Here is a 72,089-nt window from a genome sequence, read left to right as displayed (position 1 = left end):
AATAGCATAGAGGTCAGCAGGCCATAAAGTACATGTGACATCTCCTCTAAGGATGGATAATAGTCTAGGGAAGAAAGAGTCTGGGATAATTATTCTTGGAAATTTGGGTAAGGTGTGCCTTTATAGCAAAAGGTAGGTAACATCTGCCTCAAGAGATAGCAAAAGATCCCCAGGACATTAACAAAATTCACACTCAGTCTCTTGGATAGAATGCAGGTATTTTATCTCCTTCATTGAGAATAGGTCCCTGTGTATTTGATATTCCTGGGTTTTGTAGTGATCTGTGGGAACCAGGACCTTTGTTCCCTACATAACCTGTTGCTCATTAAAAGAGTGGATCTCTCCTACAAGTGGGAGAACTAGCCTCAGGCAAGGATGTGCTCCCTATTTGGCTATCCAATGCAGTGTTGTCAGTCCTGAAACCATATACACACAACCAATAAAAATAGATTCAGCAAGTTTTATTCATATATTTGAGCATACTTTCTCACACATACTTGACAAAGAAGAAATTGGCTAGGAAGAATTAGGAGAAAGATAGAAGACTGAAAAGGGGAAAGTGATGCAGTATATTTTAAGTAATGTGTATAAAAATAAACGTTAAATAAAAAGTTGCTAGAGAGACAGCTTAGCAGTTAAGGACAATTGGATGTTGTTATTGAGGACCTAGGTTCCATTCCCAGAAACCACACAGTGGCTGTTTCCTGGGCCTCCAGTTCCAGGTGTCTGCTGCCCTCTTCTGGCTTATGTTGGTACTGCAATAAACTGAGACAAACAGCAGTCAAAGCTTCTGCTTAGAGGCTATTGAAGTTAGAATAGCTCAGCAAAGCTGTTCCTCTAAGAAAAGTGTCCACAGTTCAGATGGGTGACTTTTCTTCGGTGTTTTCTGAATTTGTGTTCTCTGTCCTTTGTATTGTGTGAATTGTGGCATTGACACATCTATCTGTTAAATCATACCTAATTTTTAAAAATTTTTTATTTATTTTTTCCATCTTTATTAACATGAGTATTTCTTATTTACATTTCGATTGTTATTCCCCTTCCCAGTTTCACGGCCAACATCCCCCTAGCCCCTCCCCCTCCCCTTCTATATGGGCTTCCCCTCCCCATCCTCCCCCCATTACCTCCCTCCCCCCAACAATCACGTTCACTGGGGGTTCAGTCTTGGCAGGACCAAGGACTTCCCCTTCCACTGGTGTCCTTACTAGGCTATTCATTACTACCTATGAGGTCAGAGTCCAGTGTCAGTCCATGTATAGTCTTTGGGTAGTGGCTTAGTCCCTGGAAGCTCTGGTTGGTTGACATTGTTGTTCATATGGGGTCTCAAGCCCCTTCAAGCTCTTTCAGTCATTTCTCTGATTCCTTCAACGGGGGTCCTGTTCTCAGTTCAGTGGTTTGCTGCTAACATTCACCTATGTATTTGCTGTATTCTGGTTGTGTCTCTCAGGAGAGATCTACATCCAGTTCCTGTTGGCCTGCACTTCTTTGCTTCATCCATCTTGTCTAATTGGGTGGCTGTATATGTATGGGACACATGTGGGGCAGGCTCTGAATGGGTGTTCCTTCTGCCTCTGTTCTAAACTTTGCCTCCCTATTCCCTGCCAAGGGTATTCTTGTTCCCCTTTTAAAGAAGGAGTGAAGCAGAATACCATCTTTTATACTACTTACATGGGGGAAATGGAAGGAAACAGGAGACTTCTATGAAGTCAGCAGAAACATATGAAGAAAATATGAAGTCAGTAGAAACATCATACGTGATACACACTCAGGAGAAGTCTAATCAAACATAAGGGGAACTCTGTATCTCAAAAACATTAGTGACCAAGCTTATAGTGCCCTTGGGACAGATAACCATGGCTCCAAAAGGTAGGAACTTGTGTTTTCAGAATCTGAAGCAACTACATCCAAATGCCCTGGCCCCAGACCACTACTAGCTCTACCAAGCATATTCCTGGAATTAGAGAAGGAGCTCTGTTTTATCTCTATACCTCGGGGCCTTAGAGAAAGCTCCCAAGCCCTAAACCCCAGGCTGCTACTGGCTCTGACAAGAATGTTTCTGGGTTTCAGAAGGAGCTGTCATTCTCTGTACATGTGAACCTCAGGGAAAGAAAGCCTTGCTTGATCAGACTAACACTTAACACAACAGTGGTTTTGTTTTGTTTTGTTTTTTAACCTTTTTAAATGGTTGTCACTAGATGTCATCTTGCCCATGTGACAGAACTATGCTTTTCTCAAGAAGAAAATTGAACCTTTATGGCACACCAGGCCTTACTGTTGATTGTGATCCAGTAATGCCCCATTGAGCAGCTTGTTAGAGGCCTGCTCTTTGATATGGAGATGGGCTGGTGGTTAACCAGGGTTGTTTCCTTTGTTAGGAGCTATATTTCTGGACAATCCTGGAGAACAAAACCATGTGTATCCTAGCATTCTCATCTTTTACAGACTTGGTTAGCATACTACTTATCTGTGGGGTGTTTTACAGGCAGTCCTCCCTCAGCTAAATTCTCCTTGCTGTGACTTACTATACCATATCCTAATCATTAGTAAATCCTTTATATCATTAATTCTACTCTTTCACATCACAGTTTGATATTAGATCCAACATATGAGGAGCCTTTTACAGCCTCCACAAAACTAACTCCAAAAGGATCGTACACCTTAAAGTTAAGTGCTAAATTTAAGAACTTGTAGAAACTAGGGCTCTCTGAGTTTGGTATCCTGCCCAGGATGTTTTTACACACAAGCCACTCTTCCAAATACTCTGCACACATGCAGCCTCACCCCCATCCCCAAGTGAAATTATTCAGAGGCTACTGCTGGGTGGTTCCCATTTAGCTCGGGGGGAAAGACCCACCACACCAGATCCCGCTGCTCAGCCCCCTGCTCCTCCCCATGGTTGGCAGTGACCCTGTGCTCACCATGTCATAGCTTCGGAGCTTGCCTGGGTACTCTCCACAGCATCCAGAGGCAGGAGAGAGATCACATCACACCAGAGCATGCAAGCCTGACCTTTCAAGCCTGCTCAGTTACTACAGGGGGGCACCCGGAAGAATCCCCCTCCTCTTCTGACTGGCAGGACCTCCTGAAGGCTCTGATTGGCCAGTGAGTCTTGAGTGACTCGAGCACCCCCTCCCTTAGGATTAGAACGTGCTTAAGGGACACAGTGTAGAGGCTTCAAATCCAGGGCCAGACCTTTTCCAGTTCTGCCAAGATTTGCATTTCAGCATCACTTGTTCCTGTCCAGCAATAGCCAACCCATCTGTCTCCCCATCTAGCCCCAGGGAGAGAGGATCTACCATTCCAGCTTCCACTGCTCAGCTGTCTGGTCTTCCCCATTGTGGGCAGTGACCCCGTGCTCACCAGGTCTTCACTTCAGCCTGAACCTCATAACACTCAGTAGGCTCTTTCCCTTCTTCCTCCTGGAATCAGGGTAGATAGCTTGCATAGTCCAGTACTCAACTTGCAGTAGAGTTATCAATCTGTCCCACAAATGGTAAGGTGCCCAGAACATTAACAATTAAAGAGGGATTTTAGGAAATAAGAGTTTTGTTTTGTGGCTGTTGGGATTCAGACCTAGGACAAGCGGCTGAAGTGCACATTGACTATATCAAAGCCGGCCGGCTGGGCCTCCAGGCTCTCCTAGCAATCCTCAGTCTCCACCTACTGCAGGGCATGGCTGGCATACCTTGCCTTGTACTGAAAAGAAAATTATACAGATTTAAGGTTTAAAATATAAAATTAAAAGAGTAAGTTTCTAAACACTGTCCAGGCAGGGCGGGGCCTGCCCTACAGCCAAGACTGACAGGCCATAAAGATACAGAAGGGCACCTCCCCCAGCTTACTCAGAGTCACACCTTAACCAGATGTCCTTCAAACCCTGATACGCCCCTAGCTTCTAAAATCCTGAACACCCCAGTCAGCACGTACTCTTCTGCTGTGCTGTAATCTCACTGCCATGTTTGAATGAGCCAATCACTTATAGCCGCGCCAGAAATTAGCCAATTGTGTGTAACCACACCAAACCCCCTAGCCTTCCCTATATAAACCCCTGACTTTTGAGTTTCGGGGTCGACACCTCTGTCTCCTGCGCAGGATACGTGTTGACCCGGAGATCCCCGTAATAGATCTTCGTAATAAACCTCGCCTTTGCTTATTACATCCAAAATGGTCTCTCTGTGTCTGGGGTCTGCGATTTCCCGAGACTTTAGAAAGAGTCTCTCTTTGGGGATCTTTCATTTGGGGGCTCGTCCGGGATCGGTGTTTCCTGGGGCGCACCATCCTGAGACTCGAGCCAGGTTCTTTCAGTACCCTGAACTTTCTAACCCAAGGACTGGGCTTTCCCCTCTCCCAGAAGCTCTTCCTATATAATCCAGACATTTTGTGCTCTTTGTCTCTCTGTTTCTCTCTCTCTCTCTCTCTCTCTCTCTCTCTCTCTCTCTCTCTCCCTCTTCTTCCCCCTTTCTCCCTCTCCTTCCTCTATTTTTCCTCTCACTCACTCCACCCACTCAGCATTTCTCTCTCCCTATTTGCCTCGTTAGCCCCCCCCCCCCCACTCCCCTCCTCCCTCCTCATAGCAACTTCTCTGACCTCCTTGGGACTAGTGAACCCTCTGGTTTCTAGGAATCAGTAAACCCACTGGAGAGCTGCTCCCAGTAAACGGGCAAATACTCTAATTGGGTTTGGGTTGAGTCCTTCATGCTGGGTAAATTGAGCTAGTTTTCGGATAGTAGGTATGAAAACCCTGGAAGACAAATGGAAGCAGATGACAAACCCCATGGAGCACTATCATTAGCCAGCACATCTTCCTCAATGGAAAGGTAAACACACATTCACACCCAGAGCTGTATTAGTAAATATTTTCTAGATAAACAGACCTGATGGGATGAATCTATGTATGTAGAAAGTGGGTTTCTTAGAGTATTTCACAGGCTATGGTCCAACTAGTCCAACAATGGCTAATTTAGCTCATGTAGGAGTAGGAAAACCTACTTACTATTCTCCCTCAGTAAAATCACAATGCTTCCTTTCTCGAAGGATATCACTGTTTTGGAAATGACTCCTATTCTCTCCTTGCTTGCCACAGGGAAGAAAAATCTTTCTCAGTTTTACTGTCATGTGATGGGTATTCCTGGTAGTCAAACTGACTTCGTATGGAATTAACTAAAACTGAGTCTGGGTACTGTGGAGGATTTTTCTTTTCTTTTCTTTTTTTTTTTTTCTCGGAGCTGGGGACCGAACCCAGGGCCTTGCGCTTCCTAGGTAAGCGCTCTACCACTGAGCTAAATCCCCAGCCCCGAGGATTTTTCTTAATTATAGTTTTTTTTTAAATGTGTGAAAACCCTTCTTTAATGTGGATTTTTTTTTTGAGGTGTTAAGATCCACCTTTACTCTAGGCCACAGTTTCTGGTGGCAGCCTACATATATAAAGGACATTGAAGATGGTAGCTCATTCTCTTTGTCTATTTACAAAGTAAAACCTGGCTAGCAAGTTCTTTCTTTCTTCTCCCTCTCTCTTTTTCCCCCCTGGCATTAAAGAGCCTATGTATTCAAAACTCTGATATATACTGAAGACCAACTGAGACATCCAGTCACATAAACTGAACCACTATTGGATTATTCAATTTTCCATTGGTAGACAGCCACTGTTAGACTAGTTGGACCACAGACTGTGAAACATTCTAATAAATCCACCTTCAACATACATTCAGAGATTCATTCTATCTATTCTGTCCAAGAGAATCTTTAGTAATATAGCTTTCTCCACTGAGGAAGATGTGCCAGCTATCAATTGTGCTCCACAGTGTTTGTCAGCTGTTTCCTGCTTTTATCCCAAGCTTGTCTCATACCTACCAGGTGAGAAGTAGCTGCAGTTTACCTGAACTCACCATGAAGCTACAAAATAAAACTCTTATTTCCTAAAATCTCTCTTTAATTGTTCATATCCTGGGCACCCTTCCACTTGTTGAACAGATTGATAATTCCACTGCAAGTTGAGTAGTTGAGTAATGGACTATGCAAGCTATATACCTTGATTCAAGGAGGAAGAAGGGAAAGAGCCTACTGAGTGCTGTGAGGGGAGCTCAGACTGAAGTGAGGACATGGTGAGCACGGGGTCACTGCTCATAAACGGGAGGAGCAGACAGCTGAGCAGTAGACACTGGAGTGGTAGATCCTCCCTAGGGCTAGATGGGGAGACAGATAGGCTATTGGAGGACAGACACAGTGGTACTGAAAGGAAAATCTCTGAGGATCTGAGAAAGCTCTGGCTCTGGATTGGAAGCCTAGGTTGAGAACCTCTACACTGTGTCCCTTCAGCACATTCTAAACCCAAGGGAGGTGCTCAATTCACTTAACACTCACTGGCCAATCCGTCTCCAGGCTGATCTGCTAGTCAGAAGAGGAGGTCGGGTCTTCCATTAGTAATGCAACAGGTTCAGCTTAGTACCTGAGCAGGCTTTGGTTTGAAGTTATGTGCTCTAAGTGTTGCTGCTGGGTGTTGTGAGGGGAGCTCAGGCAATCTTTGAGATGTGGTGAGCACAGGGTCACTGAACACAAATGGGAGGAGGTGCAGGCTTCTGAACAGAGGAAGCTTAAGTAGTGGGTGGAAAACAGGTGTACAGCTGTTTGGAGGACAGGCATCAGTAGTACTGAAATGCAGATCTCTGCAGATATGGAAAAGATCTGGACCTGGACTGTAAAGCCTGGGCCATGAACCAAAATGCTGTGGTTTTTTCATTCTTTTTTCTTTTCTATTCTTTTTTTTCCCTTTTTTGCCAGAAAAGTCTATGGTTTTATTTTTCTCTGTTTTCTCTTGTGGTCATGCAAGAAGATTAAATTTGAACAATGCACACAGTTGGATCACACACTCTAGTGTAGGCTAGAATTGAGTGCATGCCTCTGACCCAAATGGAGATAAGAGCTACTTACACTCTGTCAAAGCAACCATTTAAACAATTTTTTGCAGGATCCAGAGAGATTGCTCAGCAGTTAAGTACACTGGCTGCTCTTTCCTAGTTTACAGCACATACTCCAGTTCCAGTGCTTGCAACACTGTCTTCTGAAATGTGGGCACCAGTCTCACACATAGTGAACTGGTATATTTGCATGCAAAACATACACAAAATAAAATTTTAAAAATAGAAAAACAATTAAAAATTCCTGCAAGAAGGGTAAAAATTTACAAGATTGATTAGCTAGAGTGAACATATTTCTGAAGATTACTAAATGTGTGTGTGTGTGTGTGTGTGTGTGTGTGTGTGTGTATCTTTTTTTATTGGCCTTTTTATTTATTTACATTTCAAATGTTATCCCCTTTCCCGGTTTCCCCTCTGCAAACCCCCTATCTCATCCCCTCTCCCCTTGCTTCTATGAGGGTGTTCCACCCCCAATCCCAGCTCATCTCCCTGGCATTCTCCTACACTGGGGCATGGAGCCTTCACAGAACCAAGGGAGTTGCTGTCACTCATGACTCACTGGCCAGTCAGGCCTCCAGGCAGACCTGCCAGTCAGACTATGCAAGTTGTTCTTCCAGGTGTCATGTTGCAGGTTCAGTCCTGTAGCTGAGCAGGCTTGAATGGTATGGTGAGAGGTGCCCTTAACCCTGATGGTAGGTGGTAAGAGGGGATTCAGGCAAGCTCTGAAATTGGGAAGTAGTTAGCACAGGGTCACTGTCCACATTCAGGAAGAGCAACTGGCTGAGCATGGGAAGCTGATGTGTTGAGTCCTCCCTGGGGCTGGGTGGGAACCTGAGGCAAATTGTGGCCACCTGTGAGGTCCCTTGTGGTTCTAACCACTCTCTGGAACTGGCTGCGGCCTCTGAATAACTTCACTTATGGTGCTGCGTCTAGGCAAAGCATTTCGAGCAGTGGTTTGTGTGAAGAAACATCGTTGGCAGGATACCAAGCTTGGAGAGCCCTAATTTCTCCAGTGTCTTCTATAGATTCTAACCTTAGCATTTGACATTTAAGTTTAAGATCCATTTGGAGTTAATTTGTGAAGATTGTAAAAGACAGCCCATGTGTTGGATAGCACTCCAATATTTAACTGTGAGGTAGAAGAGTATAATTAATGATATAAAAGATTTGCCAATGTTTAGGAGATAGTAAGGTACACCAAGACTTTAGCTGAGGGAGAACTGCTTCTAAAACATCCCACAGATAAGTAGTAAGCTAACCAGGCCTGTTAGAGATTAGGATGCTATGATACAGGACTGTCCAGAAATTTGGCTCTAAACCATGACAAAGGAGATGCCCTTTATTTACAACCAGCCACCAGGCGAATTCTCATATTAAAGAGCAGGCCTCTCACAAACTGCTCAATGGGGGCCTTACAGGAATCATAACCAACCTTAAGGCCTGGTGTGCCATAAAGGTCTAATTTTCTTCTTGAGAAAGCATAGTTCTGCCACATGGGTACGACTACACTGGGTGACAACTCCTTAAAGAGGAAAAAAATCTGTTGTGTTGAGGTCTGACCTAATCAAGAAAGGCTTTCTCTGAGGTCCTCATGTATGATGAATGACAGTTTTTTTCTCAAACCCAGGAACATGCTTGACAGATCCAATAACAGCCTGGGGCCTGGGTCTTGGGAGCTTTCCCTAAGGCCCTGATGTATTGAGAATAAAATAGAGCTACTTCTCTAAAGCCAGGAATATGCTTATGAGAGCTGGTCATAGTCTGGGGCTAGAACCTTGATGAGGGGTTGCCTCAGATTTTGAGAACACAACTCTTTCCACCACATGGGGCTGTGGGTTTCAGTTCCAAGTCCACTGTAGGCTTGGATGATTATGTTAAGATGCTCTGAGTATCTCCTGTTGAGTTTGTCCCATTGTGTGATAGGTTCTGAAGACTTCATAGAAGTCTCCCATTTCTTTCTTTTTTTCACTGTAAGTAGTATACAAGATACTATTCTTAAGAGGCTTCCTTCGCATAAGATATAGCTTCTGAAAGGCCTCCCTACCCAGCTTTTATACTTTTCTACCTTCTACTTTTCTTGTCTTTTTCATCTTCTGGGATCTTCCACTTAGGAGCCTGTCACCGATATTGGTGTACTTAAATAATTCTGGGAATATCTTTGTTATGTAAATGTCTGTCCAAGTGGCTAGACTTGCAGTCTCTAGTCCATATTTAAACTGTTCAAAACAACCTGGAGCCTGAATCTAAAAGAGTGTGGAGAGCCTTTTGGGGCCACACGCTTCTAGACACTTGGGTGGGAATTTGGCCAGGACAAAAGAAGTAAGCTTTGGGCCAGGATTTAGGAAATAGGCCCAGATTAAGAACATTTGAGTTAATGCAAAGGTCAGAGCTGGCTCAGCGGGGACAGGGATGTGTGTGGCATTCCTTTTGTCTGGGTCAGTCTGACTAGCCCCTAGAAAGGTGTTTACAGGATTTAGATCACAGACTAAAGTTTAAGGCCATCAGCTGCATGGGTCACCATTTTAAGAAGGACCTGATTCATGCAAGTAATTTTGCAATTTCTCAGCATGTATTAATCCATACATTTGAATGAAAATAGACTAGATAGGTGGATGTACAATTTGAGTAGGTTAGCTTGAGCCAGTGAATATTGAATTTCCAATTAAGGGACTGTCTTATGCATATATGTATAATCCTCTCTGATACAGGTTACAGATCTCAGCATCAAATCTTGCTATTTCCTCTACCAGGGAATGAACTGCCCTTTTTCAAAGTCAGAGTATTCCTATGTGTTTTTCAATTTTATTTATCTTCTTAAAAATTAATTGTTGGTATTACTTTTTAAATTTCACTTTCTTTATGCATCATTGTTCTATTTGTTTGTACTCTCCAATGTTCCCCGGTCATTAAGAATTCCATTCCTATTTTTCAAGTGTGCCTTTCCTCATGCTGTGTAGACTTCATTTGTACACCTAATCCTGTCTCTGCTACCCTGTGCCTGGAAGGCATGCCTGCAAATCCTTCCAGGCTGGGCCCTGACTGGTCAGTGTGAAGGAAAAGAGACCAGTGAATGAGTGTCCTCCAATCTCCCTCACATTTTGGGTAATTGAAGACCTGTGTAAGAATTGAGTTCCCTGACCGACTTTGAAGGTAGTGTAGTCACAGGACGGAAATGGAGGAAGGAAGGAGGGTAATAGCCTTCCTGCTTTGACAATAGTCGACATTAACAATGAGTAGTCAGGTAATCAATTTTAGATGATTAGTAAAAGTCCAAAGTGGCTAGTTTGGAAGGTTCACAGACCAGGGCAATCAAGAATCTGGTTGAGGAACTAAACTTACTGGAAACCACATTTTTGTAGTTATACTAGTTCAACCAGCACAGAACCAGAACCTCTGGACAAACTGGTGTGGCTATGTCTAACAGATATGTATTTATCTTGTCTGAAAAGGCACAACCTGAAAGAAAGGTGTAATTCTTGGTGTGTTTAATACATAAGTCTAAGCCCTGAAAGATATAGGACTATTATAAAACCTGTTTCAACTTTTTATTTTTTCCCTCCCCTGTTTCAACTTTTTAAAATAACCTTTGAGATTATAATTAATTTCAACCTTCTTATTTTTCCCTATTGTTAAGTAACACATCAGGTTCTCCTAGCATTCCTCAGTCCCTACTGTTATAGAGTATGGGCTAGCACATCCTGCCCTCTAGCCTAGGTGTCGGGCTGCCCTTCCTTATGTAATACAACATTTTGGTTACCCGGTCTTTTTCATCAAACATTTACTCTCCTGGCCTCTTGGTCTGGCTCTTCCTCCTCCCCTCCTCTTTCCTTACAAGGCTCAGGGTACGTCCACCCTGGACTCTTTCATACGGCCTCCCATTCAGTTACGGAATGTGGTGAGCAACCACGTGAGTGTTGACCCTGGATATTCTGGAACTACGTACGTTCCCAGTATGCTCCCAGTGCTCTTAAACATGGTGAGATGTCTCTAACCTCCACATACTTACTTTTGACATTAGTCCCCAGTCCAATTTAGATTACATATTTCCTTCCACCCGGAACAAACTATTTTGCTTCTATTCCACAAACACAGGAAAATGTCATTTCAGCAAGTTTTCTTCTAAAGCAATTCAAATATCATGCTACACACGCACTCCAAATGCCTGTACTTCTATATGGGAATCTGTTCTCTACCCACTTCCCCAGCTCACCTGTCCAAAGTATTCTCCCAGACAGAGGCAGAACAAGACCATCCTAGGGTCATCATTACTGTAATGAAACAATATAACCATGTCAACTTTTAAAAAAGAAAGCATTTAACCAGGGGCTTGGCCTACAGCTTCAGGAGACATCCTCACAGGGAGCATGGTGGCAGGCACAGAGGCATAGTGCTAGAGAAGTACCTGAGAGCAACACCCTGATCCACAGCTTTGGAAGCCTCACCCCTCACCTCCAGTGATATACCTACCTCTAACTGCCTACATCGCATAGAAGTTTAAATAAGATATTCACATATGTTAATATCTGGTTAGTTACACTTTGTGTGTAATCATTTTCATTTAAAAAGCACAAAGGCCTAAGAATTTTCACAGGTAACTAAACCTAAGTATTTGTACTTAATTTTATTATTAAAATATTTCCTGTCACTATATAAAATGCTAGAATTAAAAAATTTCGCAAATATTAAGCATATCAGGACTTCACATGACACTGAATTGTTCCCTTCTCCCTGAGGTCAATGATAGGATTCTAAATGAAGTGAGAAGTCAGTTAAGTTAAATGTTAGTTAGAGCTGTGGATGTGTGCCAGTCATGAATTCATCTAATCTTTGTAATTTAGAGATAGGTGGCATTATCCTCAAACTACAGAGAGGTTAGCTGGCTTCTCTATCTTCACAAAGCTGGAGCAAGAACATAAACTATGACGTAAAACCAGAGTCTTATATAGAGGGTGCTCTACCCATTCACCCAACACGGAGGGCGCCTCCCTCACACAGCTGAGCAGTCTCCGCTCATAACCTGTAAATCAAGTGTAAGTTCATATTTTGGGCTCACTTGTTATTCTTGTTCCTGTCATCTCATGAAAACACATCTCTTTGATGTAAGAAATTTAAAAATTAACACTTGCATAAAACTTATGTTTTCATAATGTATACTCTTTTATTTAATGTAATACTCTTTTAATTTAATGTTTTCATAATGTATACTCTTTTAAATAATTAAAAATCAAATGCAAACAGTGCCTTCCACCCGCACTCCATTTTAAGGCTTTAAATCCTCTGTTCATTGATAACAAAGTGAGAGGTCAGGAGAGTATGGTGTCCAGGATCATAATTTATTAATACAAAATTCAAATCCACCACACTTTAAATTTTGTAGAAAAGTTGAGGTATCCTTTTAAAAAGAAATGTTTAAAAAACATATTAGGTTTTATACAATTAAAACTAGACCAAGAGATGTTTTGGGTATAAGGAACTAAGCTACAATTCACTTCCAAGCCTGCTTAAAATCTAAAATTGTGTTTCTGTAATTATAAATAAACTATGCCTTAATAAAAGGAAAGTACTGTGTGGAATAATAGTTGTAGCTTCTGAGTTTGTTTAGAGATTGGTCATGTGGCAAACTTCTGAAAAACATATTAAAGGTAGCAATTATGCAATGATGTTTTTAATTATTTTATTTTAGAAAAACAAAGGTTTCCAATTGGTGTATAAGGCAGAGTATCACAATTAAACAAGTTAGTAGTAATAAAAACTTTCAAAAACCATTATAACTTAGTCCAAACTAGAAAATTTATTATCGTCATTATTATTATTCTCCTCATTCTTGGGACTTATACATTCAGAAAAAATATATATTTGTAAAAATAAAATTGCAAACTCAGTCGTTTAAGTGTTAATATCTTACACTTGTTTAACAATTTCTACGTAAGAATAGCTGAGTGATTTTTTTTCCCCTCTGTTCATTTCATCATGAAAGACTGATGAAAAATGTATATATTTTTTTCCCCAAGAAAGGGTTTCTCTGTAGCCCTGGCTGTCCTGGAACTCACTCTGCATTTCAGGCTGGCCTCGAACTCACAGAGATCTGCCTGCCTCTGTGATACCAATGCTGGAATTATTCTTTTCTTAAAATTTAGAGCTACCTACCAAGTCAACATTAGAAACATCATGGGCAATAAAACTGAGTAAACAGAAACAACATTCATGACTGCTTCAGCTCTTCAAGAGACCTTTCCATCACCTTTACTCATTTGGCATCTTTTACATTATTTCTAAACCAGGTTTCAGAAGTCCTTTGAGTAAAAACCTCTAGATCTAATTAATTTCAAAGACATTTCAAACAAAAGAAACTACAAAAATATTGATAAACACAACAAAGAGAGATTTCGGGACAGAGGTGCTGAGGATGTTGGGCATGTTTAAATGCACATTCTCTGAAATACTCTTAAATGTTGGTAGAGCACCAATGAGCTATAATTTTGAATTTCAGAAATCAGAACTTGACACATGAAAGGAAAGGTAGAATCCCAATTTCCTGAAAGGATTCTATTTCTGGTATTTAACCAAGGGAATTAGAGGATCGACCTTTTCCTAGATTATGAATAGAGCTGCCTTGATTCTAAAGTATGTTCTCCTGATAAGCAAACGGTACTCTGATAACACACTGAAAAGAAAAGTACATGAGTGAACAAATTTTAAGTTTTTTTTTATGTGAGCAATCTAATAATGCAAATAATATCCTCAAGAAGAAACATGTAAAAATTAAAAGTTTAATTCAAAAAGAAATAAAACTATTTACTTACAAACCACTTACACGTTCTTTCCCCTGATGCACATTTTAAAAGTACAAATAGAATATGAGGATCAATATAAAGTTGTTTCACAACAGAGAACCAAAGCACTCATTCAAAAAGAAAACTATTACAGGATACAATGAATTACCTCTGTGCATATGTTTATTAATGCAAAGCTGTGCTTTACTCTTTTTTCCTACTGAGAACTTATTTACAAGGATGATTGACAAGACAAAATACATTTAACATTTGGTAGTGATAAACAGTAATAAATGTAATAGTGGTACTTCCTATTTCTTTATGTCTCTCTCTTCACCACATATTATCATTAATGAGGCATCCATATGGACTTCAGGCTTTTCTCCTGCAAAAAGGCTTGACCATTGGGACCATTACCATGAACTTTCCCAAAGAGTCATCTTTATTCTATGGAGGAGTTTGTTACAGTAATTTTAACAGTGCTTATCTCCAGTTTCCACCTGAAAATATTCTTTTATTTTCTGAACATTCCCCATGACTACATACGTACACCATTATCCATAAAGTTAATGATGGGTGATTAAATATTAAAAATGGTTGCTTTTAAATATAAAAAGAATATTTGGACACAGACTATGATTAGCAATTCTCTTGCTCTATAGATATACATGTTTTAATTCATTAATATGATGCAATGTTGATTAGTATTGCATCAGAAACCAGAAGCTCCCTTGGCAACCAAAGCAGAAGCCCCAAGTAACTTCAGAGTTAGTGCTACAAACCATGTTTGTAAATGTTCAGCGGATCCTTTCAACAAACTCTAGAATACTCAAAGAATAGGACCTAAACATTAGCTAATAAAAATTCTGAGATTAGATAACGTGAAAGCTTCAAAATTAACAAACTGATCTGTAGTAAACATATTATCACAAACACCCACTGTGAGGCATGACTGCATTCTGATGAAAGACAGAGGTTGTGACTGTCAAAGAGGCAAGGCTGGGTCTAGAGAAGGGAATTAGGATCTCTCCCTTTGTTTGTGACATCTGAGTTGAACATGTTGATTGTACTGTGAACATGTTATGGCCTTCCACAATAGAGGTGTGGCAGTAAATTTTAATTATTAGTTTACATATCATAAAAACATGATTTCTATTACTTCCGAAAACATTCTGAATTAATAGAAATACTAGAAGCTATAAAATAAAAACAAAACAAAATACTAGGCTGCTTTGGCTAAAATCAAGATATATTAGGAGGGCCACTCCTTCCTCCAGTGGTGGACAGTGCACTCTTCTAAACAGCATAGGTAAAAGCTGAAGCCATCACTCCCCGCATACCAGCGGTCATTTTAAAAGGTCAATTACAAGATTCTTCCCCCACTTCATGGGACCATATGCCAATATCATAATAATGCAACAGAGTATAAGTAAAAAAGTAACATTTCTCCTTTAAAAACAACTAGTAAAATAAAATCACTATGCTATATATAAAATTACTAGTTTCAAACTCAGAACCTTAAATTTGATACACGGAAAAAGTTAACAGTTCTTAAAATGTCTAAATTTTAAAGACTTTATTTGTTTATATAAATTTTATCCAAAATATAGGAGAATTAATATAGTAGGTGAAAGTACTATTTCTCTTTGCAAAAAACACATCTTCCACATTAACGGGCAATTTAATATTCTGTCCGAGCTTCTTAACTTTGTCATAGAACATGCACATAGAGAAGTGTGCACAGAACGGATCTGTAAGGTAAGTGATACAATGATCTGGCTTTGTTTTGAACAAACTGTTCATCACTTTGTTCCAAACAGCTTCCTACTTATGGAAAGATTATTTTAATTCATGCAGTTGTTATTAGCAAAATACAAAGAATATGTTCTCTTCTGTAAATAGATCATGATTAAATCTCTAAGTTCAATAAATACTCTTTAATAACTTGAAATTCTATCAAATATTTTTTATCTGTGAAGTCTCAATCTTTCTTCTTTTCTAATACATCTTTGGACTCTTGCACAGTAGGCACTAGAGACCCTCCACTGCTGGATTCCTGCTCTTTGCTCTCTTCTATCTGTTCCTGGTTTTCCATTTCACTTTTGGACACTTCATATCGTTCTTCTATATAGCCTCCATCTGTGTCAGCTGTATAGATTCCATAGCACATGATACTGATGACACCCAGTGGCAGCCCGAAAAGAAAGCAGCCCATAAGTGGAGAGCTCTTGAATATAGACTGTGGGGAGAGAATACAATTGCATTTGAATGGAATTCTGACATGAAACACATGATATAAATTTAAGGCCATAACAGATTCCCCTCACTGCTATTGAACTCAGTTTCAATGACTTAATGACAATACCCGAGTAATTCCTACCATGTTAAAGACTAAACAAAAACTCTATACTCATAAGTGGGTGTGCATATGTGCAGAATTGGCAATGGGCAACAGGAAAAGTAACCAAATAGTCTCTTAGGTGGGATATATATGAGAAGGAGGAGGAAGAAGAGGAGGAGGGGGAGGGGGAGGAGGAAGAGGAGGAGGAAGAAGAGGAAGAGGAGAAGGAGGAGATTGTGTGTTGGAAAGTAAACTTGGGTCTTGCAAAAAGGTACCAGCTCTCAATAGAGCCATTTACTCTTCACATGACATTTTAACATGAGTGATGTTGTTATTAGCAAAGCCACATTAACTTACTAGTTAATTTTATGTTATGTGCTATTTCCTCAGTTCTCAGAAAAATAATTTTACTGAATCAGTTTTACCATAAGATGTATTCATGGGTTAAGTGCTCGGAACTGATGGCTGTTGTGACACTGTGTAGACTGCTGAGAGAAGGTGTGGACTTGGGTGAAAATGAGGGCAGCTGGTGGACAAAATACCAAGTGGCCAATCCATTTGGGTGGAAAAAAGAAAATGAATGTGACTGATAAATAGACGGATGCTATGTATGGGTTCATTCAGATTACTCAAATTTGCTCCTTTATCAATAAAGAAGGCTAGCACATTTTCATGGTGGCTTTGGCCTCAACAAATAAAAAGCAGCATAGAGCTGCTAGCAAGACAGGTGGGAAGAACAAATGAAGGAAGGAGCTGTTAGAGAGTTATGGTCACATTTTAATTCTACAATTTAAGTCAGCCATTTAAAGAAATAAAGTACAAAAGAAAGAAAGCAAGTACAAAGAGAGAGCAGATTGAGAACCCCAAATTTTTCAACTATTGAAGACACCAAATTAACTGTCAGAACTTACCACAATTGTAGATTTGGCATCAAATACTATTCTTTTCAATCTCTGAAAAATGCTATCACCTCCTTGGGCCTTCAATTTAATAAGAACAAAACATGTTATGCACATATTAGTAGTTCATTTTATGTTACATAATCATGTAACAGGAGGTAAAAGTTGACTTATAAAATATTACATATGTAACCCCTCAAATTTATGGTAAATATTTATACCCTCTTTTGTCTTATATTCCCATCTTATCATGTTAACATACTCTAAACATTCATTCTGCTTTTACTCATGATCCTGTAGCTTGCTGAAGCAGGCCCACCCTCCCCAGGCTTGGACAAGCTTTGGGTTTTCCTCCGTTGCTTAGCCACATTGAGGGAGAAACTTTCTACTACTTAAAAATATCCTCATGCAGACAGAGCTCAACAGGGAGTGCTGAGAAGCAGAGAAAAGTTCCTGGGGATATCAAACCCTGGCATCTAACTATCCCAGAAGTCTGGCCTATTCTTTGAATTGTTAAACTACAGGACCAATGAAATCTGTTATAAAAGTCTGGTTAGGTTTTACAAAAGGGCTCTCACCACTACAACTGAATTTCTTTCAATCAAAAATACTATTTCTACATAGTACCATATTGCTACTTACTTATGTAACTAAGGGAGTTTCCCAAATTTACTGACTTTAAACCATGATAGGTATGCAATACTGACTTTTCAAAGTTTGTATAAAACTTAAAACAAAAATGTAAGATAATGGTAATTAAATTATCATTGAAGCAACAAAGATCCTTCTCAATTTTTTTCCACTTAATTAAGATGTGTGCTGGTCACACCTTAGCAGGTTTTTATAACTGTTAATATGAATTGTACCTTAGGTTGAGAAATACTACAATAAGAAAATTAAAATCGTATAGTCTTTATGACAATTCTCTTGCCTGATTACTTTTAGAACTCTTTGCTGGACCTCTGACTCTCAAAACATTTCTTGATGGTTAAAAAACTGTGATTGTTCACAGTTTTTATTAGGAAATAAAAAATAATTTCTGGTAACTTATTTCCGTTGTCCTTAATTCAACTGACCCAAAAGTGTATTTAGTGCCAGATAAAGTCTCTAAAAAGCACTACCCCACATCACAATCTCTTAATATCTCTTAATATCACACCAGAGGCTAAGAACACTTTTCCCATTACTGTGCAAGCAAAGGTATCTCAAATACGGCTTTGAGGGACATCTGCACCTGTGGCTGACTGAGACAGGAGAAAGCAGTGGGCTGAAGTGGATTCCTTTCCCCCCAGGCAGTGAATACCTTTTCTTTTCAGGATCAAAGGTGAAGGACTGCTAGTTTCTCCTCTGCCTCCTCCCTTTTATCCCTCTGAAATGGATCTGAATCACTTACTGGTACTGTACCATCCAAAATGCTGTTAATGAACTGGACCATGTCGCTGGCATCCTTAATATGTCTATCTAGCAAAAAGTACTGTTGGTTTGAAGTATTCAGTACAACTATGGTTGGGACCGTCAACTCGCTAGAAAAAAAAAAGAAAGAAATCAAAACTCATATTAAGCACAGCAATAACGAATACCTTACTGCTCATTTATATCTTAGGAGCTACAGTTTGTACAGGAGGTACAGATTTTTAATATCTTTACCACTGTGGTCTACAGGAACCGTTCAAAGTTTGCATAAAATTAATCATTATGCAAGATTGTATGAAAATATTCTAAAAATCAACACCTGAATAACAGTGATTAAATATGAGAATAAAATTTATGCTTTGCAAATTATAAATTTCTTAATAGCATTATATGGAATACTAATAACGTTTAGCCCTACCTTACTCAGAAACCCAGATAGGCAGGAAGATAGTCTCTAGACCCATACTGTTTGTTTCTGGCACTTTCTCTCAACATTGCCAGGTGTTAGTCCAGAAATTTAGCTTCTTACATGCAAATTTTTTTCTTATAAAATATGGAAACCAATAATTCCTAACTTTCATACAATTACAGGAGAATATTCAAGCTAAACATTCAGAATGACATCTTTTATATTTTGAGCAAACATATACAAGGTGAATAAACACTATTGTGAAATCTCTAGTCTACTGTCACTCTACCAAACAACAGGATACATATATTTTCCAATGTACTTAAACATTCATCAAAGAGGATCACATCCTAGCACAGAAAGCCCTATTGTTATAGCCTGAATATGAAGTGGCCTGGACAGGCTCATGTGTAGAAGGCTTGGTCCCCAGCTGGTGATATTATCCTTGTAAGCAGGGAATCTTCAACAGTTTAAGCCTAGCTAGATGTGACTGGCAACGTGCACTTGATGGTTTATCTTGCTTCCTTTTTTTCTTCTTCTACTTTTACTTCTTAGTCACCTAAGGTGAGGAGTATCAGCCACACATTCCACTGCCATGATGCTCTGCTTCATTTAAACCAAAACCAATGGAATCCACTAACATTGTCTGAGACTTATAAACTGGACCCAAAATAAAACTTACCTCCTTTAAAATGTTTCCCTCAGGTATTTGTCAGAGACAACTCCCCCCCCCCAAAAAAAACCCAAAAAGCCAAAACTTATCATACCCTTCAAACCTAACAACTTAAGTTCATTATGATCTTGTGACTGTAATTTGAGCTCAGACCTTCTATTTCACAACTGATTAAACTATTTATTAAATGTTCACTGTTAGATACTATCATCTCAGATTATGTTATTGAAACAAAACTGCTGCATAATGTTGCAAAACTATTTTTAAATAAATCTATCTACTCACTGCAAAAGATTTAAAAAAATGGTCTTATCAAAGTTCCTATCATACATACTGCAAAAACTGTATTTCTATTATAGGATTATACAGAATATCTTTTCTCTTAGATTTATACAAGATCAACCTTATAACTTCTATAAACAATAAATGGGCAATAAGAAATATATGAATTGTTGTTCTGTATTTTTTTCTTTTGGTACTAAAACTTTATGGTAATTTGGGGAACAATTGGCAAGGGGGATGGAAGTGGAAAAAGAAATCAAAGAAGATCTCAGAAGATGGAAAGATCTCCTATGCTCATGGATGGCAGGATTAATGTAGTAAAAATGGCCATTTTACCAAAAGCGATCTACAGATTCAATGCAATCCCCATCAAAATTCCAATCCAATTCTTCATAAAGTTAAAAAAGGGCAATTTGCAAATTAATTTTGAATAACAAAAACTCAGGATAGCAAAAACTATTCTCAACAACAAAAGAACTTCCGGGGGAATCACCATCCCTGACCTCAAGCTGTATTATAGAGCAATAGTGATAAAAACTGTATGGTATTGGTACAGAGACAGGCAGATAGATCAGTGAAATAGAATTGAAGACCCAGAAATGAATCCATACACCTATGGTCACTTGATCTTTGTCAAAGGAGCTAAAACCATCCAGTGGAAAAAAGACAGCATTTTCAACAAACGGTGCTGGTTCAACTGGAAGTCAGAATGTACAAGAATGCAAATCAATCCATTCTTATTGCCTTGTACAAAGCTCAAGTCCAAGTGGATCAAGGACCTCCACATAAAACCAGATACACTCAAAGTAGAAGAAAAAGTGGGCAAGAGCCTCAAACACATGGGCACAGGGGAAACAGAACACCAATGGCTTATGCTCTAAGATCAAGAATTGACAAATGGGACCTCATAAAATTGCAAAGGCTCTGTAAGGCAAAGGACACTGTCAATAGAACAAAATGGCAACTGATCTTTACCAATCCTACATGCAATAGATGTAATATCCAATATATACAAAGAACTCAAGAAGTTAGACTCCAGAGAATCAAATAACCCTATTAAAAAAATAGAGAGCTAAAGAAAGAATTTTTTTTTTTTAAAGATTTATTTATCACTTTATTCAGACACACCAGAAGAGGGCATCAGATCTCTTTACAGATGGTTGTGAGCCACCATGTACTTGCTGGGAATTGAACTCAGGACCTCTGGAAGAGCAGTCAGTGCTCTTAACCGCTGAGCCATCTCTCCAGCCCCCAAGAAAGAATTCTTAACTGAGGAATATCGAATGGCTAAGAAGCACCTAAAGAAATGTTCAACATCCTTAGTCATGAGGGAAATGCAAATCAAAACAATCCTGAGATTCCACCTCACACCAGTCTGAATGGCTAAGATCTGCTGCTCAGCGGCAGCAGATGCTGGCGAGAATGTGAAGAAAGAGGAACACTCCTCCATTGTTTGTAGGATTGCAAGCTGGCATAACCACTGTGGAAATCTGTCTGGCAGTTCCTTGAAAATTGGACAGAGTAGTAACTGAGGATCCAGATATACCACTCCTTTTGGGCACATACCCAAAAGATGCTCCAACATATAACAAAGACACATGCTCCACTATGCTCATAGCAGCCAGAAGCTGGAAAGAACCCAGATGTCCTTCAACCAAGGAATGGATACAGAAAATGTGGTACATTTATACAATGGAGTACTACTCAGATATTAAATGACTTCATGAAATTCTTAGGCAAATGGATGGAACTAGAAAATATCATTCTGAGTGAGGGAACCCAATCACAAAAGAACACACATGTTAAGCACTCACTGATAAGTGGATATTAGCACAAAAGGTCAGAATACACAAGGTACAACTTATAGACCACATGGAGCTCAAGAAGGAAGATCAAAAGTGTGGATGCCTCAGCCCTTCTTAGAAGGGGGAACAGAAATACTCACAGGAGGAAATATGGAGACAAACTGTAGAGTAGAGATTGTAGGAGAGGCCATCCAGAGACTGTCATACCTGGGGATCTAGCCCATATACATGCAGTCACCAAACCCAGACAGTATTGTAGATGCCAAGAAGTGCATGCTGACAGGAACCTGATATAGCTGTCTCCTGAAAGACTCTGCCAGAGCCTGACAAATACAGAGGCAGATGCTCTCAGCCAACCATGGGACTGAGAATGAGGTCCCCAATGGAGGAGTTAGAGAAAGGACTGAGGTAGCTGAACGGGTTTGCAACCCCATAGGAAGAACAACAATACCAACAAACCAGACACCCCAGAGATCCCAGAGACTAAACCACCAACCAAAGAGTACACATGGAGTGACTGGTGGCTCCAGCTGCTTATGTAGCAAAGGATAACCTTGTCGGGCATCAATGGGAGGAGAAACTGTTTGTCTTGTGAAGGCTTGATGCCCCACTGTAGGGGAATGCCAAGGTGGGGAGGTGGGAGAAAAGTGGTAGATGGGGGAGCACCCTCATAGAAGGGGGTGGGGGGGATGGGATAGGTGGTTTCCAGAAGGGAAACAGGGAAAGGAGATAAAAAGAGAGAGAGAACAGGGAAATGTGCAGCAAAAAAGTTGACTTCTGCACACAGTACAGCTATTGCAAGTATGAACTCATAGTTATCTGCATCTGAGTCTGTCAAGATTGTACCATGTTTTGGGCAGGGGAGGGGCGTGGTGGTAGGGGCTATGAAGTCCTATCCCTCCCTGTGTGATTATTGGCAGTTAATAGCTGTTGGGTCAGGAGGTTATCATTTTCTTCATTGATGTTATAAATGTTCCAGGCAATAACCTACTCATATACTCATGCAAATAACTCATATTAAGTTGGGCCAGACATATTGGGCAGAAGTGTTTCAGAGGGAAATGTGGGAGAAAATTGGGGGGAATGGGGATAAAAATAACTAAAATTTATTCTACACTGGTATCAACCTATTAATGAATTTTAAAAGTTGAAAAAATACCAGTGTCAATTACTTCAAGTATCAATAATTATATGTGGAAATAAGCCAACCCTCAGGAATTGGGTCTCTATATAGGGATTAAACTCAAGTTGCCAGGCCTGTGAGCAAGTGCCTCACCAGCCCATAATTTTTAAAATTATTAAAGTTCATATTATAAAAACTACAGATACTACATATTGTAGAATGATTTGAGAACACTAAGTTATAATGAAGTGACAAATTATCTTCTACACTAAAGAATGAAATTAAATCTCTGGGGCTACAGAGATGGCTCAGCTGTTAAGAGCAATGGCTACTCTTCCAGATGTAGTTTGATTCCAAGCAACCATACGGTGGCTCACAACCATCTATAATGTGATCTGATACCCTCTTCTGGTAATCAGGTATACATGCAGATAGAACACTCATATATATAAAATAATTAAATCTAAACAAAATTTTAGAAAAAAATAATATAATTAAATCTCAATGAATTCAAAATTCAGGATTTATAAAATAAAATAAGACATATAATGGGAGAATGTTAGCACCAGAAAATGACAAGTAGTTTTTGGTATGTTTTTTCCAGCTAATTAAGTCACTCTCTATCTCTCAAAATTAAGAGATATCGGGCTGGAGAGATGGCTCAGCGGTTAAGAGCACCCGACTGCTCTTTCAGAGGTCATGAGTTCAATTCCCAGCAACCACATAGTGGCTCACAACCATCTGTAAAGAGATCCGATGCCCTCTTCTGGTGTATCTGAAGACAGCTACAGTGTACTTATATATAATAAATAAATAAATCTAAAAAAAAAAAATTAAGAGATATCAACGTGGAAAAATTGCTATCAAAATCATCAACACTTTACTTACTCCATCAGCAAGGTGTTTATATAGTCATTTCCATCCATATGGCCAAACTGAAAATCTCTTTGAAACATAGCAACAACAAAGAGAAAGAAGAGAAAGAGCACAATATTAGATTAAAAGAAAAAAGGGACACAATACAAACTAGAAATTGGTAAGCATATAAACTTTCAACAATGAACATGGAAATCCCTATGATATTTAATAAGAGTATGTTCTACTGATAAGCAAGTACAGGAGCAGCAACAACAAACTGGACATTTCACCTCATTGTAGCAACCATGCTTAAAAGGCAGGAAAGAAATGTGCTACAAGTAAAATACTAGGAAAGCTGATTTACTATGAAATAGGACCACTCAGAAAAGTCAGATTCCATGTACCAGGAGAACTACACAATGAGTTTTTGGTAGATTTGAAATATGAAGAAAATAATGACTTCTAGAAGTTTTTATTGCTGTTTTTGATAGCAACAACAAACCCAAATATGTGAAATACAGCAAAAATTCTTAATCCTAAGTAGAATTTTTATTCTTTTAATTTTTTTGAGTTATTTTTACCATCATCTACCTGACATGTGACTGTCACTTAAATTGTTTCCAATTTACAAATTTATGTATATATTTTTCTACCATAAAACATATGCCAAACTCTCTCAGGAAGCAGGAATGGGATGAATTATAAATGCAGCTACTTTAACTTGAAAGATGTGGCATGCATGTATCCTCATGCTGACCGGAAGCTCCAGGTCAGTTAATTCTTGATTCACCTGTCAAAGTATAAGATATGGACTGTCTTATCTGAAAGCCTAGGGCCAAATGTGCTTGAAATTTCTGAAAATTTTCATGGTTTGGAACATTTTCACATGAACAATGAGCTCCCTAGGGCAGGGACCAAAGTGTTAATTACAGATTTCATTTTCCCCCATATATATCTTATACACATATCCTGAAAGAAATTTCATAACCACCCCCCGCCCCCAGAGCTGAGGACCGAACCCAGGGCTTTGTGCTAGACAAGCGCTCTACCACTGAGCTAAATCCCCAACCCCCACACAATTCCTTAAAAGTGACTTTGTGTTCTGACTACTATCATGGGAAGGCAAGTGTGGAATTTTCCACTTAGTGTCATGTCAGAGTCCATGCATTTAGACCTTAGAGCATCTTAGATGTCGGATTTAAATTTTAGAGATTAGAGATCCTCAACTTATCTTACCACTTTTGATTTACCTCACTGTAATGCCAAATGAAACAAAGACAACCTTTCAAACAAAGACAACTTTTTAGAACACATACACATACCTATGGAAGTGGTCTCTGAAATCTCTAGCAACTTCCTGAATAATTGACTTTAATCTATGGAAGAAGAAATATATAAACATTTCACTCTTCAATTAAAAAGTTTAATTATCCCATTACAACATTGTTGCCTTATCTAAGGTCCTACAGACAAAAGATACTCTAAGGAGATCACAGAAAGAACTGATCTGGATGACATTTGAAGCTTAAATCCATTTTAAGCAACTGTACCTGGTATGCTCGAGTGATGTGTTTTTCTCATCAATAACTGCAATGGCCACAAGCTTTCCTGAAATTAAGAATAATAGCTTTCATTTTCTTGAAATTGAACATGACATAACTCATATTACACTTACTTGTCAAATATTACATCTCCTGTAAATGTGAATTATCATAATATGTTTCTAAACTTTTACTTCAATCATCATTTATGTGTTGTACAAAATTAACCCAACATCTTTTTTTAAAAGACTGATATTTATTTATTTATTTATTTATTTATTAATTATATATGAGTACACTGTAGCTGTCTTCAGACACACCAGAAGAGGGCATCAGATCTCATTACAGATGGTTGTGAGTTACCATGTGGTTGCTGGGATTTGAACTCAGGACCTCTGGAAGAGCAGTTAGTGCTCTTAACTGCTGAGCCATCTTTCTAGCCCTTAATCCAACATCTTATTGTACAATGCTTGCAGCCTGGACCAATGAATTAGTTAATTGCAGATGATAAATTTCTTTTACCTCTAGGAGGAAAATAATAATAAATGTGCTATAATTTCTCTATTAAAATTTATGCAACCACAGACTGACAGTGTTTTGTGGAAAGCTACACCATAAAGAAGACACTGATTTAAAAAGCTTACTAAAAATTGTTGTTGCTAAAAAATAATCCCAACAGTTTGTAATACTAAGGAGATGATTTTTGTGTGGCAATTTTTATGTTACAATTTCACCAATAATGGCATATAGAATAAAACTGAATGACAAGTATAAACTGTCAATAAAACTGAAGTATAAGTAAAATAGTAATTCATATGCCTACTGATAACGTTCAGGAGTAGAATAATGTAATACCAGATCAGTGGTGTTCTGGTGGTACTGATGTGGGTTAAAGATATTATGTGCTGAGCACTGAACCAAATCCTGGAGAACAAAGGTGAGATAACCACTGTGTATTACCTATGTTAATGAACTTCAGGAAACTCCCACTTACCTTAGGAAAGCAAGGTTTTCAGATTTATGAGGAAAGTTAAATGAATTTATATATCTAAACATACTAGAATATTATTCTACTTGGGGCAGGAATACAAATGTAGGGTTAAGTTAAAAAAAATAGTGTCATTGTACATTATTTTGATGCTTTTCCTAATCTCAGTCTGCATAATCTATCTCTAATACAACCATATAATTTCAACTGACTGTTAGCTTTCTGTTGAAAACATCAGTCCATAAGGACTATTCCTTGAAATATTTCAGGTACTAGACAGTGCTTAATTTTTCTTATTTTTACTTAGTTTTCAAATATTTCTTTCCTACAACTGCATTTCTACTTCATGACCATGAAACCATGAGAAGAGACACACGTGATAACAACTAATAGTTGTCCCACTTTTAATTAGTCTAAGTTTATACAATATTCCCCTAAGAAAAGATGCTTCTTATAACTTTTAAGCTTCTATTTATACTAATATTCTATTTAATAAACACTTGTATTTACTTTCTTGCTTTGTCAATTTCTACCACATGACCTTAAGGAATAAACAATATGATGGATTCCCACTCACAAGTAACAGCAGACCTTAGAGATGGTGAGAAGGCTTCACTTTAACCAGCAGCCTCATGACTTTTGTCTTTCCCTCATTCCTTGTCTTCCTCATCACTATCACTTATTAGTGAGCCTTCTCTTTGGCTACACTGATCATCATATGAGAGTGCATATCCGTGCTTTATACATCCCAATTCTTAGAAAGCAGAACTAGCAAACATAAGTCTACTTAGTTAGGAAATGCAGCCTTAAAAGAGCCAGTAGATACGTATTCAATTAAAGAAAAATTCTGTAATAAAACAGGAATGGCCATCTACTTGTTACCTGTGTCTCCAAGTTCATACAAAAGGAAACCATCCATAGTAAGATAGTTCTGAAACCTCTCCCTGCTGATCCATGAGGACAGATCTCCATCTTCATACTCTTGAAACAAAGCAAAGGAAATACATCAGAGTACAAGATAGTTATAATGTCTCCATCTAGCAAAGTAAATAAAGTACTTAACACAGTATTATAATTAAAAAATCTTAGGCTGGTTGTTATGTAGTTTACTCTACTCAATCAGATGTAGAAAAGGATTAACAAACAAAGCAATTATTTCCTATACCATCACTAAAATTAGCAAAGGATAATGAAAAAATAATTAAAATGCTCTAAATCAAAACTGAATATGTTTTGAAACATATTAAGAAAGTCCATTTATAAATTTAAGAAGAGATTATAACACAGTTATTAAAGACTGACTATTCATTTGACAACAAAATTGAAAAGATAGTGATAAAATGATCAAATGAAAATATATTTTCCTAAATGATAGCCTAGTGAAGCTATTACCTGGTTCTTATGGGTAATTTGTATTGTAATTTCTTTGCTCCTGTTTATTAGATTTTATTTTATTTATACTTTCTCATATCTACAACTTAAACACACACACAAGACACAGTACATTAGTTGTATTTCAATGTCAAATACTTCCTTTTCTAGGCAGACAGGAAATATTGCATCCTGATTAAAAATATAGTTCTAAAATACTTCTGGAAACAGGACAATGGCATGAAGAAACTATTAAAAGTAAAGATCTTTAATTGATTGTATTGTACTCACTGACTGAAAGGTGTGCCTTTTCTTTCTGTCACATTGTTAAATAACCTATCTTAAGCAATCAAATCTATAAAATAAAAAGCCAAATGGTATGCACTCACTGATAAGTGGCTATTAGCCCAAATGCTTGAATTACCCTAAATGCCTAGAACAAATGAAACTCAAGACAGATGATCAAAATGTGAATGCTTCACTCCTTCTTTAAAAGGGGAACAAGAATACCCTTGGCAGGGAAGAGAGAGGCAAAGATTAAAACAGAGACTGAAGGAACACCCATTCAGAGTCTGCCCCACATGTGGCCCATACATATACAGCCATCCAATTAGACAAGATGGATGAAGCAAAGAAGTGCAGACCGACAGGAGCCGGATGTAGATCGCTCCTGAGAGACACAGTCAGAATACAGCAAATACAGAGGCGAATGCCAACAGCAAACCACTGAACTGAGAATAGGACCCCCGTTGAAGGAATCAGAGAAAGAACTGGAAGATCTTGAAGGGGCTCGAGACCCCATATGTACAACAATGCTAAGCAACCAGAGCTTCCAGGGACTAAGCCACTACCTAAAGACTATACATGGACTGACCCTGGACTCTGACCCCATAGGTAGCAATGAATATCCTAGTAAGAGCAGCAGTGGAAGGGGAAGCCCTGGGTCCTGCTAAGACTGAACCCCCAGTGAACTAGACTGTTGGGGGGAGGGGGACAATGGGGGGAGGGTGGGGAGGGGAACACCCATAAGGAAGGGGAGGGGGGAGGGGGATGTTTGCCCGGAAACTGGGAAAGGGAATAACACTCGAAATGTATATAAGAAATACTCAAGTTAATTAAAAAAAAAAAAAAGCCAAATTGAAATTATTTATAAAGCTAGATTTAGAAATTAGAAAACTGAACCTATAAGTTGATCACTGGGCCAGGATCTTCATTCCATGGCAACAGTAAGTTTCCTAAGGATGGTATGTGATGAATTTAAAACTCTTTAGAAAAACTATCCCTATAGTAGGATCCAAAAGGTTCCAGATTCATAAATAATCAGTAGCAGAATAAATGTCTGAGGTATTATGAGATCTATTGTCCACCTGAAAGATTCAGGCAGGTTCAAGGTTTAGCAACAAAGCTGGTCATGTACAATACCCTCAGGAACTGCACCTACTACTTCTTTCTCAAGCACAAAAGACATCTCAAGTAGAAGTGAGGTGAAAGAAGAGGGACTTTCTTTGAGCAGGCACAAAGAATATATATAAATCTAGACAAGTGTCAGCAGGTTGTGTGTGTGTGTGTGTGTGTGTGTGTGTGTGTGTGTGTGTGTGTGTGTGTGTGTGTGTTTAATTTCCAAAAAGAATCAAAGGTAACTGTAGCTCTCTAAGTTACCAACCTCTTAGCAGAACTAGAATAAGAGATTTGATGGCCAAATCTAGATACTGCTAGATCTTAACTTGGGAGAAAAAAACCACTTTAAAAATACATAAAATAGCTACAGTGGCCAAGTATACAGTGAGCAGTACTGCTAGCAGTTCCATAGTCAAGAAGATGGTAGGCAAAGACACATATATAGTTTCCTTTCTCTCTTTCCTCTCAAGTTCATTTGACTGCTTGGTGATAATTGTAAACATTCGATAACTATCTCCTGAATGAATGAGCCTATGAACAGCCTTGTTGTTCATAAATCTCCTTAGCTAATGTTTTAGTGATGCATGACATTTATTTCTCTGCCATTCTATCCACTGCATAAATCATTTAAAGGATAAAAATAACAATACAATAGTAAGTAGTCATTGTATTGTACTAAGTAATAGAACACACCTAAGGTATAGTAATTTATAGCATACAGTAATGACAATTATATATCAGGAACTTAAATCAGTTTCAATTAAACACAGTAAAAAATAGAGATGCTTAGTATTCTCAGTTGAATTATCAGAATAACATGTTCCTTGACTAAAACAATGAAAATACTTTTTTTCTTCAGTAGTCTAATAACTGAGAGGTTACCTAAAAACACATAGCCCACATTAAAAACAAAAGATTAATGAAACAGTGACAAAATGCCATTAGGATTTGCTTTGAAATGCTTCAAAAGAGAAACAATAAAACTGAAGCAACTGCAGTAAGGTTCTGTTAACCATTTTTATTACTGAGTATTAGGTTTTTATTATGTCATTCTTTTTATGATGTATGAAAGATACCAAAATAAAATTTAAATAAAATAAAATGTTCACTTTTAGGAAATGTTTTCTGACAGAGGGGGAGAAATAACCTAAACAGGGTATAAAGGTTTCATTCTGCTGAGTATGTTTTCTTTTATCTCTGTACGATGAAAGTTAACTATCCTCCTAAAATTAAGTCTGAACATTTTAATGCATAGAAATAGAATACAGCTTATTTCTTAAGGTGGCAAATAATTTCACACACAAACACACACACATGCACGCTCATGCACACAAAATCACTGGCAGCAACTAGGGATGAAAGTACACTGAGTGGAAAACTACTGAAGGGTTAAAAGATTACTCTATCAAAGGCGACACTGGTAGTGCTTACAAAATCTTTTGTAAATGCCTCCTTATAACAATATTCTAATTATGAAAGGCTTTATATGAGTTAAAACTTTGGAACTTACCATCGTAAACAAAGTAAGTGTCATCTTTGAAAACAAGCACAGCAGGCATCTCCTTCAGTGTCACGTACTGCAGAAAATCATACGTTTAACACTAGCAATTCCATTAGTAATCACAATTTCAAAAGCACTGAAAGAAAACTAGGAAAAACACTCACAACAACAACAAAGACTAAAAAGAGTACAATTTTAAATTCAGCTAAATTTTATATCTGAATTTTATATCTAAATTTTATATCAGATACCTCTCTGGAAGCATACTGCTTGATATGAGAAAAACCAAGGACTACTTTTAAGAGTTTCTAAAAGACCATGAACAGCATTCTGAGTAGGAAAGGATGGAATGGATTCTGGAGCACAGGACAGACAGCAGGACCAAAGCTTCAATAGCTGACCTAAGGATGTCACGCCCCACCACTCACCACTTCATCTAGGGTCAACTGCCTTATTCTAGAAACATAAAGCCTATGACAGTATCTACCGACAGGTTAATTATGAATGACATTAGGTAACAAGTACTCTCCAAACTGCATTTTAAAACACAACTGTCATTCATAAGGAATCACCTAAAAGAACCTCCTTCTATTTTGTATGTATTTCCAAAGAGTAAAATTATGACAATTAGATGACAAATAATTTGGCTAGGCAATTACGCATGAGTACATGAAACATGAAAATAACAATAAATAAAGGAATTCAGGTATACATCAGCATGCAAGCAATATGATAAATGACTTTATGATAATGCTGCATTGTGACTAAAAATTACATGTCATAAAAAGAACTACCTCAGATAGTGAAAAAAAGCTTTCAACCATGACTAGATCCCCCAGCTCTTAGACACCCACCCACCAAAATGATATGAAGTTTCTATTTTCAGTATGAGGCATTGCTCCCTTTCAAAGGAATAAAGTGGCCACTCCTGGAAGGGCTTAAAGCAGATAATCCAGATCCATCTCTTTCTCTCTTCTAGATGTTTGCTATCACATTTACATGGGTGCAGGGACTATTCTCCATGTTTTCAGTTTTTTCTTTTTAAATATAAAGTCTCATGTAGCATAGGCTGGACTTGAGCTCCTGCCTCTGCCTCCAGTTATACAACATCCTGTCTAGGTAATTCTACAACTTCCAGAGGTGGTGGTTAAACAACTATTTGCATTTGTTAAAAATCACACACCTGTGTGCTAAAAATGGATCTGACTATAAATACAAAAATTAATAGTTACATCTAAAAAAGGAGACATGACAAATTAAGGGTATGAACATGATCTGCTTTGAAAAATAATGTCTTACACCAAACTAGGAAAATTAGAGTGGGTTTAGACTGGCAAAGATTGACATTCATTTTGAAATTATTTCAGAATTCCATTTATAATATAAAAACCTAGATATGTAAGAAAGCAGTGGTTTTCAACCTATGGGCTGCGACCCCTTTGGGGATGAACTACTATCTCACAGGGGTTGTATATCAGATATCCTCCATATCGGATATTTACATTTTATGGTTCATAACAGTACCAAAACTACAGTTATGAAGTAGCAATGAAAATTTATGGTTGGGGGCTACTACAACATGAGGAACTATATTACAGCACTGCATCATAAGGAAGGTTGAGAACCACTGTGCTAAAGGAGCACTAAGTTATTTCATGTTCTCCCGCTTATTGACTCTTAAGCCCAAAGGTCACTGATCTCTGAACCTACTTTCACACTGTCCACTGCACTGTGCTCTAAGCATTTTCAAATGAACAGACTTGAGTTCCTTATGAACTTCAACCTCCTCATACACAGTATGATATACACAACAGAACTGTCCTCTGCTTGCTTCTAACCCCTTCTCACAGTACTACAGGATCACTGGCTATTGTGTTGTTTCTCAAGTATTTAAGGCATGCTCTTGTCTTGGGGATGTACTTGTACTTGTCTTGTACTATCTCCTCCTTGTTTCTGATACGTTCTATCCACAGACCTGCATGAGGCAGGTTTCAATTCAAATATTTCTACTTAGACATACCTCCCTTTCTTTCTTTATTTTTGGACCAAAAATGTAAATCAATTGTCTACCCCTACATATCCTAACTCTCATGCTGTCCATTTACTTTTTGGTGGCATCTCTGAAATCTTGTTTTTGTAATATTTATTTATTTGATGTTGGTGTAAGGAACCAGGAAAAGGCTGTATTTGCAGGATACATAGAACTTAATACTTAAAAACGTCTTTGGGGGTTTGATTTATATATCATTGCTTACTAGTATTACTTCACAGAGAAAAAAAAGTCCCTAATGTAATCAAAATCTCTAAGTGCCATGAGTGTGGGTTCATGAATTATAAACAGTCTGACATCAATAGTGAAAAAATTTCTTTTCAGACAACATTATGAATAAATCTGACATGTAAAATCAAATCATAATTCTTAAGAATAAATTATTATCATTAAATCAGATATTAAATATTACCTCAGGAACCACATCTTCTGAGGCAGAAAAGAAGTACGTATATACAATTAACTCTGAAGCAGCATCTATGTATTTCTCCTATGATAATGCAAATGGAAAAAGATATCTTAAATATAAAAGATCACAATTTATTTCTCACTTAATAATTAAAGCTATCTGTAAGCAGCAGAAGAAGTTCCTACCACGTCAGCTTTCAGTGAAAGAAGAAACTATAGCCAAACCAAACACACAGCTGTCAAGGCAAACAATCATTGCAACTGAGTGCTCCTATTCTCCCCCTCACAGAGTGCTGGATTATAACACACAGCCGACCCAGGTTTATTAACAGAGACTCGCAATGATGAATAACGATGCTGGTGGTGACCGTGAGAAAGGCGTGCACAAACACACGCACACATTTAGTAAACAGCACAGTGCTTTGCTTTAAAAAGGTAACATTTGCACTGCAGTTTTCAGTCTTTCACTTAAAGTGTTAAAAAGTGATGAAAAATTAATTAATCTGGTCAGTAACATACGAAATACTAAGGCAGGCAATATTTAGCCAAATTTCACTTACTTCAATTTCACAATTGCAAATTTAGTAAGAGAGATTAAAGAAAGTGTTTTCATTGTGAAAAATACTTAAACTAAAATATTTTGCTTTAAAGTCTTGGTAAAATCACAGCTCCACAGCAAACAAAATTACAACAACATGTCTGTTTATGTGGAAGAAAAAGATAATTTCATACTTTCAAGGGTGATTCTCCACCAATATAAACAAAAAATACACGGTGCCTCTTCCGTACATGGTCGAACATTTGTTGACTTGGAAGAGGCCGAATTAGAGCCCTGTGTGAAAACAAAACAAATGGGTGTGAGCCAAAGATAGTGCACAGCTGATTGCTATTTATGTGACATCTGATCACATTTAATCACATTTAATGTTCTAGCCATGCTTTTCTGCACTTAAGTATACCACCAAAGCCATCCAGGTAAGATTCCAGCCTACGGTGTGTGTCACTACACAGTAACACTTTATGTAGTACCCAAAATTAAATCTGCCAGTTCCAAATACATCTCTTTAGACTTCATCAATACTAATCAATAGTTTTTGATGCGTGAGACACAGAATGATCATCTGCTTACAGTCCTTGGCTAAAAGCAAGACAAGTCACCTGAGAATTCTTTCAGCTTCAAAAGCATATTTACAGAAACGGATCACGAAATAGTATCTCGGGAGTCAACAAGAGTTAATATTTATATAACATGTGTCAATTTAAATATTACATATTCCGTAAGTATCCTATAGAGGTCAAAGCTAAACTTCCAATTTATATTACTATTTATTTTCAGAAAAATAAAATGGAAACAAGTTACACTAGCACAAAGAGAAAACTATGCCATAAAATTTATTATACAATTATTTTAAAAACAAGTGGATAAATTAATTATACTAAAAGTTACTATAAAATATATCACTCATAAAACAGTTAAATGAATAAATGCTTTCTTTTTTAAAACTTAGTATAGATTGTCATACTTTCAGTCCACAAACCTTACAAAATGAACAGAACCTATTGTGTAAAAGTGAACACCTTCAAAGCACACAGGGCTACGGCCATTGCATCACTTTCCCTAGCCTCTGCTTCAATCCTTCGTAATTAACCAGGAAGTGATGCAACTCTGGAACCGAGTCACGAAATTGCCTCTACTCTGGAGTACTTTCACTCCAGGAGAACCCCTTCCTAGGGTTAAGAAAAAATGCACTCAATAACTGCAAAATATAAAGCTATCTGAAGCCATGGGAGTCCAGTGCATACCACTAGCCTCACTTACTTCAAATTAATTCATTTCAAATTTATTTATTCACAAAGAAAATGAAGAGAAACATGCAACCACAATGAAAAAATACAATTGAAACTATATGTATAAGCATCACAAACTCTAATAAAGATCATTCATAATTCTGTGCATTTACACAAATATTTTGAGGCATAATTTTACACAACAAACCTATCCTGTTTTAACCTCAAGCTATTTATTTACTAACATATTTTGTCAAGCTATTAAAGGGCCTATATAAACTTCAAAGCCAATATAGATTAACTGATATTGACAAATATTCTTCAAAAAGATACACACATATTATAAATATAATTATGAACACTGATATTCTCTACATCTTAGCAAGACACAGACATTTCGTTTAAAGAAATAGCATTCAAATCATCAGGAATTGCTAGTGGAAAAATCTACTTTCTGATCAGCAATAAGTCAAAGATCTGTAGTTCAATGCAAACGGCTCACTGAGTTTGGCTATGTCACTTACTAAACAAATACTGCTAGAATACATTGCATTAAAAAAACATGTGATAGAAAGAAAATTAGTTTAGATGCATTTAAAAATGTTTTTAGCACCACAAACTAGGGATGAAATCCTAAGTCTATAAGAACAATAATATTCTGGGTTTCTTTTAAGACTCTGAAATTAGAGAACAAGAGACATAAGTTGATATATAGCATCCCAACATAAAAAAAATTTCTAAAAGTTAAGATTCATGAAGTTGCTAACTGATTTTCCTAATTTCATTTTCCATATTTCCAATTAACAACTATGGTCTGATAATACTAACTAGAAACTTCCACAGAAAACAGTTCATAATTTAAACTGTGCACTGTTCTGAGTAATGGGGCACCCTACTGTTTACTGGGTTCTCTCAAAGAGTACACAGAAAGCCAGTGAATCATCCCTTTGTCTAGTATATGCATGTTGTATACACAACCTGCCCATCTGCAATTCTATAGCCCTTTGAGTTGCCAGACTCATTTATGAGAGAATTGCAGGGTTTGAAGGCAAATAATCCTTACACCATCAATGGACCCAAAGTGCAGAAGTTAGTGATACTGGAAATCTAGACACTAAAGGAAGGAAATCAAGTGCTTCCTTTAAGTGAAAATCTAAAAGTACAAGATATTTTGAGAGAAAGAAAAAGAGTACATTCATAGGATCTGGTACTAGTCACAGTTTCAAGCATCTGTGAGAGGGGGATGAAGTAGCAGCTGAGGATGTCTTTTATAAATAGGACATATATTTATAAATAAATTCAGTACATAATATAAATAAATTTACATATAAATTATATATGCAATAAAAATTTGAAAATGGATTACAATTAGAGAAAAAATTCTAAACATGAAATTATCTTAAACACAAAATTAATATATATTACAAATTATGATATATCATTATAGAATTTCACTGTATATGCTACATATCTATATTTTTCATAATTGCATGTAATACATTTAATATCTAAAATATGTATATCCAATGTGATCTACTAAAATACATTTTCTTTCAAATATTAAAACGAACTTACCCAGACACTCTGTGAGCAAACTCAATTATATCATCTTTGGTCCGTGGTCCTCTGTAATTATATGCCAAGTCTCCCTTTAATCTTAAAAATTAAAGGTAAGAATTGGAAATTAACGTTCTTCATATCTAGTCTCAATCTCCTTCTACTAAAGTATAAACTTAAAATGTACAAAACACTAAATAAGAGAAAGCTTTCGGAGCTGCACACTTGTGTCTTCTGAGGAACAGCAAATTGAGATGCACACGAAAAGGCTGTACTCCACGCACACAACAGGAATACATTTTACTTTGTAGTGTAAAAGTTACAGTATATAGCTTCTGGAGAGTGAGTAATTTGCACATTTACAATCAAGAACTTAAATCAGAGTAATTTTAATTACTCCCCATCAAGTGAAAAATAAAAAGACAAAACTAGAATATTTTGGTGGTGGTAAAACCTCTAATTTGCATCGTGAATGAGGCATAAAAATAGCTTTCCTAAAACTTAGATTATCTTCCACAAAACCTGTTAATGAATAAATTTATATCTAGCAAAATGTACAGATAAAAAGAACAATAAGAAAAACCAGAACTCCTAATAACAAAGAGAAAGCACCATTAACATACACTGTAATAGAAGAATAATTTTCAAAAAAAAAAGACACACACACACACACACACACACACACACACACACACAAAGGAAAAATGTCAACACCCCCTCCCCTGAATAACATATTTACTCAAAATTGTAAAATTTGGGGTTTTAAAATATCAGAGGAAAAAAAAACACCTTGAAAACAACTGCTTAGCACCTCATAGTATCAAAATATGGTTAATGAAAATAACAGGGAAGTGCAGCAAAATCATTGTAAAATAATTCTCTTTAGAATCACCACACCATTTTTTCAACTTAATTTCTCTAGTAGACTTGATCTATACCCACAGATTGAAATAATTATCTATCAATTTTCTTCTTGATTTCTTTCTTTCTTTTTAATGAAGTTAGTTTCTTTATACAAGAATGAAATATGTTAGATGTGATTTGCAGAACACAGACTGGGGCTACTCAAGAGACCTTTCATAATTAATGAGTGTATACCTTATGCTGTAAGTGCATGCTACACAGTAAACCCTCAGAACACATTTAGTGAATTAGCTGGGTACCACATACTTAAATATGAAATGTGTAGAGATGTAGTCTCTAACTTTTGATCATGCACTTGGCTTAAAAACAATGGCTGAACCCAAACCTTCACTCTCTAAAGAAAGTACTAGAATAAATAAAATATAAGCAAAGTGGACTATTAAAAATATAGATCTAAACATGTAACACTTGACTTACAGCTTAATTGTTGGATAACCTCGAACTCCAAACTCTGAAGCAATGCCTTGATAAGAAAAAGAATAAATATAGTTCTTTTTAAACTGAGAAAACTAAGTAACACGAGCCTTGTACTTAGAAAAGAAAAGTATATAAACCTGAGTGAATGTATTAAGTATTAAAATTTCATAAAGGAAAAAAAGCATGACATTTTTCTTACAATTATTTAATAATCTAACATGAACTTTTGAAAAGAATTTTTAAAAAATTCAACAAAATTCAGAGTACACATGAGTTGGAATAGTTATAACTGGGTTTAAAATAATAATTAAGTGCATAGAAAATAGCTGGGTACCATCATGGTTAATTTTTTTTAAGATTTATTTATTACATATAAGTACACAGTAGCTGTACTTCAGACACACCAGAAGAAGGTATCAGATCTCAATATAGATGGTTGTGAACTACCCTGTGTTGCTGGGATTTGAACTCAGGAACTCTGGAAGAACAGTCAGTGCTCTTAACCACTGAGCCATCTCTCCAGCCCCATGTTGGTTCATTCTTGTAACCTAGTACTTGGGACACGGAGGAAAGGACTGACATGAACCCTAGGACGTCAGAGAATGTTCCAGGCCAGCTTGAACTACAGAGAAAAGATCCTGTCTCATTTTTGTTTTGTTTTAAAGAGAGCAAGCATACGTATTGCCATATAACATAATTCTGCTTTCATAAGTAAAAGACAAGGAAACCAATCTTATTGAACACAAAGGAGTTTACATGTGTCACAGCATTCAATCTTCAAAATAACCAGTAAAAGAAAGATCACAATGAATTGTTTACCAATAAAGCAAAAGTTTAAGGTCTTAAACTTTCTCAGTGTCACACATAAAAGCAATTGGCAGTGCCAATCTTGCTTTCTCTGAAGCCATGCTCTTCAGTTTGCTATGATACCCCAGACTTCTCTAAGTTTAATTTCTTCTGTTATCACTTCCCTTAAGACTACCTAGTAAACATTTGGTTATTGGGACATATAGTTTCTGTCACAACTCAGTTTTGACAATGATGCATGAAAACAGTCTACACAGCAGTATACAAAACAGGGAGCAGGGCAGATCTGGCTTATGAGGTGCCATGTACTTGTCTCAGATTCATTCCGTTTCTGTACCCGTTCATTAATCTCATCTTCAACTTTCAGTATCTTCCTAATCTTCACTTATATTTTTTCTCAATCTATCTTTTAAATGCCTACTTATTGTTCTATCTTTTTTCCTCAGCTTATTCCTACAAATTCAACTTTTCTGGCCCTAGGGCTTACATGTCTGTGTTATGATTAAGATTAAGCTCACACCGTGCATTACAATTTTAATGGATAATTCATTTAACTCAAAGTATATAATCTTAAATTATTAAGATAACTTTATATGACAAAACGTCTCTTCTACTTACCCTAAAAATTGTTATAATTAAAATATTTCCATTATTAGAACAATACAATTATTAACTACGAGCTTACTAGAATACGAAGTAGCATCCATCTTTCCAACTTTAACTGGAGAACCAATACTTTTCATTTCAAGCCCAACTTCATTCCAAATTGGTTCCAGTTTTTTACAATGGCCACACCAGGGTGCATAAAACTACACAAAAATAAAGAAAACACACTAAAAAGCTGTATCACCATGAAGATAAACCATAAATTTAAAGAAGTTATTTAAGTAACCTACTATTAATCTGTTTCAGACAAGATAATTTTAAGTGGCAATATAACAAAATAAAACACATGAATCCAGATACATACCTCAAAACTAATATTTTAACTTCATTTTAATTGACTATTGCTATCTATTTAGAATAGAAACATTGATTTAAAATCTTTAATTCTATGCAAATGTGTCCATATTTATTAAGATAAGACCACTAGATAAACATGTATGCACAATACCATATGCAGCCTGTGTTCACTGTAAACATCTGTTCTTAGTACGAAAATTTGACAGAGGTAGGTGCATTAGCTGAATTCTGTTTTCACTGGCAGGATATGGGTGATCATTGAGAGGTTAGGCACAGGGACAAGTCAGATTGATTACAACCACAGCACTTCAAATTTCAGAATCATCAGAGTTTAATTAGGTTCTTGAGTTATATGATGTTAACATAATATTTATGAATTTTCATGAAATGAGGCTTATTTTTAAACTCAACACTATGGAAATGTTCAAACATAAATAAGAAGAGAAAAAATTAGGCGGTAAATTTTCAAGCTCTATTTTCTACCTTTAACAGTCACCAATTTTGCTATCTTGTTCCATTTCATGGGTTATACTGGTTTTTTTTCTTCTGATACATGTAAAAGCAAACCCCTAAGTTTGCTAATTTTGCTCAGTATTGATATAAAAATGTGTTATGTTAAAATAACTCAACCCTGTAAAAGAATAAAGAAATGAGTTAAGTCGATACTGAAATCATAATATAATCTCAAGATATAATCCACAACTTTATTATAAGAAATGGTCTTGTGAGGTTTGGCCAGCAGCTGACCAATGTAGATGTGGATGCTTGGAGCCAACCACCAGACTAAGCTCAGGGACCCTGGTGGGGGGACTGGTGGAAGGACTGGAGGAGCAGAGGGGGATTACAACACCATAGGAAGAACGACACTGGCTGGCCAGACCACCCAGTGCTCCCAGGGACTAGACCACCAACCAAGGAGTGTACAGGGAGGGATCCATGGCTCCAGATACATAAAATGGCCTTGTCTGACATCAGTTGGAGGGGAGACCCTTGGTCCTGTGGAGGTTTGATGCCTTAGCACAGGGGGATGCTGGAGGGCTGGTGTGGGAGATGGTGGGTGGGTGTGGGGAGCACCCTGATAGAGGCAAAGTGGAGGGAAGAGAGGGCAGATTGGAATGGGGGAGCTTGTGGGGGGTAACCAGGAAGTGAGATATCATCTGAGATGTAAAAGAATGGAATGATTAATAAAAAGAAAAAAGAAAAAAAGAAAAAGAAATGGTCCCAGCTTCTCACAGAATGACTTCACTTTCAGCATCTCATCAAAAATAAATTTCTTTGTCAGGAACTTGAAAGTTCTTAAGGTCATTTAAATATAAAAATCTAAATAGGGGTAGGAAGATGGCTGGTAAAGAGCTTGCCATACTCCTCTAAGGACCAAAATTTGGATCACTAAAACACAAGTCCAACCCAGCCGGGTACATGCCACTTAGATTACATATCCTAGTCCACAGGAGAAAGAGAAAGGGAATGCCCAGGGCAAGACACCTAACTGAAATAGCGAAATAGAGAAAATCTTGAGATCTATCAGTGAAAGAGCCTGTCTCATGTTATACAAGGTGCTGAGCAACTGAAGAACACAACATAAACCACTGGCCTTCACAGGCACAGACACCAGCTATGTACACTGTGAATACACACTTGCAAATATGCATGCATACATGCACACATACCACACCTACATACATATGGGAGGAAATACAAGTAGCAATATCGGAGAAAACAGACTGTTCTCTTTGCAAAAAGGGAGACCAAAAATGATACTTAAATTTACATACTTACATCAACAAGCCAAATGTCATCTTTTCGATTATCTTTAAATCTAAAAAAAAAAAATCTGATTTTATATTTATGTTCACAAACAATATCCCTGCCAATGGTAGTTATTATTGCAACTAGTATGATTTACAAATGTACAACTTACTTAAGAATACTGAATTTATCAATACTGAACAAATTCTCTAAATAAAAGTTTTATATAAAATTTTTACTCAGTGGCTGCTAAATCTTATGCTATTTAGTAAATATTTTAAGAATTAAAATTGAAAAATGACAAAAGAATTGAAAAAATTCCAACAAAAGAAAGGAGAATTTTGGAGGAAAACCACCAATGTGGTCTGCTTCCTTTATCTGGTATTCCATTCTTAGCAAGGGGCTCCTCTACACTGAACAGTATTAGTCACTTCTTGTCATTATTCCAGTATCAATACAGCAAAACTATTAACATTATACTTTGTTCGGTGTTACATAAACTCTAGGGATGAGTTAAAACACAAAGGAAGATGTATATAAAATACATACAAATAAGTACTTAAGCATCCAGACTTTGTTATCACAGAAAATTCTAGAACTAATCTCCATGAGTCTTGAGGGATGATAGTGTATGTCTCAGTTCTTTACTCCTCTATTCCATTTTAAACCTGTAATGTAGGGGGCTAGGTGAAGCTCAGAAAAGACTGCTTACAAGATTGGTCCCTTCTTTATATTAAGAACTTGGATTTTAGAAGGAGTCCCATCATTTCCTGGTAAAGAATGCAGTTCCCATAAAATATCTGTGAAACAAATCCAGAATTGCTGCACTGGGATCACATGTCTGAGATTCATTCCAGGCTATAATAAACTTGTAAAATGCCATCAGCTAGTTCATTCATAACTCCAGGGCCACCATCAGATGCAATGCTCTTAGAAAACCTGAACAGGAAGCAAATCTGCCACAGAGGCCCAGAAAGAGTCGGAGCAAGTCAGCCCAAAGTACGGGATGACAAAACACACTCAGAGACTGGGGCTCAGGTCTAGATGATATTACAGACAACCCAAGGGGTCCAATATGTTTCATCTTATAAGAACAGCTTGACTTTGGGCTTCAGAAGTCTCCCTGCATAGTATTATTTAGCTTTCATCAGGATGCAACAAATGGGACATGTTTTTTCATATTGTTTTGGTTCCTTATCACACTGGAATTCCCTTTTCATGGGGTACTGTCTTTTGGATCTGAATGGCAACACCGGCCGGTACCATCACAAGATATATTTCAGTTTTCACATTCAACTAACAAGCAAGATACTCTATTAATATTTTCCAATGGAAGAGCCTTTTAGGTGAGCATCATGTAGGGAGCAAAATGATTACCAAAGGTGAAACTTCCCTCTCCTCAGGCAGAGTTACCATTATAAGAACAGTGTGTAAAGGTGGCTGAGAGTGACAAGCCCCATCATTGAGCTAAATAAAGCTACTTTTCTGATTTCAAAGAATTTTCCTCAAATACACACTTTCTTTTTTTTTCTTCTTTCTTCCTTTTTTTCGGAGCTGGGGACTGAACCCAGGGCCTTGCGCTTGCTAGGCAAGCGCTCTACCACTGAGCTAAATCCCCAACCCCACACACTTTCTTTTTTAAAATTTTTATTAGATATATTTCTTTACTTATATTTCAAATGTTATTCCCCTTACTGGTTTCCTGTCCATAAGCCCCCCCATCCCCTCCCCCTCCCCCATACAGGTATTAAATACACACTTTCTACAAACAATCTTCAAATACAACCTCAGTGCTCATCACTATGACTAGAGCCCATGGGATGTTCATACTTCTTGGTAATCCTTAAGAGTTCAATTGATCAAGCTTTTACAACAGCAATTCTATTAACAGTTGGGTGCCAAGGTGATTGAAGGGCACAAGGAACAAGTTGAAATTGTCTGCAGAAACTGTTCAGTGAGTAAAAGAGTTTGTTGTGCAAGCAGGGTCAGGATTTAGATTTTAGTACCCTCAAGAAAAAAAAAAAAAAAAGCTAACATTATACCGTCAATCTCAGTGTTACAGGAATAGAACCAGGAAGAGTGCTGGGGTTTGCTAGATGCTGCAAGGGTAGGACTATCAGAGTAACCATCTGTCCTCTGCATAAGCATGCAAAGATTGTGTTCACATACATGTACATACACTACAAACTTCAAACACACACCTACACGGAAAACTGGAAGTAACAAGTCCTGATTCATCTACTCTTAACAATGAAAGACATAAGATAAAAAGGATGGTAGTTTCTTGGTAGGTATTGTTTGTTTCCATCATGAAACCATACAAGCATCAGGCAGGTGCAATGGACAGGGAAATCCATCTCACTTATGAGGAACACAGAAGAAAAGTCTTCTGCCTCTCTGAAAGTGGGAAAGTGACTAAGTTAGAGACCTTGATAAGAACATTTTAGTAGCAAAGTGCATGAAAAAGGTGAAGTCTCTAATAAAGATACTAACAAGTGCTGGTATACATGAGCTTGGTTGGCATGGGAGGCCTGAGTCCTTGACAACAAGTTCCTCCAGAGACTGGTTGTATACCAAATCTGGTGTGGGAAAGGAACCCATGTGGCCTACCAGGGAAGAGATTGTTATCAGCTACAGTCAAGGCAAAAAGACTGACCTTTAGTTTTGCAATGAAGTTTGACTTCCCACCTACTTCGAGCAAGGTCTTGTGAATAAACCTGCTATACTATTCATTAAACACTGAATTCCAGCAGTAACTCTGTATTATTAAACCAAAAGAAAGAAACACTATCGAAATATTTGCTGGTTTTTCATCTTAGAACTATTAGCAAAATTCTCTGGGGCGCCCCTCCATTTTGCACGTAAACGGGAAGCATGTTAAACAACTCCTGAAACGAAATTGTCAATGTTAATATCAGTCACCACGATACCTATTATTAAAAGATTAGATTCATGTGTGGATATTTTGATGGCATCTGAGGTAGACAAAATTAAATAGAATTTAATAGTATTTTACACACACATATATATATATATACTCACGATTCATTTAGATCTTCTACAAATCCTTTACAGACAGCCAGATCAAGTAAAATAACTGGAAAGAACAAAATGTAGAAAATAAATGATTTACTATTTTGATTTTTACCTTAAGTCTAAATTGCTTATACAATGTTTGAACTTTTTTACTATGTACCAAAAACACTCACCAACGATCCATTATAAGGTTTAAGTGACACAGAAGCATAAGTAGTTCATCCACTCAGTAAAAATTTACTCTGCATGCAATATCATGTTGCGAAAGGCAAGCACTGTAGGTGAATACACATAATACATATTTCTACACAATTCTACATATTTCCACTCGTTTTAATTTTTCCTTTTCACTAATTTGCTGGCCTAGAGATAAAAACTTTTTGTCTCTAGTGACAAATCCAAATGCAATTCCTCAGAACAGGTAGAAAAAGAAAACACTAGACTCTAGTTCTAACTCTTATTCCAGGGCAGTGCCTGGCTCACAGGGGGTTCTAAATCGGTGGCTGAGTCAGGGGTGAACCACAGAGAACCCAAAAACTCCGTGCTGAAAGTAGATGGCTGAGAGCTTTAAAGATGCTTGGCCTCTTCAAACCAGTCTTGGACATCTTACCAGGATCTGCCCTTGGGCATCATCCCTCTCTTAGGTTGGTCAAGAAAAGCCTTCCACTGTAACAAGACTCAGAACCTATGTCAAGTTAGGGCTCAAAATCCTCGTCCTTCCATCCATACTCAAGGAACCTTCTTGGTCGCAGAGAAGGTAGCAGTGGCCTCTCAGCATTGGGCGGCGGATCACGCAGAGTCCCACTGAGGAAGTCTGACCCACCGAGGAGGCAGAGTAGAAATCCTAATTACCCTGAGGTGCGGCCCCCACTGTCGGGCTTCATTTCGGGCCAACCTCCTACCCGTTCCCCACCGCCCCGCTTGCTCCTCACCGGCAGCGCAGAGCCGGAGGGCCGCCCAGCTCCTCCGCCCCGCTGCATTCGCCATGGAGCGCGGCGTGAATCCCGTGATGAGCGCGCGCAGAGACATAGAATCGCCCGCGCCAGGCGCCCGCCTCTCCGGAAAGGAAAGTGAGGAAGACCGGGGACGCAGGACAGCTCCCACCCGGACCGGGGCGGGGCGGGGTAGGCCGGCCTCCTCCTGGGATCCCGGTAGCCCAGCGGTGGTAGCTTGTGAGCATGCGCGGAATGCGACGCATGCGCCCGAGCAGTGCGCATGCGCATTCAAGTTCTCACGGAGTCTTCTCTGAGTAAGAGATCTGGAGAGCGTGGGAATCCGTGCGGGGTTCTTCCTGTGATGGCGCAAATGTGCTACAGGACTCTAACCGGAATGCATGTATGACCTTGTCTGGCGAGCTTAGTGCTTGAGGAGAGGTAGGGTCCGACATGCACTGCAAGCCTAGGTTTTGTCACATGTTTTAAGATTGCTACCAAGTCCAGTGAACACACTTGGGCACCGGGATGGTACACTAATAAATGGGAAATCGTGCTGTAAATTAAAAGACTGGATTGCTGAGCTCTGACACCTCTGTGTGTAAACCTATTTAGAATCATATAAATTGGTCCATTACTATGTGGATGACAGAACTATGACAGTTAACAGCTGCTCTGGTGGTGTATGTGACATTTTCTTAAGTTGCCTTGCTTATGCAAGCAGCATCACCCCTCCTATCCCACCCGACACGAAAGTATACGTAGGTCTTCCAGAATAGTTTTAGTATGACAAGGGGGACGAGTGTGTGTGTGTGTGTGTGTGTGTGTGTGTGTGTGTGTGTGTGTGTGTGTGTAAGTGATCCAAGTTCATCATAAACATGTTTGAAAATGTGAAAGAATAAAAAGAAAATCTTCAGAAACTTAAAAAAGGGGAAGTTAATTATAACATCTTGGTTATGTTTTACTGTTTCCTGATTATTTGTGGACTGAAATCCTGAGTATAATTTTTTTGTATTGCAACTTCCTTCATCCGTTCTTACATTATGACTTATAAAAATAGTATTTTTTTAAAAAAACTGTAGGTCCCTGTGGCAGTCACTGACTTAGATGAGATTTTTTTTGAAAAATAAGAATGAAGCGTCAGGAGATTTGGGTTACATTAGGTCTTAGAGTTTATGTTATGAAGACAGAGCATGCAAAGGCAGAGCAGTAGAAGGAGAAGGGAGGGAGAAAGGGACAAGGCAATATGTGAGAAGTGTCTCTCACAGGCTCATGTATTCGAGCAACTATTCTTTAGCTAGTTTTGCTCTCTAGGGAAGTTCTAAAAACCTGAATGCATGTATGATGCCTAGCTGGCTGAAACAGAGCCTTAAGGTGAGGACTTCCAAATTTCACTGAACCTGGGCTCTCTGTTCCCTCCCTGCCAATGCAATGTAACCAGTTGCCCTACACCTGCCTCTCCTCAGCACCTTCCCCAGTCATGTTGTCATCCTCTCAAACTATTTAAAAAAAATCAATGGCTTCTTTCAAGTATTTTATCACAGCTATGAGAAAAGTAACCAATACAACTATATATGCAGAGGCAGTTAATAGGATGGACATCTTTGTAAATAGGTATGTAAAAGTTTAAAGCTCAAACCTTAAAAGCAGGGAAAACACATTCAAGAATAAAATTGATTTTAGAATTAGCCTTTGTATAAATTAATTCAGATTTGAAATAATTCCATAAAGAAAGGCTCAGTAATTAAAGTATGCTGATCTATGATCTAGTTTTATTTTTAAAAAATCAGTTATTACTGGTAATTCTCCAGCAAAACAAAAATAGTAGGAAAAGTTTTATTGGAGGTGGTTCACAAAATAAGACCCATGCTCTGAAGGTGTAAATCAGTGATATAATTCTGAAACCTAAGAATTCAGGCAGTAGCAACACAGTTATGTCCCAACACAGTGTGGATCCCCACCCGTTCCATCACCTTTTTGTTCTATCTAAGATGAATATGCATGATACACACCCACATTGAAGAAGACTGCATACTTGGCTAAGTTTCTTATTCAGTCATTAAAGACTTCCAGAAACATTTTCATAGAATAAACTCAGAATACCATTTTAACACCTGTCTGAAAATCCTTTATTGCAGTAATTATTTGGCACATAAAAGTATCTATCAAATTGTTTCAAACTTCCCGTAATAGGAGCAATAGAGAATATTCACTAGTTTATCCAATAAGGCTAGTAGAAAGTTGATACAAAACCAAGAAGAGGCAAACGTGAAAAAGAAAATTATACAGATAACTCACTTTAGAGAAGAATAGAAACGATGTTCTAAAGGAAAGATTATAGGCTTGTGCATCTGAATGTTTGATTCCCCAGTTAGTAGAATTTTTTTGGGAAGGATTAGGACATATGGCATTGGTATGGAGGTTGGAGGAGGTGTGTCACTAGGGGTAGGCGTTGAGGTTTCAAAAGCCATTCCTGTTTAGTTTTCCTCCTGGCTTCTGCCTATGGTTCAGATAAAAACTCTCAGCTACTGCTCTAGCATCATGCCTGCTTACTGTCATGTTCCCAACCATTATGGTCATGGACTTATTCTCTGACATTAAGTTCCCATTAGAAATTTTCTTCTATAAATTATCTTGGTTATGGTGTCTCTTCATAGTGCTGTAAAAGTGACTCAGACAGAGACCTACAACTGATCAAGGTGCAGAGAACGAAAGACTGTGAAATGCTCATCCACAAATGGGGGATCCTCAGGGATCATTACAGAAGTGCAGGAGGAAAGAGCCAAGGGAACGGTACTTTCCTAACAGGGACAGGACAGTATAAATTCAACTTTTATTCATCAGATGCAATTGTCATCTCAGAGACTTGCTGATGAGTAAGCGCATCCTTTTTAGTTTTTTCTGAACTCTGGGTAGTTGGTTCAACTCAACTGTTCTGGCTCAAAGCTTCTCTCCAAGCTAACTTGTTCAAATGGGCTTCCCTCAGCGTTTCACTGAATTGCTTTATTTGGAAAAACTACCTCTGAACTCCATGAACTGAGCTGCACTGACTACCCTAATTGCATGAACTGCACAAACTCCACTGAACTCAAATTGAGTTGTACTGCATTCACAGAACTGCCCACCCTTTTCCTTCACTGCTCTTAAGTAGCTTTTCTTTTCTGTCTGTTCTCATTAGAGTTCGGCATATCCCATCTGTGACTCATTCTGTCAAAGCTTTTTCTGATTCATCATTTTGTCTGCACTTGAATTAGACATCACTGTTCTGGTATTAAAGGTACACTAAGGGTGTACTAAGGGTGTATCTGTATTCCAGCCATGGGAAGAATTAATTCTTAATTCTTAATACTAAGGCAGTGTATTTGTTTTCTGTTGGTGAAATTGAAACAGCACCCATTTGTGATTTACAGGTTCTACAGATAAGAAAGCCAAAGAAGCTAGATTAGTGAGACTGAGGAACACCCTTGGGTAGACAAATTCAAGTTTTGCTCACTGTTTACCTCTGGACTCTGTGTGAACCTGATCAGTGGGCTGTCTGTTGCAGACTTGGGAGACCCTAGAAACTGGGAGATATCTGCTCACTGAATGAAGAAGGCCTAGCTCTTTGGAAAAACCAGTTCAGAGAAGGTCCTGGCTTCTGAATGTGTGTCAGATCACCACTGAGAGAAACTCTAACTCTCATTCTTTACATCTTGAAAAGCCATGTTGAAAAGAAAATGTTCACATGGATGGGAGAAGATTGAGGAAAATAGAGTCTGCTACTCTTGTTTGTGTCCACATCCTTCTGTTTCTCTTTCTCTTCCATTTTCCCACCATTTACTTGCTCGTTTTAGTGGTGCCTGGGATTTCCGAGTGGGGTCTGAGGAGTGGTCTCTGTGGAGAGCCACAATAACATTCGCCACCACAAGATGGCGCTGGCTTCCACTGCACCCTACATGGAAAGCCGGGATAGCTTTGCCATTACAAGATGGCGCTGGCCTCCGCCGCGCCAGCTGACTTCCTTTCAGAAAGTTAATTGTGTGCGAATGTGCAAGAGTGCCTTCGTGCCAGGTCTTTGCCCACTCCAGGGCGTGCCTAATGAGATCATGGGTAAGCGACCAATCAGGTGTGGATGCGCCTCGCTAGGGTGTATATAAGCCGCGCCATGCCGGCGCCCCTGGCCCTCTCTTTAAGATTCAATAAACGTTTTAGCTGCAGTAGGATTCATGTGTCCCCACGTGTTCTTGCTGGCGAGATAGCGAGGGGCAGTCTCTATGCCCTTCTCATGTATTATGACAACAGGCAGGGGTCATTTTCATCAAGATCTACCCCCCAAGGCCTATGCAACACCTGACTGGTAGTCATCTCAGGTTAGCTTCCTGTCTAGATCCCATGACACTGGTCTGGTTGTCATTTCAGGCTCAATTCTCTCCCACTTGACCCCATGTGAGGATTGTTTATCTTGGGCTCACTCTTCCCCAATGCTCTCAGTGCCATGCAGGGTTCTTCTATTCTCTGGCTTGCTCCCAGTCTTGGGAAGTGTGGGGACCTGCATAGTGGCAGACTAAGTACAGTCTCAGGTTAGCTCCCTGTCTGAACGCCCCACCCCCCTGTCCCATGCCACAATGGTGGCTGTTTCAGGCTCATTTTAGAGTTCTAATCATTCAGATGTTCATAGATCACAACACTGAGTGTAGACATAACCTCTCTCCTCTCTGCCACTTTCTGATGCACATGTGACACAGCAACCAGACCTGCAATACTTAGGGATAAGTCACTCTGGACTTGAAAGTGCTAATAAAAGTTTGAGAGGGAGCAAATAATTTAGATTCTTATTCATAATCATGAAGAAACACTTTAAGCCTTATTTTTTATAACTTTTTTCATAGTTTCTACAGTGGACTGTCCAATTCATGTCTTCTTTGTCTCTACACATAAAGGATTATGCAGTTTATGGAAATTAAGTTGCACATTACTGATCAACACTACTAAAGTCTATGATCTTTTCTTCTGAATGTTAAAGACTTATAAACATATAGTAGGTCACATTCCTGAAAGTTTAAGTTCATATTGGTTTCAAGATGATTGCTGGTAGTAACTGTATTATTCATTTCATCAAGATGGATGTCACAGTGATGGGGTTATTCTATTGAGTCATGCAATGTCTTCTAAGTGATACATATAACACTGAGTTGTCACTGCTGTGTTCTTTATCATTGGAATAAATGTATGGACATTCCACAGGATTGAGTAATAAAATATATCCCAGAAAATGTTCTGAGCTTCTGCGCTTCTTTGATATGTGTGTGTATATATATATATATATATATATATATATATATATGCATATACATATGATATATGTGTATGTATATGTAACTTCTTTTCACATTATGGGCTTAGAACCACAGTAAACTCAATATATTTGTGTTATTCACAAACATTGCATGTGTGATGCCTATTACACTGGTTGGCTGTGGGTGTCAACTTGACACAAGCTAGAGTCATCAGAGAGAAAGGTGCCTCAGTTGAGAAAATACCTCTATGAGATCAGATGCAGCTGTAAGGCATTTTCTCAATTAGTGAGTGATCCATGGTGGAGGACCCATTCCATTGTGGGTGGTGCAATCTTGGGGCAATATAAACCCTAAGACACCCATATTATCCTAGTCAAAGCCTTATAATTTGTTTGTCATATTCTCTTAACCTGAATCCATTAACCCTTTAAAGAAAACCTTGGCTTCTTATATAAGAACCAACACATTTTCTTAGAGTATTTCTTTGGACTCACTCATCTTTCCAAAATTTTTATATGTAAGTTCCTTTTGCAAATTAAGTTGGGCCATTTAAAATATCATTGCTTTTAGGTTATTGCAATGAACATAAGGATGAACAATTATATTATTTATATTAGTAACCATTAAGTCCTAAATTGATTACATGCTACATAGTCAGAATATCATCTGCTACAGAATCCTGCTGATTCAGGTATGTGACAATTGTTAAATGAATTTGGGGAGATGCTTTTCAAATGCTCTTCGAATTTTTAAATCTTAGTACAATCAATAAAAGGACAGACTTTATGAAAATTAGTACATCTCATACTTTTCAAGAAACTTGATTATAAAACTGATTATATCTAATATTAAAGAAAAACATTTCAAATGCTTTAGATTCAACTAAGTACTTTTTAAAAACATTTAAGTAACTTGCAGTTTCTTAATCATTTCATAATCATCTATTCTAAGATAATTATGAGAATTTTTTTATTTAGATATCAAATGTTTCTACTTTGATATTCCTAGGCACAATGAAATATTTTATTTCTCCTTATTCACCTAAAGATGTATGGGTCTTTGGGATGGATTTCTTGTCAACAATGGTATACAAGACACAGCTATCAGTTGTAGAGGGAGATAATCAATAATCAATGTGTGTCCCCATAAATCCTCCTCCCTTTCAAGGAGAAAATTGGGGAGGGGGTCAAGTTCCAAATGGTGAAAGTATAAGGAGTATCCCTATATATCCTTTTTTTTCTAATTGGGGGACCAATGCACAAAGACCCCCTACCTGAGTCATTTGATATTGAGTTATTCCTTTACACTGTGGCCTTGCTGAATATTACCATTAGCATTTATTTCCATGGATGAGAAATAACTTTTGAATTGCTGACTTTTCCAAAATTAAAAAAGAAAAACCCTAAATACTTACACGGTATGTGTACAATAAATAGATGTGGGTGGATATACATCCAGCTCTACTCAGAGAGATTTAACTGATGAAGTAAAACAGAGAGCTGCTTCTGTGAGTACATGGTGGTACATTTGAAAACTTTTGGATCTTCCAGTCAGTGAGGGAGTCTTCAGTAAGACTAGAGTGCACTGATTCACTAAAAGGGATTTTCCTTGCTGTGTAGGAATGGTAGTAGAGAAAGGAGATCCACAGCAAGAGGAAAAGGAAGAAAAGCTGGATCACATTAGTAGGCTCTCCAACATGCAGACTCAAGCTTATACTCTATTAAGGATAGTTGGGTTAATACAGTACAAGTAGCACAAGAAATTTGTCAGTAAGCAGTGGCAGCCCCAGCAACAACTCCTTCAGCAACTCAAGTGGCTGCAAAGTCTTCCACAGAAGTGCATGAACCCTGAAGTTGACTGTCCCAAGTCGAGGCTCTGGATTGTCTACCCCAGAAAGGACCACTCAAAGGAGCTCCTTTGGGTGAGCCCAGAGCACCAAGGGGACAGACAGGGCTACAGTCCGAGAGAAAGCCTAAAAATCACTTTTTGTGGAAATTCTCTGAGTCACTCACTCTCCAGCCTGACTTTTCTAGAGAAAAGTTCTGCTTTTGTATGCATTCCTTCTCCAGACTCCATTTTCCTCAGTCTTCCCCCATCCATGTGAACATTTTCTTTTCAAGATGGTTTTATGTAAAGAATGAGATTTAGAGTTTCTCTCAGTGGAGATCTGGCACACATTCAGAGGCTAGGGCCTGTTCTAGGCTTGTTATTCCAAAAGAGTTAGACCTTCTTTCAGTGAGCAGGTATCTCCCAGTTTCTAGCGTCTCCTAAGTCTGCAACAGACAGCCCACTGATCAGATTCACATGGAGCCCGGTGATAAAGAGTGAACTTTGGATTTGTAGAGTTTACCCAAGGATGTTCCTCCATCTCATGCCATGCTCTATCCCAGGCTATACTTCAGACAGTGCTGCAGATGGTCAACAGGGCCCAGGTCTAGCCTCTTTGTTAGCAAGTATGGGCAATGGGGTCTTAGCTGTGCAAAGGCCTCAACATCCCTCGGTCCCCACCCCCCAGATTCAGGAGGGCTACAAACATCCACACAAGGGGCTATTTGACTGAGTTTTAGCTGGATTTTCCTCTTCCCCACAGAAATATATTGTCCTGTCACTTCCAAGGAGGACATATGAAGATGTAAAATTATATACACTCTTCCATTTAATCCTAAGGAAGTTAAGAAGAGGACACAATTAAGGTTACTAAAAAATGTTTGTCGAATCCTGTCTTAAAAAGATCTAAGTTCACCCTGCTCCCTTCAGGCAATCAGAGAACCCTAGAAACTAGATGCAGCCAGCTTGGATGTTATGGTTTATATCAGATAGGATATGTAAGCCTTGAGCCTAAGGCATGAGTCCTGAGAAGCTTTTTCTATTCGATACCATCTTAGTTACTCAAATGTGAACATTTATAAAATGGGAAAACTAATTTTGATGTAATATACTGCTTACTAGAAGATACCTTGATCTCTATTTGTGTTCTAAACAAACAGAATGTTGTGAGTATCCTGCATGTTGGGGTATTTCTAGTACTTCTATGGAGGATCCCCCAAGTGGCCCAGTAATAGTAATTATATCTTAAAATCTTATTTTCTGAAAGAGTGGCATTTCTCAAAGGCTTTTTACCAAGTGACATTCATATTAATTTTCACTGACCATAGATAATATGACATCATCTCTATTCTCAAATTTCCCCTTAAGTTTCAGGATATCATATAGATATCAGCCTAGGGCCGCAACTATCCCTTAACCACCACATATTAAGGAGGATTGCAAACAACTACCCAAACTATAGATATAAATCTATAATTTTAATTCATCATTGCCATCTCAGTTACAAGGTTATAGATTAGGGTCATGCCAGTTCAACAACAAGTGATGGCTTGGGCTGTCCTTTCAATTTTTTTTAACCATAACCCTCTTACAGATTGAATAAAAAATGTAGGGATAAAAAAGGCATTCAATTTATAAGAACTATAGAGAAAAGATGTAAATACTGAGGGAAAGATGTATGGGACCAGAGAGAAATGCAGGCTCAACACACCCTGTTTATGATCCTTGTGTGAATTCCCAAGTGTTGGCTACATTTAAGTAACTCAATATGGCACCAAAGACAGCAGGTGACCAGAGAAACACAAACTCTGTCTTTGTGTTGTAGTTTAAGAATAACTCTCCAGAATTTACAATAACTGTGGTTTACTAAGAAACATGGAGAGAAAAAAAGGATTGGAAGAATATGAATCACATCTTGTTTTTTTTAGTATGTCAAAATTACAACTCTTTTTTAAAATGCCCATGGCAGTTTTGTGTGGTCACTAAGAGCTGACAGGACTTGGGGTTCTTACTGTAATATTTAGAAAAAGAAAGGAAGAACAATTTTATTTGTAGAAGTTTGAAAACGTTTAAAAAAACTCGTTGAGCAGCTCTCTGCTCCCAAACCCCGTGGGAGAGAGACCTCACCGCCTGGTCAGGTGGGCACTCCTGAGGCTGCACAGCGGAGGAGACCACCAACACTGCCCACCCCTGCCCACATCCCTGGCCCAAGAGGAAACTGTATAAGGCCTCTGGGTTCCCGTAGGGGAGGGCCCAGGAGCGGCAGGACCCCTGCGCCTGAGACACCGCCGGAACCTGAAGGAAACAGACTGGATAAACAGTTCTCTGCACCCAAATACCGTGGGAGGGAGAGCTCAACCTACAGAGAGGCAGACACGCCTGGGAAACCAGAAGAGACTGCACTCTGCACACACATCTCGGACGCCAGAGGAAAACACCAAACGCCATCTGGAACCCTAGTGCACTGAAGCTCCCGGAAAGGGCGGCGCATATCTTCCTGGTTGCTGCTGCCGCAGAGAGCTCGTGGGCAGCACCCCGTGAGCAAACTTGAGCCTCGGGACCACAGGTAAGACCAACTTTTCTGCTGCAAGTGACCTGCATGGTGAACTCAAGACACAGGCCCACAGGAACAGCTGAAGACCTGTAGAGAGGAAAAACTACACGCCCGAAAGCAGAACACTCTGTCCCCATAACTGGCTGAAAGAAAACAGGAAAACAGGTCTACAGCACTCCTGACACACAGGCTTATAGGACAGTCTAGCCACGGTCAGAAATAGCAGAACAAAGTAACACTAGAGATAATCTGATGGCGAGAGGCAAGCGCAGGAACCCAAGCAACAGAAACCAAGATTACATGGCATCATCGGAGCCCAATTCTCCCACCAAAATAAACATGGAATATCCAAACACACCAGAAAAGCAAGATCTAGTTTCAAAATCATATTTGATCATGATGCTGGAGGACTTCAAGAAAGATGTGAAGAACTCCCTTAGAGAACAAGTAAGAGAGGAATCTCAAAAATGCCTGAAAGAATTCCAGGAAAACATAAATAAACAAGTAGAAACCCATAGAGAGGAGACACAAAAATCCCTGAAAGAATTCCAGGAAAACACAATCAAACAGTTGAAGGAATTAAAAATGGAAATAGAAGCAATCAAGAAAGAACACATGGAAACAACCCTGGATATAGAAAACCAAAAGAAGAGACAAGGAGCTGTAGATACAAGCTTCACCAACAGAATACAAGAGATGGAAGAGAGAGTCTCGGGAGCAGAAGATTCCATAGAAATCATTGACTCAACTGTCAAAGATAATGTAAAGCAGAAAAAGCTACTGGTCCAAAACATACAGGAAATCCAGGACTCAATGAGAAGATCAAACCTAAGGATAATAGGTATAGAAGAGAGTGAAGACTCCCAGCTCAAAGGACCAGTAAATATCTTCAACAAAATCATAGAAGAAAACTTCCCTAACCTAAAAAAAGAGATACCCATAGGCATACAAGAAGCCTACAGAACTCCAAATAGATTGGACCAGAAAAGAAACACCTCCCGTCACATAATAGTCAAAACACCAAACGCACAAAATAAAGAAAGAATATTAAAAGCAGTAAGGGAAAAAGGTCAAGTAACATATAAAGGCAGACCTATCAGAATCACACCAGACTTCTCGCCAGAAACTATGAAGGCCAGAAGATCCTGGACAGATGTCATACAGACCCTAAGAGAACACAAATGCCAGCCCAGGTTACTGTATCCAGCAAAACTCTCAATTAACATAGATGGAGAAACCAAGATATTCCATGACAAAACCAAATTTACACAATATCTTTCTACAAATCCAGCACTACAAAGGATAATAAAGGGTAAAGCCCAACATAAGGAGGCAAGCTATACCCTAGAAGAAGCAAGAAACTAATCGTCTTGGCAACAAAACAAAGAGAAGAAAAGCACACAAACATAACCTCACATCCAAATATGAATATAACAGGAAGCAATAATCACTATTCCTTAATATCTCTCAACATCAATGGCCTCAACTCCCCAATAAAAAGACATAAATTAACAAACTGGATATGCAACAAGGACCCTGCATTCTGCTGCCTACAGGAAACACACCTCAGAGACAAAGACAGACACTACCTCAGAGTGAAAGGCTGGAAAACAACTTTCCAAGCAAATGGTCAGAAGAAGCAAGCTGGAGTAGCCATTCTAATATCAAATAAAATCAATTTTCAATTAAAAGTGATCAAAAAAGATAAGGAAGGACACTTCATATTCATCGAAGGAAAAATCCACCAAGATGAACTCTCAATCCTAAATATCTATGCCCCAAATACAAGGGCACCTACATACGTAAAAGAAACCTTACTAAAGCTCAAAACACACATTGCACCTCACACAATAATAGTGGGAGATTTCAACACCCCACTCTCATCAATGGACAGGAGCCGGATGTAGATCGCTCCTGAGAGACACAGCCAGAATACAGCAAATACAGAGGCGAATGCCAGCAGCAAACCACTGAACTGAGAATAGGACCCCCGTTGAAGGAATCAGAGAAAGAACTGGAAGAGCTTGAAGGGGCTCGAGACCCCATATGTACAACAATGCCAAGCAACCAGAGCTTCCAGGGACTAAGCCAATACCTAAAGACTATAGATGGACTGACCCTGGACTCTGACCTCATAGGTAGCAATGAATATCCTAGTAAGAGCACCAGTGGAAGGGGAAGCCCTGGGTCCTGCTAAGACTGAATCCCCAGTGAACTAGACTGTTGGGGGGAGGGCGGCAATGGGGGGAGGGTTGGGAGGGGAACACCCATAAGGAAGGGGAGGGGGGAGGGGGATGTTTGCCCGGAAACCAAAGAATTATTATTAAGTTAAATAAATTAAAAAAAAAGTTTTGTTGGGTAAAGTAATCTGGGCTTGGCATCTGCAGCACATCTGTCCAAGCCCTTCTGGCATTTAGACTCTCCATTGAGAAATAAAATATAATTCTAATAGGTCTGAAAAAAAAAACTCGTTAAAAAGAGGCATGAAAAACATGATTTTGATGGAATATAGTGTGAGAGTGCTTTCCTAGTAAAACATTGAGGATGTTTTGTGGTGGAAATTATCTTACTTAAAATATTAACCACTACCAAATTTAGAGGCCATGTCCTTAATAGTTTGCCTTGGCAAAAATCCTTATACTCTAGAAACAAAACACATTTGAATAAGACCACGGCATAGGTTACAAAAACAAACAAACAAACAAACAAAACAACAACAACGACAAAAACCTCTATAACCTCAACTGTATTGAGCTGGTAGCCCTTCTTCATAGATGAGTAAAGTGAAATTTTGGAAATTACAAACCTCCAAAAAATGGTCTCAAATGAGTATTTACCACTCTTGTAAGTGATTGTATAACTGATCATTGAAACTAGTGGCTATACTGTGTTTACATTTTTGTGATGACTCATTGCTAAAAGTTTTCATAAAACTAAGTTTGAAGTCTAGAATTACCTATTTTTTGTTAGTGAAAAAAATGGTGATGCGTTAGAATTACATGCTTCAGCATCAATGGTTCTAACATGGAGGTTATGCCTGCATCTTTTAGGAATGGTTGCAGATATACAAGCAAAATGGGATAAACGACAGAATCTATTACTTATTTAGAATTAAAGTTGAGTTTGAACAAAGCCAAGCTCTTCCAAAGCAAGATTTTTGCAAAGAAAATCACGCTAAGTTTAAAAAGTCAGAGAACACAGTTAGAAGTGGTTGCTATGGTAGCCGATGTAAACCTGTCCTCTGGGAAGAACAGAAGAGAATAGTCACCTGTCTCAAGAGATGCTGTTTTTAGGGCTCATTAAGAGACAGATGTGACAGGAGAGAACTAACTTTGAAGAGCCAATTGTTTTTTCTGTAAGTAAGCATGCACTTTATAATCTTTGCGGCATAGAAGTTAGTTCAAAGGGCAGGATACATGTCTATCTGTCTGTCTGTCTGTCTGTCTGTCTGTCTGTCTGTCTGTAAACTAAAAAGTGCATTTTCTAGTCAGCACTACAGAATGTTTTGAATGCCACAGTAAGACAATACCAAGGGAATATTGCTGTCATCACTTTGCCTAAGGAGACATTTTATGTGCCATATATATTTAAACCACAAATAGAAATCCAAAAATGCCACAGAGTTTTGAGTCTATTTCAGATTTAAAGCAGTGCTTTCCAATTCAGCATTTAGAAAAATGAGTACCTTATTCATCCTTCTCATAGTTTGATAAATATCAAGCCTTTCAGAATATTATCAGAATAAAGATTACAGTCATTTAGCTACAATGTTTGAAAGAATATTTGATAATTTCAGCCATCATTTTGCCAGACATTTTCCATTGTATTTTTTTGGCAATTTAGCAGAAATAGAGGCAATACATATGTATGGTATATATATATATATATATATATATATATATATATATATATATATATATATATATATACTTCATATATATATATATATTTCATCTTTTCCCTCAACCTACTGATATTTTCTAAAAATTCAGACCGAGCTTTCATGATCTTTCTTTTTAATTTCTCCAACATTTGGATTTTAGAGCACAAATACTTTATGAGGTCATTTGATTGATGACTTCTTGTATGTCTCAGAATAAGTAATTTTTATTTACTTCATGAGTGTTTAGAAAATACTTTTTTATTTACAAGCATTTCTGATATATTTTTAGATTATAGAGAAATAGATTTATAGATAGATACAAGAGTTATTAGCAATGTACATTATGTGTCATAGTAAAAGGACATTTCTGTCTAGATTCAATTTTATGTAGAAATAAACATTCATTACTCAAAGACATCAAAACATTCTTCTTTTCTTACATCCATCTCACTGTTAGGTCTGATGTCCTTATATTTGTCTCTTTGTACATGATCTGATTTACTAACAGCTTTCTAATTTCTAGATTTTTGATGTATCCAAATTTCACCCTAGCATTTCCAGGCATGGAGTTTTTTTGGCCATCTTGCTTGATAGAAAGGCAAGGAAAACCAAGTGCATGTTCACTGTGATATTCCTGAATTATTCATAGACCTTACCAAGTATTCTCACAGAACTCCCAAATAGCAACTCATTTTTATGTGATCTCTTAGGCTTCTTGGAAAACTGTTTAACAAACAAATATAGTGAGTAGATTCCAAAGGCTGCCTTAGGCACAGACTAATAAAAAATACAAAATTATTTAGTGTGTGACATTTTATAGAATGACTTGAATGTAACATCATTCAACATTTGAATCACAATAACATCTGCAATGACTAATCTTTTAGAAAATACACACATTTTTATTTGTTTCTCAAAAGGAGCAATGATATTGTGATATACTGAGCTCTTACTGGACAGTGCTTTAATGTTAACTGAGCTAATATAAGACTATGTGTTTTTGTTTTAGATTTTAGAATAGAGTATTATGTAGTCCAGGTTGGCCTTGAATTTGCTTTGTAGAAACAGATAGCCTTAACAAATGATTCCTCTACCTTCACCTCTTAATAATACCTTCACACTTGTTATTATGTGGTGCTACAGATCAAACCCAAAGCTTTGTTTAAGGTAGGTGTGGTAGTTTGTATAAGCTTGGCCCAGGGAGTGGCACTATTAGAAGGTGTGGCCCTGTTGGAGTAGGTGGTCACTCTGGGTGTGGGGTTTAAGACCCTCATTCTAGCTGCCTGGAAGTCAGTATTCTTTTTTTTTTCTTCCATTTTTATTAAATTGGGTATTTCCTATTTACATTTCAAATGTTATTCCCTTCCCCTGTTTCCAGGCCATCAGCTTCCCCTTCTATATGGGTGTTCCCCTCCTCATCCACCCCCCCCATTACCATCCCCCCCACAACAATCCCGTACACTGAGAGTCCAGCCTTGGAAGCCAGTATTTGCTAGCAGCATTCAGATAAAGATGAACTCTCAGCTCCTCCTGCACCATTCCTGCCTGAATGCTGCTGTGCTCCTACCTTGATGATAATGGACTGAACCTCTGAACATGTAGGCCAGCCCCAATTAAATGCTGTTCTTATAAGAGTTGCCTTGGTCATGGTGTATGTTCACAGCAGGAAAACCCTAACTAAGACAGTAAGCAAGTACCAAACCCATGGAGCTATATCCTCTACCAAAGATTGATATGTTGCACTTTCCTACCTTTATGGTCAAACTCATTATTGTCTCTGTGCCGTGTGCACACCTCTATCACTGAGTTCCAATTCAGTGAGTCAGACATGTTTTTTTGTTAGAATCTTTTAATTATGCAATAATGTAGATTATTGTGTTGTGTTTATGGTATATTTTTCTTTTCATGATTTATATTCTTTCAATAACTGTAGAACCCTGAAATCCTCATTTAGAAAATGTGAAACATCTTAGTTATGATGGAGATAGAGTTCTTGTGAAACTGGTTTAGTGAGTGAGGCACTCTTCTCAAGAGAAGAGCAATGAGGAATGAGGACAAGACAAGGAAAAAGGATGTGCATTGTGGCATGGGGTGGTGGTGGTGCCGCTGTTAAGCTTCAAACCTCTCTTTTAAACATTCATCACTTCTTTGTATTTAATTGTTGTTACATGACTGTGCATTGTTATAGATTTCTACATGTATAAGAACAACATGCTGAGCCTGTGTAATATGACTCATATGTATGTGTTTTCACTGGATAGCCAAAGGATGTGTTCCTCCATGTGGACGATTATTTCTCCTGCTTCTAGCATTCTTTATTTGCTTGTAGTTTTTGTGTAGCATTGGGGACCAGAGTCACATGAAAACATCATTGGAATTCTGCTTTGAGCTCTTTGGGGGCCTAGATTCATTTTTATACTTTATGGAAGTAGCACCTAAATACCTCAAACTCCTAATACTTGACTGAGCTCTGCTAGTTTATCTGAAAGAATCATATCGATTGACACTTGCCTTATGGAGTCTTAACACTTCAGTACCTGAACTTGTTATAAAATTTGCAGAGGTTTGTGGGTGACTTGGGAGTGAAACTTCTGAGACACCATAGAACTCTAGCCAATTTAGTGAGAAACTCCCATTTGTAAATAATTCTAATACTTTCAGGTTTTAAGAACTAGTTTTTTTTTTTATTGGCTGACCTCTTGTATTCTTCCAGTCCGTGAGATCTCTGTTCACCCCTAGCAAGTGTCTCTGTGCCTTTTTTTAATTTAGAGAATACTTTATTAGTTTTTGTAATCAAACCCACGTATATAAGACCTTACATATTTAATACAGTGTGTTACCCCTGTACAAATGGAAAAAACTTAAGTTCAACATTTCTAGACCAATATGGCTGTTAATTTCTGTACAGTGCCAACTCAACACAGTAAACGGGGATACTTTTTTCCAAAGTTGACAGCACAGGTAAAGTTTCAAAAAATTCAAATTATATATCTGTATATATATATTTATATTTATATAAAAAGACCAATAATAGCAGTGTGTTATGCATCAACAGCAGCAACAGCTTTTCCAAGTTCTGCAGTCATCTGAACAAAACTGTAGAGACATCCAGCACAGTTCATTAAAAAAAAAAAAAAGTAAAAAAACAAAACCCGAGAAAACAGCACAGTTCTGTTACTCTTGTGGTACCTGGCACCATTTTTTTTTAAATTAGCTTCTCAATCATCATCTGGAAAGAAAACATTCTGAGCAACATCATTAAAAACAGCTCTGATAAAGCACGGTCACTACTACGTATCATAAAGCAGGTACAAGCTATTTTACATCCACAGAGGTATGATACAGTACTGTCCTACATCTATAATACTAGAGGATACAATTTAAAAGGCATTATTTGAGACTTGATTCTACTTTTCCAGCAGAGGGCCCAAAGGATGGTGTGACACAGCTTTGTAAAGAAACATACTCTAGACAGGATTTCCTTTCACTAGTGGCACAATTCTAAGGATTCATTCTCTCCATGAATGTCAGCTAAAACCGTTATTAAAAAAATGAAATATCCCTAGAACAAAACCGTATAACCACCGGATTCACATGAAGATGACCTAGTGGAGACAAGCTGGACCTCACCTTACCAACAAGCTATCAAATCTGTTATGTTTAAACAGTGAGACCTCCAAGGAAGGAGATGCCAAGTAGTGCTTCAAAGCTTCGGACCACAATCAAACACAGCATCCTTTTCAACAGAAGCAGAAGCTCATCTGAATATGCTCAAGGATGCTGACATCAACATTTAATCATCTCCTCACTCATCCAGGAAGAAGGGGAGATCAGTTACTACTGTACTTTATTGTGTTCAACCAAATCACCATGTTACAAAAATAGCAAGCTGCCATAATAAAAAATAAGGCTCCTCTATCCAGCACCAGATAGCATCATTTTACTTTCAAGCCTAGAAATTGCACACTTGTATATAAACCAATCGAAGATGAGGATTGAGAGTTCATCTTGGTGTATTTTTCCTTTGATGAATATGAAGTGTCCTTCCTTATCTTTTTTGATCACTTTTAATTGAAAATTGATTTTATTTGATATTAGAATGGCTACTCCAGCTTGCTTCTTCTGACCATTTGCTTGGAAAGTTGTTTTCCAGCCTTTCACTCTGAGGTAATGTCTGTCTTTGTCTCTGAGGTGTGTTTCCTGTAGGCAGCAGAATGCAGGGTCCTTGTTGCATATCCAGTTTGTTAATTTATGTCTTTTTATTGGGGAGTTGAGGCCATTGATGTTGAGAGATATTAAGGAATAGTGATTATTGCTTCCTGTTATATTCATATTTGGATGTGAGGTTATGTTTGTGTGCTTTTCTTCTCTTTGTTTTGTTGCCAAGATGATTAGTTTCTTGCTTCTTCTAGGGTATAGCTTGCCTCCTTATGTTGGGCTTTACCCTTTATTATCCTTTGTAGTGCTGGATTTGTAGAAAGATATTGTGTAAATTTGGTTTTGTCATGGAATATCTTGGTTTCTCCATCTATGTTAATTGAGAGTTTTGCAGGATACAGTAACCTGGGCTGGCATTTGTGTTCTCTTAGGGTCTGTATGACATCTGTCCAGGATCCTCTGGCCTTCATAGTTTCTGGCGAGAAGTCTGGTGTGATTCTGATAGGTCTGCCTTTATATGTTACTTGACCTTTTTCCCTTACTGCTTTCAATATTCTCTCCTTATTTTGTGCGTTTGGTGTTTTGACAATTATGTGACGGGAGGTGTTTCTTTTCTGGTCCAATCTATTTGGAGTTCTGTAGGCTTCTTGTATGCCTATGGGTATCTCTTTTTTTAGGTTAGGGAAGTTTTCTTCTATGATTTTGTTGAAGATATTTACTGGTCCTTTGAGCTGGGAGTCTTCACTCTCTTCTATACCTATTATCCTCAGGTTTGATCTTCTCATTGAGTCCTGGATTTCCTGTATGTTTTGGACCAGTAGCTTTTTCTGCTTTACATTATCTTTGACAGTTGAGTCAATGATTTCTATGGAATCCTCTGCTCCCGAGACTCTCCCTTCCGTCTCTTGTATTCTGTTGGTGAAGCTCGTATCTACAGCCCCCTGTCTTCTCTTTTGATTTTCTATGTCCAGGGTTGTTTCCATGTGTTCTTTCTTGATTGCTTCTATTTCCATTTTCAATTCCCTCAACTGTTTGATTGTGCCTTCCTGGAATTCTTTCAGGGATTTTTGCGATTCCTCTCTGTAGGCTTCCACTTGTTGTCCAAGGGAGTTCTTTATGTCTTTCTTGAAGTCCCCCAGCATCATGATCAAATATGATTTTGAAACTAGATCTTGCTTTTCTGGTGTGCCCGGGTATTCCATGTTTGCCTTGGTGGGAGAACTGGGCTCCGATGATGCCATGTAGTCTTGGTTTCTGTTGCTTGGGTTCCTGCGCTTGCCTCTCGCCATCAGACCATCTCCAGTGCTACTTTGTTCTGCTATCTCTGACTGTGGCCAGACCGTCCTATAAGCCTGTGTGTCAGGAGTGCTGTAGACCTGCTTTCCTGTTTTCTTTCAGCCAGTTATGGGGACAGAGTGTTCCGCTTTCGGGCGTGTAGTTTTTTCTCTCTACAGGTCTTCAGCTGTTCCTGTGGGCCTGTGTCTTGAGTTCACCAGGCAGGTTTCCTGCAGGGGAAAAGTTGGTCCTACCTGTGGCTCCAAGGCTCAAGTTTGCTCGTGGGGTACTGCCTAAGTCCTCTCCGCGGCGGCAGCAACCGGGAAGATCTGCGCCGCTCTTTCCGGGAGCCTCCGTGCACCAGTGTTACAGATGACGTTTGGTGTTTTCCTCTGGCGTCTGGATGTGCACAGAGTGCAGTCTCTTCTGGTTTCCCAGGCGTGTCCACCTCTCTGAAGGTTTAGCTCTCCCTCCCACGGGATTTGGGTGCAGAGAACTGTTTATCTGGTCTGTTTCCTTCAGGTTCCGGCAGTGTCTCAGGCACAGGGGTCCTGCCGCTCCCGGGCCCTCCCCTACGGGAATCCAGAGGCCTTATACAGTTTCCTCTTGGGCCAGGGATGTGGGCAGGGGTGGGCAGTGCTGGTGGTCTCCTCCGCTCTGCAGCCTCAGGAGTGCCCACCTGATCAGGCGGTGAGGTCTCTCTCCCATGGGTTCTGGGAGCAGAGAGCTGCTGCGGGCCGGGATCTGCGGGTGTGTGACTTCCGGTAAACACAGGAAGTGCCCGGTCCTAGAGGAATTTTGCCTCTGTGTGTCCTGAGTTCACCAGGCAGGTTTCTTGCAGGGGAAAAGTTGGTCCTACCCATGGTTCCAAGGCTCAAGCTTGCTCGTGGGGTACTGCCCAAGTGCTCTCCGCGGCGGCAGCAACCGGGAAGATCTGCACCGCTCTTTCTGGGAGCCTCCGTGCACCAGGGTTCCAGATGGCGTTTGGTGTTTTCCTCTGGCGTCTGGATGTGCACAGAGTGCAGTCTCTTCTGGTTTCCCAGGCATGTCTGCCTCTCTGAAGGTTCAGCTCTCCCTCCCACGGGATTTGGGTGCAGAGAACTGTTTATCCGGTCTGTTTCCTTCAGGTTCCGGCGGTGTCTCAGGCACAGGGGTCCTGCCGCTCCCGGGCCCTCCCCTACGGGAATCCAGAGGCCTTATACAGTTGCCTCTTGGGCCAGGGATGTGGGCAGGGGTGGGCAGTGTTGGTGGTCTCCTCCGCTGTGCAGCCTCAGGAGTGCCCACCTGATCAGGCGGTGAGGTCTCTCTCCCATGGGGTTTGGGAGCGAGAGTCCTCTTCTATCAAAAATAAATTTCAAAGGACTGTTGAAGATGTATTAACTTTATCTGAGAAAAGAACCTTAAATGGCTGCTAACCAATGTGAGATACTTCTTCATAATCCAATCTAGATTCACAAAGGGACAGAAAATTGTCTCATGATATAATTACAGATGAACAATTATAGTATTGTATTAGAATGAGGAATAACCTATCTTCTTGGATCATTCAAAAAGCATAACATTACTTTCATATGAAATATTTTATTACACTTTTCCTTTTAATTGTCTAATTTTATAGTACAATGCTACAAAATTTTCCTTGTAAATTATCTGATATTTGTCTTCAATTTCACCAATTATATATCATTATTAGATTGTAATCTTTTGAAAAACTAACATATTGATTTAACGTATATAATTGAATAAATTGTATATATGCAAATATCAATGAAGCCATCATCATGTATTTATTAATTTATGACTACTTCTTTTTTAGAGCACGAACTTTTAAGACTGCCAGAGATGCTACTTTAAGTTCATTACTCATCTTCACTAACTGTAGGCTCTATGTCTTAAAGAGGATCTTTAGAAATATTTATCTTACATAACATATCATTTATAGCCACTGACTACATTCTCATTTCCTCTCCCCATCAACCACCACAACCACCATCTTTCATGAGGATGTTCCCACTTCCTGGAGCCTCCAGTCTCTTGAGGGTTGGGTTCATGTTCTCTGACTGAGTCCAGACCTGGAAGTCCTCTGCTGTATATGTGTTGGGGCCTCATATCAGCTGGTGTATGCTGCCTGGTTGGTGGCTCAGTGTTTGAGGGATCTCGGGGATTCAGGTTAGTTGAGACTTCTGGTCTAGATTGCTTCTTCTTTACTTCCATTTTGAATCAGTCTTTTCTTTAAATTTTTATCTCCTGAACACAGGACTTGGTTTCAACATTACATTTTTTGACATTCTTTTTTCTCTTCAAACTGTACATTTTGTATTTCTCTTCATACTACTTGTTCCTTTTCATTTTGGTCTGCATAATACTTAACACTAGGCTATGATGAAATCTCCTCTTCCAAACAAATGAATGATCTCAATCCAAAAATTTTCAACTTAGCCTCTGGCAGATTTTTTTTTGGATAAATACAGAAAAGTGGCCACATTCTTTGCCAACATAACCCAAGAATGGTCTATCAGACATTTACCTCTTCCCCTCTAAAACCTTTTGAACTACATTGCCCTTAGCACTCTTGTCTGCAATGTACCCATAGCACTATCAGGATGCCCCATTAATTTCTGGGTTCAACAACTTTTCTAGTCCAAAGTCCCAAAAGTCTTCCCTATTCCTTTAAGTAACACATGGCCAGACTTGTCACAGCAATGCTCCTGTCATTGGTATCAATTTCTTTCTTTTTAAAAACAAACCAGTGATAGTTTATATTATTTTCTATTAAAACCAAATAGTAATCTTGCTGAATCACTAATACATGGTGGCTGCCATAGATGACAGAACTCACTGACACCTTGATTAAGAAATATATCATTCTGCTGGCGAGGATGTGGAGAAAGAGGAACACTCCTCCATTGTTGGTGGGATTGAAGACTGGTACAACCATTCTGGAAGTCAGTCTGGAGGTTCCTCAGAAAATTGGACATTGAACTACCTGAGAACCCAGCTATACCTCTCTTGGGCATATACCCAAAAGATGCCCATATAACAAAGACACATGCTCCACTATGTTCATAGCAGCCTTATTTATAATACCCAGAAGCTGGAAAGAACCCAGATGCCCTTCAACAGAGGAATGGATACAGAAAATGTGGTACATCTACACAATGGAATACTACTCAGCTATCAAAAACAATGACTTTATGAAATTCATAGGCAAATGGATGGAACTGGAAAATATCATCCTGAGTGAGGAAACCCAATCACAGAAAAACACACATGGTATGCACTCATTGATAAGTGGCTATTAGCCCAAATGCTCGAATTACCCTAAATACACAGAACACACGAAACTCAAGAAGGATGCCAAAATGCAGATGCTTCACTCCTTCCTTAAAAGGGGAACAAGAATACCCTTGGGAGGGAATAGGGAGGCAAAGTTTAGAACAGAGGCAGAAGGAACACCCATTCAGAGCTTGCCCCACATGTGGCCCATACATATACAGCCACCCAATTAGACAAGATGGATGAAGCAAAGAAGTGCAGGCTGACAGTAACCGGATGTAGATCTCTCCTGAGAGACACAGCCCGAATACGGCAAATACATAGGCAAATGCCATCATTAAACCACTGAACTGAGAACAGGACCCCCATTGAAGGAATCAGAGAAAGGACTAAAAGGGCTGAAGGGGCTTGAGACCCCATATGAACAACAATGCCAAGCACCCAGAGCTTCCAGTGACTAAGCCACTACCCAAAAACTATACATCGACTGACCCTGGACTCTGACCTCATAGGTAGCAATGAATAGCCCAGTAAGGGCACCAGTGGAAGGGGAAGCCCTTGGTCTTGCCAAGACTGAACCCCCAGTGAACGTGATTGTTGGGGGGAGGGCGGTAATGTGGGGAGGATGGGGAGGGGAACACCCATACAGAAGGGGAGGGGGAGGGGTTAGGGGGATGTTGGCATGGAAACCGGGAAAAGGGAATAACATTTGAAATGTAAAGAAGAAATACCCAATTTAATAAAGATGGAAAAAAAGAGAATAAAACCCACTTTTTCATTAGTGCTGTAAAAAAAAAAAGAAATACATCATGCATGATGATGAATGTGCAAAAATTTCTTTCATTAGATAGCTAGAATCAAGAATGCTAAAAAGAAATCTCATACGTTTAAAGTTGTCTGAAAAAATAATTAGATGTCAATTTTAGAACAAGTCCCCCAAAGTTAACAAGAAGTAATTTGTTTCTTAAATTACATGAAAATACTTGTTCATATATTTACTGAAGAAAAAAAACCCAGAGAATCACTTATAGATCAGTGTTACTTCATAAACTCACTCAGCTAAATTAAAATAGACTATTCATGATGTACCATTTTAAATTTAGTATAATATATACTAGGAAATGACTCAACAATCTGACAACTAACAAGATTGAACAAACAAAATTATTCTTATATACTCTTGTTTGAGAAAGAAAAGTAAAGAAGAGATTTAGGTATATTGCTACGATTTAGGATTGTCATTAAAGACAAGCAAACTTGCTATTTATCCAGATGTCATGAAATTGATGGTTTGGGTTTGGTAGTGATAGTCAGTCTGATTATTCATGACAGCAGAGTTGGAAACACACCAGTAACTCAACTTTGTCTTAAGTTTATACAGGAAATTTCATACATATATGCTACTTACGAAGGTATACAGAAATATTACAACAATGCAATTCCTTAAATGCTCCTGAAAGCAAATCTCTGGGTTGTATTTTAATATTCTGTATCTTTTTGATATAATAGATTTGAAATACAAAAAATAAAAACATTTTATTCACTACTATATTTAAATACATCTCTCTCAAGAAGATTGTAACATGGTCATTTGAATACCTATTTTCAATGCACAATATAAACTTATTGTAGTGTTTATCAAATTTGAATATTTCCTTACCTTTATTCAACTTGGAATATTCATTGGAATTTAGATATTACTGATCAAAAATTAAAAATTCATTTCAACTTGAAGGTATGTATAAAACTTCCGGAGGAAAAAAGTTTTAAAATTACATCAAAAATATTTCTCAGTTTCTTTTTAAAGATTTGTTTATTTTATGTATATGTATATACTGTAGCTGTCTTCAGACACATCAGAAGAGGGCATCAGATCTCATTACAGATGGTTGTGAGTCACTGTGTGGTTGCTGGGAATCGAACTCAGGACCTCTGGAAGAGTAGTCAGTGCTCTTAACCACTGAGCCATCTTTCCAGCCCCTACTTCTCAGTTTTAACCCACAAGTGGCAACAGGGAAAGGATCTTCAGGTTAGCTTATGCAACCTTGTCTTCAAATTTAAAATTCAAAAAGAGGAAGAGACCATGTAATAAATGGAAATTTCCACCACTTAGTAATGCTCTCACCAAGCCAGTTTTTGAAGAAGCAATGATGATAAAAGATAAACTGCTTTCCAGATTATAGGAACTCACCTAATTGAAATAAAAGATATTATACAGTGCCAAGCCTATTTTTCTAAAAATTATCTTGGATATTTTATGTATTTACATTTCAAATGTTATCCCCTTTCCAACCCTCTCCTGTATTCCCTTCCCCCTTCCCCTGCTTCTATGAGGATGCTCCCACTCTCACCCACCCACTCACACCTCAATGCCTTGGCATTCCCTACATTGAGGAAATGGCCACTTGATTCATAACTTCTGTTAGTTTCTCTATGTCTCTGTTTAGTTTCTGTTTCCATGATCTGTTCATTGATTGGAGTGGGGTGTTGGAGTCTCCCACTATTATCGTCTGAGGTACAATATGTGATTTGAGCTTTAGTAAGGTTTCTTTTGTCTATGTAGGTGCCCTTGCATTTGGAGCATAGATATTCAGGATTGAGAGTTTATCTTTGTGTTTTTTTTCCCTTTGATGAATACAAAATGTCCTTCCTTATCTCTTTTGATGAGTTTTGGTTGAAAGTCAGTTATTTACTATTAGAATGGCTACTCCAGCTTGTTTCTTGGAACCGTTTGCTTGGAAAATTGTTTTCCAGCCTTTTACTCTGAGGTAGTGTCTGTCTTTGACACTGAGGTGTGTTTCCTGTATGCAGCAAAGTGCTCGGTCTTCTTTCTGTATCCAGCCTGTTAGTCTATATCTTTTTATTGGGGAATTGAGTCCATTGATGTTAAGAGATATTAAGCAATAGTGATTGTTGCTTCCTGTCATTTTTGTTGTTAGAAGGTGGAATTATGTTTATGTGACTCTCTTATTTTGGGTTTGTTGCAAGAAAATAACTTTTTTGCTTTTTATAGGGTGTAGTTTCCCTCCTTGTGTTGGAGTTTTCCATCTATTATTCTTTTTAGGACTGGGTTTGTGTAAATTAGGTTTTGTCATTGAATATCTTGGTTTCTCCATCTATGTTAATTGAGAGTTTTACTGGATACAGTATCCTGGCCTGCCATTAGTGTTCTCTTAGGGTCTGTATGACATCTGTGCAGGATCTTCTGACTTTCAAAATCTCTGGTGAGAAGTCTGGTGTAATTCTGATAGGTCTGTCTTTATATGTTACTTGACCTTTTTCCCTTACTGCTTTTAATAGTCTTTCTTTGTTTTGCACATTTGGTGTTTTGACTATTATGTGATGGGAGGAGTTTCCTTTCTGGTCCAATCTATTTGGAGTTCTGTAGGCTTCTTATATGTTTTATGGGCATCTCTTTCTTTAGGTTAGGGAAGTTTCCTTTTATAATTTTGTTGAAGATATTTACTGGCTATTTAAGTTCGGAGTCTTCACTCTCTTCTATTATCCTTAGGTTTGATCTTCTTATTGTGTCTTGGATTTTCTGGATGTTTTGGGCTAGGAGCTTTTTGTGTTTTACATCATCTTTGATGGTTCTGTCAATATTTTCTATGATCTCTTCTGCCCCTGAGATTCTCTCTTCTATCTCTTGTACTGTACTCTGTGATGCTTGCATCTATGACTCCTGATCTCTTTCCTAGGTTTTCTATCTCCAGGGTTGTCTCCCTTTGTGATTTCTTTATTGTTTCTATTTCCATTTTAAATTTATTTTCTGTATATATGAAGACACTGTCACTGTCTTGAGACACACCAGAAGAGGACATCGGATCCCATTATAGATGGTTGTGAGCCACCATGTGATTTCTGGGAATTGAACTCAGGATCTCTGGAAGAACAGTTAATGCTCTTAACCACTGAGCCATCTCTTCAGTCCCTCTATTCGCATTTTAAAATCCTGGATTTTATTTTTCAATTCCTTCATCTGTTTGGTTGTGTTTTCCTGTAATTCTTTAACGGATTTTTGTTTTTCCTCTTTAAGGGCTTCTATTTGTTTACTTGTGTTGTCCTGTATTTCTTTAAGGCAGTTATTTATGTCCTTCTTAAAGTCCTCTATCATCATCATACAATGTGATTTTAAATCCAAATCTTGCTTTGCTGGTGTGTTTTGATATCCAGTATTTGCTTTGAATACTTGGAAGAACTGGGCTCTGATGATGCCAAGTGGCCTTGATTTCTGTTGTGTAGGTTCTTGCTGTTGCCTCTCACCATCTCTTTATTTCTGGGGTTAGCTGGTCTTCCTGTCTCTGACAGCGGTTAAACCACCCTGTAAGCCCGTGTCAGCAGTCCTGGATATAGTATTTCTCCCAGAGGGATCTGGGTAGAGAGCTGTGTCACAGGGTCAGCTCTGGACACAGGTGGAAATTGAAAGGATCTTGTCCCAGGCTGCCCCTCAGTTCCTGTGTCCTGAGGGTTCCAAGCAGGTGCCTCAGAGCAGAAGTAGTGGTCTTACCTCTGTTCTCAGGTATGTATGTGAGCTCTCCTGGAGACCAGCTTTCTCCCAGCAGGTGAGTACTAAAATATTTTTACAAAATCCTCACTAAACAAAAGTTGAGTATCATGCCTTAAAGATTGTGTAACTCTAGTTTCATGCAGCAGAGGGCACTCTATGAATCCTGTATTTCCTACTGTAAAATTTTTGTTTTGGAAATGTTATCAAGTTTGATTAATCTTATAGATGAATGTACTAATTAAAATGCATAGTATGATGCTTTTTAATTATAAGGAGAGAAGAAAATATATTTAATTTAAAAGATGCATATTTCATAGTATAACTTTAAAAATATGAAACTTACTAAGATAAAACCAAACAACAATATAATATCTTTAACATGGCAATATAAGCTTTAAAAACCATAACACTTA

At 38.3% G+C, this 72,089-nt stretch overlaps 1 protein-coding gene and 1 non-coding gene across 3 annotated transcripts; both read right to left on the bottom strand.

Annotated features, from left to right (window-relative positions):
• Window positions 1-12,229: 12,229 nt before the first annotated feature.
• Window positions 12,230-45,149, bottom strand: Tmx3 (thioredoxin-related transmembrane protein 3). 2 transcript variants are annotated; one of them, XM_087593511.1, is made up of 17 exons: window positions 44,921-45,149; window positions 44,162-44,263; window positions 43,995-44,049; window positions 40,983-41,022; window positions 38,926-39,049; window positions 37,434-37,479; window positions 36,111-36,191; window positions 33,480-33,579; window positions 32,752-32,829; window positions 30,299-30,365; window positions 26,902-27,000; window positions 25,041-25,098; window positions 24,813-24,866; window positions 23,521-23,577; window positions 18,321-18,450; window positions 16,940-17,008; window positions 13,671-15,926 (listed from the first exon to the last, which is right to left on the bottom strand). In XM_087593511.1, the coding sequence occupies exons 5-17, from the start codon at window positions 38,981-38,983 to the stop codon at window positions 15,669-15,671; spliced, it is 1,155 nt and encodes a 384-aa protein (XP_087449637.1). In that variant the 5' UTR covers window positions 38,984-39,049; window positions 40,983-41,022; window positions 43,995-44,049; window positions 44,162-44,263; window positions 44,921-45,149; the 3' UTR covers window positions 13,671-15,668. The 2 variants fall into 2 exon arrangements, with proteins under 2 accessions (NP_001387727.1, XP_087449637.1); NM_001400798.1 differs by lacking the exon at window positions 44,162-44,263 and having other exon boundaries at window positions 12,230-15,926; window positions 44,921-45,099.
• A 4,394-nt stretch (window positions 45,150-49,543) lies between these two features.
• On the bottom strand, window positions 49,544-49,673 carry LOC120098384 (small nucleolar RNA SNORA17). Its single transcript, XR_015643196.1, has one exon. It is a non-coding gene; the product is annotated as a small nucleolar RNA SNORA17 (small nucleolar RNA).
• Window positions 49,674-72,089: the final 22,416 nt, after the last annotated feature.

The sequence above is a fragment of the Rattus norvegicus genome, chromosome 18 (assembly GCF_021556685.1).
Source record: "Rattus norvegicus strain SHRSP/BbbUtx chromosome 18, alternate assembly SHRSP_T2T, whole genome shotgun sequence".
NCBI classification, from domain to species: domain Eukaryota; kingdom Metazoa; phylum Chordata; class Mammalia; order Rodentia; family Muridae; genus Rattus; species Rattus norvegicus.
Note: the sequence above shows the minus strand (reverse complement) of the source record. Positions and strands in the feature narration are given on the sequence as shown.

Bases quoted from the DNA above. Each gene is read 5' to 3' on its own strand.
- Tmx3 (NM_001400798.1), bottom strand. From the start codon at position 45,017: ATGTCTCTGCGCGCGCTCATCACGGGATTCACGCCGCGCTCCATGGCG. The intron at 44,050-44,920 runs GTGAGGAGCAAG...TGTTCTTTCCAG, and splicing joins CCTCCGGCTCTGCGCTGCCG to TTATTTTACTTGATCTGGCT. The intron at 15,927-16,939 runs GTAAGTTCTGAC...CTCTCCCCACAG, and splicing joins ATGCCAAATCTACAATTGTG to TCTATATTCAAGAGCTCTCC.